Genomic DNA, 72,089 nt, shown 5'->3' with positions numbered 1-72,089 from the left:
TACCACCCTCTAACATAGCACCCTCTGGAGGGGCATAACTGTCCACCTTCTCATCCGGTAGGTGATGAGACATCACTAAATACCTACAAAGACCAGTAGATTCGCATAAGAGAGAGATTCCCAAAACAGACTAATATGGCATGTATTTAACCTTATATCATTACTCCAAATCGGATAAACTCTCATACCAAATCATATATCCTAGAATTGTCTAAACCTATGCTCTGATACCACAAAATGTAACACCCACCGGCCAATCCCGGAGAACCAGATGGCGGATGCCACAATCGGTGTCGAAGCACCGTCTTATGTCACTTATTAAAGCTAGATCACAAATTAGAAGTGGTTAGATTTTCATAAGGAGGCAAGTAATTAACATTGTTTAAAAATTAAAAAAAAAATATATTGAAGGAAATTCCTACAAAAATTTCGCAAGGGTTTCCCCTAAAAATTAACTTGCTACACAAAGAAAATATACACACTTCCAATTTTCTCCAAACCCCAAAACTCCAATTCAACACAACATACCACAAGCACTTCTAAATATCATCATACACCAAAAATATAATAAGATGTTATTTCCTTAAATAATAATAACTCTTAATACATTCTAGACTTAGTATATACAACCTCCACAACACAATATTTATATACTTGCCAAAAATCACCATTTACAAAATATCCTACCCAAAAGGTGATATCTACTCGATGCTACTCCTTTGGTCTTGCAGAACACCCTCCGCTCCTAACCTGCACGTGATAAAAATCAACGCGCTGACTGGAAGACTCAGTGGTGCTAAAAAACCAACAATTAAAATAACAAGAATAGCCAAGGCAAGTCTCACAAATGCTTTAAATTACTTAACTATATAAATACCGAAATCGCATTCATTTAATTCAAATACTTTGAAAGCAATAAGACGATTATAAATACAAATCTGTCTTCATTCTTTTATAGCAAAAGTAAATTTCATTCTTTAGTTAAGGCTCGTACTCATGCAGAATGAACATAAGCAGATTTGATCATGACCTATGTTAGCGCCACCCCCATCACACAATCGTGGTCTATGAAAGCACCACCCCATCACACAAATAAGCGCGTCTGCCTATTTATAAGGGCTGATAACCCTAGCATATGATCATAGCTTCACATAACAAAATCAATCTCATCATACAACATTTCAATCATGCATAGTAGAGCCCAAATCAAAATCATTCTTTCACAAAGCAATAATTCTTAATCAAAAACTCTTCATTTCTTAATACCCATCATTTCAAAATTCTTACTCAAAACACTATAGATATATATACGTAATATAGTATAAAAGTACATAAATCAAGAACTTTTCAGCATTTTCATAAACTTGACCTTTGCTATGTTTTTAAAACATAACTTGAGTTATGGGCCTCAAAATTGAATGAAAGCAGATTCATGAGAAAGCTAAGACAAAATTTTACAAATGTTATGAAGGGACTACAGCCCAGATCAATCGGTAAGATAGCAAACAAAAACTAGGAACACAAACTAACAGATCAGACCTGATTCAGCAGAACCAAGTCCAATGTTTATTGAATTCCTATTTAAAAAAACACTCAAATTAAACCAATCCAGAACGATAGAAGTCTCAAGACACAAGGCAACAACTTTTATGAAGAACTCAGAACCTAATCTTGTCATTATAGTGGTCAAAATGGGCACTCAATTTAGTAATGCATATGGCCCGACACAATAGAGTCAGTTTGGGTGTTTCAGCCATAAGTTGAGCTATATATCTCCAAATTGGACACAAGAGGATGGGTTGGAAAGCTAAAAAGTAGATATACAACTTTTATGAAGAACATAAGACATTATATTGCCATTTGAGTGGTCAAAATGGACAATTATTTCGGATATACAGGTAAGACACCATAACAGAACCAGTTTTGGTATTTAAATCATAAGTTGAGCTAAAAGTATTGGAATTAGACATAAGAATATGTTTTGGAAAGATGAGAAATAGAGCTACAACTTTCATGAAGAAGTCAGAAACATATGGAAAGTATAAAGGGGTCGAAAATGAGTTCCAATCCCACTTCAGAACATATCTAACATTAAAATTCATCAATTTAACCAAAACATACAAAGTTCCCAAAATATATTCAAAAACCTAACCATGTACAAACAACTTAAACAAGTGAAAGGGAAAGAGAATATGATTGCACTAACCTTATTAACAAGCTTGAATAAGCTTGGAAAGCCTTACTCCTTGGCTTTCTCTTTACCTTTTGAGGATGGTTCTCCAACCTCTTCAAAATATGAGAAATCAACATTAAAAGCAAAACTTGACTAAAGAAATAGTTGGATCATGATTTAATGCATCAATAACATGTCTAAACCATGAATTCTACTTATTAATTCACAAAACTCAAAAACCACAACTTACTTGCTTCAATGGTAACTTCACTTCTCTTTGCTTTTAATCACCAATCTCAACTTCTACTACTTAATTCTTAAGAATTAAGTACTATTTCATGGTTTAATTATGTAGCTTGGTGGTAATGTGGATGTAAGAAAATGAAGAAAATGAAAGAAGAGAAAGAAGAGGAAAATGGCGTGGAGAAGGAGAAGAGAAGAAAGAAAAAAGTGTTGTGGTGATAACTTTAAGGTGACAAAGTCAAATTTGACTTCCTAATTTCATGCCAAATGTGTGGCTAAGATGAAGTCCTAAGTAATCTCATCCAAAGGCTCTAAATATTCCTTAAATAATTATCTTCTACTTATTATTTAACTCCACCAATTAATTAAATTAACTCCACTAAAATAATTCCTCATTTATTTCTTAATATACCACACTAGAAATATTATGCATTTAATACATAAACTCTCCAATAATATTCATGAAATATTTTCTACCCGCCTAAATCATGCAAACATGCTCCAAAAATAGTAAATAAAATATAAAATATGCATAGTAATTTTTCCGGACTAAAATAATACCAAGTCCCGGACCGATGTACTATTCACAGACCGGTAAATCACTATTACCGACACTAAAAGAAAATCAGTCTGTTACAGAGCATTGCCAATGCAAAGCTGGCAGAGATAGAGTAGCGGCCGAAGAAACTTCGATAGTAGGATTGCCCTTTAGATTAGCACAACTTTGTTGGCTCTGATAGTTGTATCAGTACATTTTGGGTTGGTGACGCCCTAGTTTAGGCACGAAACATATCTATTGTAGGGCCTGTTATCCCATTTATTTCTATGGGACTCTCCATCTACCCTTGCATGTCTGCTTTGCTTACTTTATTTATCTGCACTGGATGCTTGAAACATAGTTGCAATGAGCTGCTTGTCTTGTGTAAGTTTGCATTGAATGCCTGTTTGTATGAACTTTCTAATTCAAGAACTACACTGACTGCCTAATCTAGATTTTTCTCTGAATTGTATTGAAAATTGCACTGAATTGTCTTCTTTAAGCTTTACACTGATTACCTATTCACGCTGTCTAATTTGAAAAATTGCACTGACTACTTGATTTGCACTAAGTTGAAATCAAAAACTACGCTGAGTGCTTGATTTTGTATTTTGCACTTTATTGTACTGATCTTTGCATTGATTGCTTGTTTTGCAACTGCGCTAATTTACACTGGAGATTGCATTGATTGTCTGTCTCTATTTTACAATGATGACCTGTCTCAACTGTCTGAGTTTTGCATTGATTGCCTGATTTCAAAACTGTACCGACATATATTGTAGATTGCACTAATTGCCTGTTTTTATTTTGACTGACTGCCCGTCTTAAGTGTCTGAGTTTTGCACTAATTGCCTAATTTTAAAACTGTACTAACATATACTGGAGATCGCGTTGATTGCCCATTTTGCATGAGTTTGCACTAAATGCCTAAATTAAATTTTCTTCTTCGGTTCCATCTTGAGAATCATGGTTACTTGAATAGAATATTTATGCATGATACATGAGTATCATTCTAGATTGGCTGGCTCAACCTCTGAGAGAGTGCTTTCAGAGAATTCAAGACGGTTTGCCAAAAAAACATTTTGAAAGTTATACCGATTTTTGTGCAAAAAATAATAACCTTGTGGCCTAAAAATACTGACTTTTGAGTAGAATGATCAACTTTTCGGAGAAAGAAGGCGTTTCCAATGTTTTAGAAAGAAAAGAAAATTTTCAAAAAAGGGGCAATAGGTACCGAGGTGCCTTGGGAGTGCACCGAATTCCTTTAAAACGGTACCATTTTGGTACCAACCGTTAGACCAAATCCATACTGAAGTAGAGCTTATCCGGTGCCGATCTTGGGCAGATTGGTACTGGCGTGTTTCCAAAGGCAGGCAGCTGAAACCTATAAATACCTCATTTATGGCCTCAAAACGGTGTCGTTTTGCACTTCGGAGCTCGATTTTTCTGATTTTTCAAGCACTCTGCCAAAAAATGGAGCCGTTTATCAGTTATGACATGCAAAGATGGACCAAGAAGTTGGAAAAGGTCGAGAAGATTAATTTGAGTCAGTATAGTATGGTTTCTTTGTTAACTCTAAGAGGCTTGCTGGTTGACCTGGCTTTCTTAGACACATCTTTACACTTTTGGGATCCACAGGCTCATGTGATTCAGTTCGGGACACATTACGAGGAGATGTGTTCGGCATATGAGGAGTTTGTGGCACTATTGGGTAGTGATTTTGAGAGAGCTCCGGTGGCTGCACGGACTGAGACATGGTTCTTTAAGAGCTTCATAAGGATGTTAGGCTTGTCTGTCGTAAAGGTTAGGGAGTTGGTGGTAGGTGACCGAGTTGATCTGGCCGGGCTCATTGGGCACTATTTGGATCCACTCGACTTTGTGGTTTTAAAGCATCAAAGGTTCAGGACCCGAGCTCTAGTCTTTTATTTGGTGAGCACCTGCATACTAATTGGTTCAGTTGGCTAGGGTGACCTGAGGGTGGCTGACTTGATCTTCCAGATGGAGCGATGAGCTAGGGTAGCTAGCATGGGTTTAAAGGAGACCATCTGAGCCTCAACCAAACTTACAGAGTGGATGGGTTTGGTCAGCTAGCCCGATCCTGTTTTCGTTCCGCCCCTGAGTGACCCGAAAAACGTCACTTTTTGTTTTATTTGAAAAGTGATTTTATTATGAAAAGTGGTGACAAAACATTTTATTGGATACGATGCAGATAAATCGGTCTTATAAAACATTTTTGAGTCGCCACCCATTATTTCGGCAATGGGACCGTTTCCAATTTTATAACAAGATGACTCCATTTTAAACCCGACTTTATTAAAGGCCAAATTATCTAGAAAACTGGTCAGGCGCACCAATGCGGTTCTGGGTAAGGGAATTGGGTACGCCGGCCCGTTGGAAGCCGACGCCGGGAAAAACCAGCCTCTTTTAACTTACGATTTCTAATTTATTTTAGTTAGAAAAGCCAAATTATTTATTTATTTAAACCCAACCCGAATGAATTGAACCGAGTTCTTATATGGAAAATTAATTAATCGTCCCAATCAAATCCAATCATTGCATCCATAATCATCCAAATCATCCAAACCAAAGCAATTAAATCAAATAAATAAAAGATCCGCTCTTGCCTTATGGTTCAAGGCGGGCTACAAACTGAACCTAAAAATACATTCTACCCGAATAAAAATTTGAATCCAAAAACCGAAAACCCAAAATCATGCATAATTACACTTTAATATTCTAAACTTAATTAAATTACAATCTGTTCATAATTGGTCATTTTCGGATTTATTGGAAAAATTAAACTTTATTTTGTACAAAATTTATTATTTTTTGAAAGGACAAAAATCATTTCTGGAACCATAGAACAGTCGCGTCACGCAGCTGTTCTTTGGAAGAACAGTTGCGTGACGGATCCGATAGCCGCGTGACGCAGCTCTTCTGGGTAAGGAAACAAAATTTTGGACATGAACATATTGACGCGTGTCTTTATGCCCCCATCTAACCCAATGATGATACGAGGACGCGGAATGAGGGATCACGGTTATCCAAAAGTCTTTAATCCAAGGGTTTAGTTTAGACCAATTCAAGGGTGTCTGATTTGCATTAGAGTTGCGTCACGCAGCTATTAGGTGCGTGACGGCACTGGCAGTTGCGTCACGCAACTCCAATCAACATGACGTCACCCTGAATGCCAACATAATTGTTTTACATTCTGTTTGGATACGTGGCAACGGTCCAGAAAGTGAGCTGCGTCACGCAGCTATCGGGTCCGTCATGCAGCCGTCAGTTGCGTGACGCAGCTATCCCCTGTTGCGCTACCCATATAAATACTGCGTTTTTATCTTATTCGGGGAAGAATTTTTAGGGCACAAAAATATATACTTGCGGCTGGGTTTTTCTGCAAAGACTCTTCTGAGTTACCTTGAAGAAAAACAGCCTCTAGAGATTAATTAAGTTAAAACGAAAATCATAAAAAAAGAGAAAAAAAGGAGAGAAAAACAAGAAAGAAGGAGGTAGGTGTTGAAACCTGGTGATCAAAGGCTTCTGGGACCTTGAAATCTCATTCTTTAAGACGTTCAGATTGTTTACAATCCTCAATCTGAGGGTTAGGTAATTATCTAAAACTTTTCTTGATATTTTTAGTTGTTTATTATTATTTGTTTTTTTGGTGTTTTAGTAGTGTGACCTTAATTAAACGGCATTCTGCCCATTCTTGGATGTTTCTGGGTTGTAGTAAAACATGTTTTAATAAAAGGAAAACAAAAAAAAAAGGTTGTTTGAAAGGTAGATACGGACCAGAGTAGTTGCGTCATGCAGCTATAAGGTGCGTGACAGAACTGTTCGTATTTATGATTTTATTTCACTTTTATTTTCTGTTTAGTACTATGTTTGAGATAAACGATTGATGGGTCTGAAAGTTTGCCCAAATCATGAACAGCTGCGTCATGCAACCGTTAGATCCGTCACGCAACTGTTCTTCCATAGAACAGCTGCGTGACGCGACTGTTCTAACGTTCCAGAAAAGATTTTGTTCTTTCTAAAAAATAATAATAATAATTTTGTGCAATTAAATAAATATTCGATTCTTTTAATAATTCAAGAGACAACCAATTGTGGGTAGATTGCGGTTTAATCAAGTCTAGTATGTTAATATATTGTTACGCATGATTTCATTTTTTTAGGGTTTCTTGGATTTAAATTGGGTAGAATGTATTTTAGGTTCGGTTTGTGGCCCGCCTTTAACCATAAGGCAAGAGCAGGTCTTTTGTTTACTTTGACTTAACTGCTGTGGGTTGAATGGTTGGTGTGATTTGAATGATTATGAATGCAATGATTGAACTTATTTGGGATGATTGAATAATTTTCCATATAGGAACTCGGTTCGATTCAGTCGGGTTGGGTTTGAGTAAATAATTTGGCTTTTCTAAATTAAAATAAATTAGAAATTGTAGGTAAAAAGAGGCCGGTTTTCCAGGCGTCGGCTTCCAACGGGCCGACGTATCCAATTCCCTTATCCAGAATCGCACTCGGTGCGCCTGACCAGTTCTCTAAATTGACCTTAAATAAAAATGGGTTTTAAATGAAGTCACTTTTAAAATTGGAAATGGTCCCATTGCCGTAAAAATGGGTGGCGACTCAAAATATTTTATAAGACCGATTTATCGGCATCGTACCTAAAAGGTTTTGTCACTACTGTTCTTAATAAAGATCACTCTTTTCCAAATCCAAACTAAAATTGAGCATTTTTTGTATCGCTCGGGGGCGGTGCGAAAACAGAACAGTTCCGTCACGCATCTGCCTGATCCGTTACGGATCTGATGGCTGCGTGACACAACTGCTCTGGTCCGAGCTCTGTTTAAAATTATTTGTTTAAAGCGTTTTTTATTTAAATATATTTTAAGACAACCTCGAATGACAAAAAACGAACAGAATACAATCTAATTAAGATTAAACTGCTAAAACAATAATAAAATAAATAATCAATGAATAAAAGTATCAAAAAGTGTAAAGGAATTACCTAATCCTCAGATTGAGGATTGTAAACGGCTTAATGAACGATGGTTAAGGCGACCTAGAAGCTTCGTCAACAAGGATTTAAATGTTCACTCTTTTCTCTCTTAATTTTCTCTTTTTTTTTTGGTTTGATTCACCTAAAATTGATATCTAATGGCAATTCTCCTTCAAACGAACTTAAAAGAGCTTCTGGAGGAGAATGTAGCCGCACAATATGTTTTTAGGGTTTTCAAAGCGTTCTCCAAAAGTTGTCTCAAACGTGAGAAAAAGATCTATTTATAAAAGTAGGGCAACAGAGCAAAGCTGCGTCACACAACTCGCGGCTGCGTGATGGACCCGATAGCTGCGTGACGCAGCTTTCTTTCGGACCACAGCCACGTGTGGCATGTCGTCATATTGGTGACGTCATACAAATCGGAGCTTTGTGACGCAGCTAATGGTGCCGTCACGCAACTGATAGCTGCGTGACGCAGCTCTTACGCAACCAAATACTTAAAATCAATTTTATTAAAATCCTTGGATTAAAAGACTTCTAGATAGCATTAACCTTTCATTCCACACCCTCATATCATCATTGGATCAGGCGGGGGCATAAAGACATGCGTCAACAGTTTGCCCCCCCACTTTATCATTAATTGTGTAAACGATTAATGTTAAAGTGATCTACTGACGCGCCTTCAATCTCTGAATGAAGGTCTTGATCATCTCCAAAGCTCGGTTTGATTGGCTTTGAAGTCCCTCCGAAGCTCGATTTGATTGGTTCGAAGGATTTTGTTGTGATTGCCCTGATTAGTCTGATCGGCTTTGTTGTTCACCTCCTCAGCTCAGTCTGATCGGCTTTGGAGGGTTTGGTATTGAGATTGTCTTGATCAGCTTCGTAATACACCATCATTGCTCGGTGGGACCAAACGGCTTCGTGAAATCATCACCGGTTGACCTGAGAATATTTTCAAGAGAAAAGAGCAATTTCTGTGTACAAACAGATCTCGCCTTTGTTAGATGTTGGAGCATCACATGCCCCCATGCATTAATAACCATAAACTTTGAAATTTGGTTGGCTCGAAGGATTTTGTTGTGTCATCCTTGAAGGCTCCAGTCGGACTACATCAGCGTTCTGAGCGTCAGCAGTCATCTGGCCACGTTCAAGATTCTTTTGAAAATGGCAATTTCTGTATACAAACAGATCTCGCCTGGTGGGACCAAAGAGAAATTTCTGTATACAAACAGATCTCGGTTTGTGGGTCCAAAGAGCAATCTCTGTATGCAAACAGATCTCGCTTAGTGGGACCAAAGAGCGATTTCTGTATACAAACAGATCTCGGTTTGTGGGTCCAAAGAGCAATCTCTGTATACAAACAGATCTCGCTTAGCGGGACCAAAGAGCAATCTCTGTATACAAACAGATCTCGCTTTGTGGGTCCAAAGAGCAATTTCTGTATACAAACAGATCTCGCTTAGTGGGACTAAAGAGCAATCTCTGTATACAAACAGATCTCGCTTTATGGGTCCAAAGAGCAATCTCTGTATACAAACAGATCTCGCTTAGTGGGACCAAAGTGCAATCTCTGTATACAAACAGATCTCGCTTGGGTCCAAAGAGCAATCTCTGTATACAAACAGATCTTGCTTAGTGGGACCAAATAGCAATTTCTGTATACAAATAGATCTCGCTTTATGGGTCCAAAGAGCAATTTCTGTATACAAACAGATCTCGCTTTATGGGTCCAAAGAGCAATCTCTGTATATAAACAGATCTCGCTTTGTGGGATCAAAGAGTAATCTCTATATACAAACAGATCTCGCTTAGTGGGACCAAAGAGCAATCTCTGTATACAAACAGATCTCGCTTAGTGGGACCAAATAGCAATTTCTGTATACAAACAAATCTCGCTTTATGGGTCCAAAGAGCAATTTCTGTATACAAATAGATCTCGCTTTATGGGTCCAAAAAGCAATCTCTGTATACAAACAGATCTCGCTTAGTGGGACCAAATAGCAGCTTCTGTATACAAACAGATTTCGCTTTGTGGGTCCAAAGAGCAATTTCTGTATACAAATAGATTTCACTTGGTGGGACCAAATAGCAATTTCTATATACAAACAGATTTCACTTTGTCCAAAGCTCGGTTTAATCGGCTTTGTTGTTCACCTCCTCAGCTCAGTTTAGTCAGCTTTAGAGGATTTGAAAAGAGCAATTTCTGTGTACAAACAGATCTTGCCTTGTCCTGATCAGCTTCGCAATACACCATCACCAATCAGGATTAGAATCCAAACAGCTTCGTAATACACCATCACTGCTTGGTGGGACCTAACGGCTTTGAGAAACCATCACCGGTTGGCTTGAAAAATTTTTCAAGAGGAAAGAGCAATTTCTGTGTACAAACAAATCTCGCCTTTGTTAGATGTTGGAGCATCACATGCCCACATGCATTAATAATCATAAACTTTGAAATTTGAAATTCTTGCATCAGGGCAAAAGATTTTATTTTTGCCCCCAGTCTGGAATTCCATCCTGAAACCAAAAATATTATCTTTTGAACAAACCTTGAAAACTTTTATTATTTTTTATCCATTGCAAAATTTTTTTTTTTTTTGGAATTTTAGCAAATCTTTTGCTAAATTTTTCTAGTCCCCAAATTTTCAAGTATACTTTTCTTGATGCGGTGTTGAAAGAAGACTTACCTGAGGGTATTTGATGATTTTGATGATTTTGCCCCCTGTGTGGTGAGTAGATGGAATTATTGAAGTATACGAGCCGCACACCGACTCCAAATTGATTTTTTTTTTTTAGACTTTGCTTTATTCCTGCATAAAGAAAACAAAACCAAAGAAACAAAAAGGAGGCATCCCACCCACTTGCAAGAGTGGTCCACCTCGTTAATGCGGGCATAAATGCCCATCCACATTATTCCAAAACGGACAAAAGACAATAAAACGAAAGCTAAGCAAAACCACAGAAACAAAAGGGATTTACATTTTTTAAAATGATGGGGTGACCATTTTATCGCCTGCAACATTCAGAAAGAGATAAAATATGCAACTTCTTCATGTATGCATGAACCTATTTAGGTGCTAGGGATTTCATTCATGGTTTTTCTTTATTGATCCTTCCAAGGAAACCACTGAGAGAATAGCGTTTGACCTCCTGATCATTGTCCAAAAGAATCTAACACTCAAGCAAGACCAACAGCCAAACATCTTCAAAACAAATGAGCAAATGCTGACCATATAGACAGAGAGGAGGTCTTGTAATCAATGATCATACCCCAGAAACAAAAGGGAAGGAAAAATTTGAAAATGAAGCTCTTTATTGATCTTACTTCTTTCAACATCATATAGAAGTAAAGAGAAACTACTTTAATACAATGGTCGTTCATTCTAACTACTCATTCGCCTATTCTCCTTCTAGTCAGGTTGATGGCATTGAGCAACCGGTCGCAAGTATGTCACGAATGCATGGCATAGATTTCGCATTTAAACTAAGCACCGTGCATTAATCTCAAAATTTCTTCTTTTCTTCTTTTTTTTTTTTTTTTTTTTTTTTTTTTTTTTAACTCTAACTTTTGCCTAGGCCGCCCTTTACGGATTTTCAACCTAGCGAGCTCATTTCTTACCTAGGTTGCCTTTTCGAGTTTTCAACCTAGCCCCTCTTTTTCTTCTTCTTCTTTTTTTTAAAATCGAAATCATCATCTCAGATATAGAACCTTTTCATCTAGTCTTGATTAACGATCCGATTAAAAGGCTTCCCTTCCTTAGCGACCAATTCAGCGGCACCCTTGGCCAACATTTTCTGAATTCTGAACGGTCCATGCCAGTTAGGTCTGAATTTCTCTCCAGGATGACATCTGCTTGGAAGTGGAAATCATTGTCTGTAACTATGTGATGAGGAGCACCATAGCAACAGAAAATGTTCCGCTCGATAAATCTAGCCATCTGTTTGGCAGTTAACGAATAAAACAGGCTTTTTGCAAAACTCCCTTTCGGCTTTTTTCTTTTTTTCTTTACTATCATATTATTATTTTTTTTATTTCATCATCATTTTTTCCCTTTTTTCCTCTTTTTGTTCGTAATAGAATAACATCCCATTCTTGCAGCACTGTCGATCGGAACATCTATATGTGGAAGAGGGAAGTCATCTTTGGGCGAGGCTTTGTTTAAATCTCGGTAGTCGACACAAAATCTTAGTCTCCCGTCCTTCTTGAGTACAGGGACTATGTTTGCTAACTACTCAGGGTAATGCACTACCTCCAAGAAACCTGCATCTAGCCACTTCTAAACCTCAGCCTTCATCTTGTCTTGCCACTCTGGTCTGACCCGTCTTCTTTTCTGCTTTACTGGCTTGATATTCGGATCAGTAGGGATGAAATGCTCTGCAATTAACTTGTTGATCCCCGACATATTAACATAACTCCAGGCAAAGACTTCTGAATTCCTCTTGAGACATTCTTGGAGATCCTTTCTGAGCTTAAGCTTAAAGTCTGATCCGATTTTGATTATTTTGAGATCTTCGACGGTGCTTAGGTTAAATGCAAAATGATGCAATGCATTTATGTCATATATGCGTGCAGTAATTAATGCTATAAACACGACAATCAGGAAAACGAGAAAACATGTAATCAAAATTCAGTCCCATTGATTGAAATAGTAAAGGAAATCCATCCATATTGTTCCGAAAGCAACATTCAGAAAAATGAAAAATAGGATTAAGAGCTTGTTCAATACATCCATCACAATTATCTTTAATGGTTTGTATTATTTCATCGGCACCAGGAGCATCCTCGGTCTTTGGGGCAGCTTTTTATTTCATCTCTGTACGCTTTGACATCTCCAGCATCTTCCTCTCGGCTTTCTCCGTATCTTCTATTGTAGTCATCCCGAATGTATAGCACACATCCTCTCTTCCAACTCTGCCTCTGCCAATATCAGCTCTTCAGGCAAACTGCTTCCAATTGCATTAATTGATCCACCTGTTGGAGACTCATGAGGTGGATAGTTATACTGGTACTGCGGCAAAGGATTATTCCATGTGCTCGGCTTATTACGCTCAGAGGGCTTAGTGATCTTCCGACTATCTATCAAATCTTGTATATCATGTTTGAGTCTGAAGCAATTATTAGTAGAATGACCTTTGCATTGATGGTATTCACAGTCTTGATCAACAAACTTGCCCTGAATAGGCCTAGATGGATTAATTGGTAACTTTGACAATACACCATTCCTGATGCAAGATCTCATAACTGTGCTTAATGGTCTACCCAAATCAGTGAATTCCCTTCTCATTCTCTCATTAACAGCTCCAACTGTATTGCTACTCCCCGATTGGTTTGTAGCTGCATTGCCAACATTTCTATTATAGTCACCGTAGGAAGACCGGTAATTACCAAATCCCCGGCTTTTCTTTTTCTCTTCATTGTAGAGCTCTTCAATATTTAATCCAGCCCTTTGTACCAAAGAAAAGTCGGTGAGAGGTTGAGCCAACATCCTCTCCTTAAAGTAAGGCAATAAGCTTCGACTAAAAATCCGGATCAACTCTTGATCCTTTGGCCTTGTCTGTACCATAAACAGCTTTGTCCTCCATCTTTTGTAATAATCGGAGAAGCTTTCATCCTTCCCCTACTTTAGGCTTTCCAAATCACGAAGACCAAACTCATCACTGTCATCTGTTTTGCATCTAAAAGGGTTGTATATGGTTCTGATGTGAAATTCTAATGTCACCATCTACATCAGATTCTATTTTTAGACAAACCGAAACAATCAGTTTTTTTATTTTTAATTTATGTTATTTTTATTTGTTTTATCTTATTTTGTTTCTTTATTTTATTTTGTCTTATTTCACTTTCATTTTAATTTTTTTAGCGGCATTTTCTTTTGTTGTTAGTTCTTTTATTTAAATTTTGCTAAGGTTTTTTTAAGTTAGTTCAGTTTTCTTTTAAACCGTTATATTCTTTTTGTTTTCTTCTGTCTCTCATGCCCTTGTCATAACTTCTCTTAATTAATTTCTCCTTCTTCTACCAAAACACTATTTGCTCTTCTCTATCTCTCTCATAACGAAACCCTAACTCCTGTCTATTCCAAAACCCTATACATGACCAAATCCAGTTCCACATCTTCCTCCTCTAATTCTATGACTGAAAAATAATTAAAACTCCTCAATAAGTTAACTAAGAAGTACGAAAAACAAGAGACGGAACTGAAGAAATCATTAATGGAATCTGTTCAGGAAAAGAAAAATCGAAAAGCAAACTAGAGAAATCAAAAGCAAAGAAAAAGCGAAAGAAAAGAGTTCGGCTTCTCGTGGCAAAGGTAAATATGTCCTTTCCCCAAATCCTCTTATGCGCTCTTACGTGATTGATTGGAAGTTCTTTGGGAAACCAGAGTTCAACTTTAGAGAGTTATTTGAGGTTCAAGGGTGGATGGAGTTCTTATCTATGAATAAGCCTTGCTATGAGAGTATGGTGAAAGAATTCTATGGCTCTCTTAGAGCCACTGGTCTAGAAGTGTTCTCTGTGAAAATTGATGGAGAAACTAGAGTGTTATTCTATACATACCTGAGCGACATTTATAAAATTCCAAACAGTGGGTCTAGGGTAACTAAAATTAAGGAAACCACTAGGGTTGATGAGTAAAAAAAAGGATGAGTTTATAAGAAAAATTACTAGAAAGGGATCTACAAAAAAACAGAGTGTGATTGAATGCTCTAATCTTAATGATAATATGAAGTGGTTGTACAAATTAGTTGTGCACTAAATCTATCCTAAGAGCGGCTCTCTCACTTATGTTAATCAGGTTGAATTGTGCATAATGTGGCACATAGTTGAAAAGAAGCCTTTTAATTTGTGTCATGCTATTTGTGATAAGATCCAGAGCAATCCTAAAAGTTGCCTATGGTATGTGTTGACTCCTATTTTTGAGTTTCTAGGAGTAGATTTAGAAAAGAAGGACTGTCACAGTGTTTCAAAATTAGATAGCAGTCCTTTGAAACTGAAAGATGAAGAAGATGAGGAAGAAAAAGAAAAAAAAAGATATTTAAGAGAAAGAAAAAGCTGAGAAAGATAGAATAGAAAAGAAGAAATTAAGTTTAGAAAAAGAGGAAGCTGAGGGTAAGAAGAAAAAGAGGAGATTGAAAAAAGGAAAAGGGAAATTAAAAGACACAAAAAAAAAGAAAGAGGAAGAAATAGAAATAGAAAAAGGGAAAGAAGCTGAGTCAGAAATAGAACTAGAAAAGGAATAAGAAAAAGAGAAAGGAAAGGAAGCTGAGATTGAAACTGGAGCACCTTAAGATAAAAAGGATTTCGTGGATCTTGGAAGCAGTGAACTTGAGACAATTAGAAAGGGTGAAGAAGTAGTAGTTGAAGATGCCAGTGATGTTGAAACTGAAAAATTAGAAATAAGTGATGAAGAGGAAAAGGAGCCTGAAATTGAAGCCAAGAAGACTTTAGAATTCATATCAGCACAAATAAGTGGAGAGGTTATGTTGAATAGAATGGAAAGAGATCTCATTGAAGAGCACAATAGGGAACTTGATGAGGCCATCAAGAATGGCAAGGCTGTGGTAGCACACACTCAATTTCTCATTGAGTCTATGGAAAAAGTGAAGAATGTCAATGAGAGAAGACTTGCTACTCTCAAAGTTAAGGCTACACCCTACATTCATGCTTCTGGAAAGTTAAAAAGAGTTAAGCATACTGTTGGGAGGGATAGAGTTCATGGAAGAAAACCTCCTTTGCATCCTTCTTCTAAAAGATCTGAGAATCCAGCTGAGACCTCACCTGCTCAGAACCTCAGAAGTTCTAAAAGACTATGAACTTAATCAGAACCCCAATGACTCTTTCCCAACCTATTCTAATTATGCGTTTTTATTTTGTTTTGTGAATATTTTTTATTTGCTATGTTTTCTATTTGTGTTTGGAGTTTGTTTATTGTATTCTATTTAGAATTTTCTAGTTCTGTTTATTCTACACTATCTATTTTTGTTTCTGTTTTTATTTTGCTCTGATTTGCTAACCCTCTTTTATGATGATAAAAAGGGGGAGAATACAATACACTTCTTGATGCCTGAGTACTTGGAGGAGAAAACAATATTATATTTATTTAAGTACTTAATCTCTTTGCTTATCATGTTCTAATCTGTGATATTTTTATTCCTATGTTTTGTTTCTATGTGAACAGAATATGCTTTGTATGCTCTGATTGTTAGACCTTAGAACTCAGTTTTAAATTCTAATGTATGCTTTGATTGTTAGACCTTAGAACTCGGTTTTAATTCTAATGTCAGTTTCCAGATCTGTATCCTGTTCTAATCCCCACAAATATTATATTGCACTTATTAGGGGGAATTTTATATAAGTTCTAATCTTGCTTCATAATAAATTTGTTATGTTTAAAACTTGTATTTTGTTGACATGCATAAATTTAGGGGGAGCACATGACTTTATATTTGATAAATTTATTGATTTTGTCATCATCAAAAAGAGGGAGATTGTTGGCTCAGTGGCCAATTTTATTTTGGGATTTTGATGATTATGCAAACTAAATAAATTTAATGTTCTTTTATGTGCTAAAGTTGTTTTATGCATATTTTTAATATGGAAATTGCTAAAGAAGGCAAGTTCCTACAATCCAAGATTATTTGAAGACCATGAAGATTAATTGAAGATTTTTCTAGTGGTTAGTATCTTAGGGTATATTGTAGAATAAAGAGAATATTCTTTTATAAGTACAAAAATATTTTTCTCTCTCAAAATTATTTTCGAAAATTGCCTTTAAAAGAAAAGTCAAATCTTGCTCTTTTAACTCCACTTACCTAAATAAAAAATATTTTGGCTTAAATATTTTTGGCAACAAATAAATGAGTGTATAAAAGATTTTCGTGGATCTTCTATTTTCAAAATGTCAAAAATACTCAGTAAAAGCTAAAGATAAACATCTTCATAAACATAATTTTTATTCCTCTTATAAAAACGTTGCTTCTTCTTTTGAGAATTTGATTTTTACAAAAGTAAGAGTCCATCGATTAAAAGTTTCAGATCTCTCAAAGCTCTCTCTTCAAACCCCCTTATTTCTTTTCATCGATTTGCTTTAAGAAATATTTTTCAAAGAGAAAAGAAAATTTAATAACAACATTTTCTGAAGAACAATTTTGAACTTCATTTCTATTTTCTAAATCTGTTTTCTATTCTTCCTGTGCTTATAATTGTGTTTCTCTCTATCTATATAGATTTTTATAATCTGTTGTAGACTAGATGTTTTTAAATAAAAAACTTTTGTGTAATAGCTTAGGTGAAAAGCTATGGTGTAATAGGTTATCAAGCGACCTTCTCCTTGTGTGAGATTCTAATGTCTTGATGTGAGTTTCTGTTCTCTGCAAAAATCTAGTGGGACAAAGGTTAGATCTAGGTGTTGATCTATTTCCTTGTAAGGTTGGTTTGTCTCTTACCCTTGAAAAGAGATAACATAGTGGAAGATCTCAAAATAAGTATTGGAGAGTAGATTTAGGCAAGTTAGTATCGAACCACTATAAATATCTGTGTTTATCTTCTTTTATTTTCTGAAGTTATGCTTGATTATATTCTGTTTACACACCGATTAATCTTTTTAGAAATGCAAAGTTGTTAATGAATTTATGTTTCTAAATGTGAATAAACTTTATCATTGTGGAACATTAGAAGTCTGGATTTTTGTATAAGTGATTATACCAAGTTCTAATCTGTCCTTTGACATTTAATACAAATCACAATATAAGTGATAATCAGTTTTCTAATATTGCTTAAATCTTTGTGAAGCAATTCTAAAATGCAATAACTGTTCTTCACAGAATCCTTCTAAATTTGTTTAAGCTTTGTGAAGTAGTTCTAGACGTAATAACTGTTCTTGACAGAGTCTTTCTAGACCTACAATAAGCTTTGTAAGAAAGTTCTAAACTCGATAACTAACTCTCGCAAACGCTTTCTAATTCTGCTACAACAGAATTCTGATTTTGTTTTAAAAGTCAATTTATTTTTGGAAAATCCAATTCACCCCTCCCCCCTCTTGGGTTTTGCCATATATAAACGGGACTCATAGGGATGGTCCAACTAATCATGCCAAATTATACAGGTACTTGCAAATTTTAGGTTTACAACCATATTTATTTTAATCGTCATCATATGATATCTATTTTAATGAATATCTTTGGAATAATGCATTATGCATAAAATTCATTCTTTTCAGTAGTGATATTTGCTCTTTCGAAGCCTTTAAATATTCTTTTACTATCAACTAAATTTCAATTTCTCAAATCACACAATCAAATTGAACCTTTAGGTATAGTAGCTATCTATATTTACATACAAAACAACAATGAATATAAAACTCAGCTATATAACATGATTAGAAAAGAAACTTTTGTCTCATCAAAGAAACAAACAAATAAATAAATGGAAATTTTAATTCTCTGTCCCAAATCATAGAATAAACTTCCTCAATCCCCTTTTTTTTCCCTTCAAATTATATGTTGAAATTCAGAAGGTAATACCAAGACTATGAAACTCGAACAAATCTGATAATATATTAACCATCCAAATCATCGGGTGAAACATGTATAGTTAAGTATTTTATATATATTAAACTAGTCATATGTCCGTAGGTTGTGCGGCTTAACACTAATAAATAATTGATATAAATTAAATTTGATTGAAAAATTTAAATAAATTATTATCATGAAAAGATAATATTTGTCAATTACCTTTTTTTTATTCTTTGACTATGATAATAAAAACTGTTAATCTTATATATAAAAAAGTGATAAAAGAATTCTACACTAACAAATTAAAAACAATAGGCTCACTTTCTTAGCTAAACTGAAAACAATAAATATAAACATTACTTTTACAAATTAAAACAATTTCTCAAACCATAAAATTATCCGAATAAAAAAAAAAGTTAATTATAGGTGTCTTTTGCTCAAGGTATTAATTTTTATCGCTATCTAAAATTATGTTGAACATAAAAAAGAAAACAAGAGTTTGCGTGATAAATTTACTTGATGTATTACTCATATACATAGTACTCAAAGGGGAGTTAGGATTTAGAAAAAAAAGGAGGATAATTAAATTATAAAATAACAAAATGTTATATCAATTTATAGTGTGGTTATGAATTATTGAAAAAACTAATTAGTGCTATTGCAAAAATTTATTATTTGGACCATTATTGCGAAAGAAAGAAAACAAAGAGTTTTTATTAGTGAAATAAATTTATCATATAATTATTAATTATTGAATAAAGAAAATAAAAATTTTTATAATTTGATTAGGTAGTTTGTGTTTTGCATAGATGTATATTATACATTTTTTTTTTTATTTAAGGTGTTAGACATGTTTGTTAATTAAATTATCAAAATTTTTTGCAAAAATTACATGCACTCTGCAAATTAAATGGCTGGATCATATTATGACTGCATTCTTATTAATTTAAAATGTCAATTTTTTTTACCCCTATCATGATTTAGGTAAAATAATTAAAATATATAGATATTGTTAAGTTCTTAAATGTGAAGAATCTTTTATTCTTATATAGAATTAAAGAATTTTAATTATATAAAACAATCAAAAAATTTGCATAGGACCTCAAATTAGAAGCAAGCCTAAATATATGTTAGAAAATTGAATTATAAAGTCAATTAGTTTTATTCATTTTAGTTCAAGTTGTTGATTTATTTTGATTTAAAGTAATCCAACTTTTGTTCTTAAATTTTAGTACTTATAAAAATATACTCAAAATAATTAAATTTCTGCAAAGGCCATAATTTAATTTAAAACTCATGAGATTGAAAAGCAAATCATAATTAAATAATAAATGAGAGAGATAAAGTAATAAAAAAAAAGAGAAATATTGAAAAATTTCTCAAACAAAATAAATGGAAATGCTAGAGTTTCGTGTTTCTAAAAAAAGTGTCACATCAACATATTGTAAAATCTCCATATTTCTCCTTTTTATATATATATATATATATATATATATATATATATATATATATATATATATATATATAGATTCGATTTGCACCATAAGACAAATATTACGATGGAAATCTAAATCAATCTTTAACAAATTAACATGCAGCCACAAATTTAGCGCGTGAAATCGAAATTCCTTTTTTTCCTTTTTTTTTTTTCAAATAACCAATTCGTGAAAATCTAAAGGTGTTGTTGTGACTATTTTTATTCAAACTATTCTTAATTTTTCAAATCAAACTTATTAATAATTAATTATAATTAATTAGTATCATAACATAATTAAATATTTATCTATGATTAATAATAATAAAATTTTCAAAAAATAATAAATACACAATGAAAATCACTTCTTCTTCTTCCCTGCAAGAATTGGCTGAATTTGCAAATGCCTGTTGAAGGCTTCATTAAAAAGAAAACGAGTCTGGAAGGCTGATATGATTGGGAGCCATGCTAAAATAGCTATGGGTGCAAAGAGAACAATACCCATTCCATAATCATATGCCTTGGCAAGGACTTGGGTAAAATCCCAGACTCCGGTGTTCTCGATCTTGGGTCTCACAGCTTGTGCAATCTGAGCAAAAAAAAAGTCAGCCAGCCAGCCAGCCAAAAATAGCAAAAGGGAAAACGGAAAAAAATAAACAAAAACTAAATTCTTGATTTATTTACCAATATCAAGCCCCATCCAGTGGGTAAAAAGGCTAGACAGCAAACAATCAAGTCCTTCAGCGATAGCTTGCAGATGTGGGAAAGAGTAACTATTATGGACACAACGGCAATGAAGAGAAATGCCTTAAAAAGTCTAAATCCTAGATGGTAGTTAGCACTGAACTTGTTCCTTCCCATGTTCACAGCCTACACAAGACAACAGAATCATGTTAAACTTCATTTGTGGAATGGTGATTCATGCACAGATATGCACAACACAGAGAGGGTAAAATGGAGCAATTATTTACCTTGAACAGTAGAAAAACTGCAAAAATCACCACCCAAGAAAGCAAATAAACTAGAAAATTTTTGCTGTGTTGAGAGATGTCAAGGTGATACACCAGACCATACTGGTACATGAAGAAACGGGCAGAAAGGACTATCTCAAAAAATCTAGCACCCAGCCCTGGACGGCGGAGATGGGCTTGTTCATCATTCCACCAAGACTGCCAACTTTTGTCCTGTTGAATTCCTATACCACCTTGCTCCCGGATCCATTTATTCCAGTCTTTCCAATCATCCACTATTTTGTCCCAACTGAATCCAGATGGATTAAATAGAAATGGTGCAAATAACCAAGTTATTGACATGAACCAAATGGAGTATGTAATTAGCACGTATGCCACACTGCTCTGGTAGGATCGCCTAAATAAATCATAAACAATTAAAAGTAGCACTAATTCAAATCCTTTAACGAAGTGGCTTCGGGAATACAGTCTATAATTCTCAGTGAAGCTGGCATGGAATACCACAACCTTACGCCCAGTGGGTCTGTACTTGGCACCACCATACAAAATTGTCCTACCATAATAATGAATTTTCGTACCAAGTGAGAAAGTGAAGAAAACAGCTGCTAGCTGCAATTGCATGAGAATAAAATCTTTGAATGCTGTGAGAAATCCTTTCTCAAGTCCAATCTCCATCACCATAGGTAAGCCAGTTAGAAGCCCAAGCTGGATAAATGATTGAGAGGCGAGAGCTGTTTCCAATGACTGTATGTTATGTATTCTAGCCTCAACGACCAGTGCTTTCTGAAGCCCACTCAAGACAAGGTAAAGCTGCCCGTAGAGGAATACATAAACTCCAATTACTGCAATCTGCAGAGTACCGCAGAAAAAACTTAAATTAACCATATAAATGGGAAGGATGGGAATGAGAATCGTGACATTGCATATACTAGAATGCTTTAACATAGATAGGACAATATATCCTTTGGCCTAAACGAACAATTTTTCACTGTTGCATAATGCATACAACTGAAAGGAAGACCTATTTACCAAAATTATTAATCCTAAAGTGCCAAGCTAAGAAGGATATAATTCTACTTAATACTGTAAAATCATTTTGTGAAGTAGCTGTAGGAGAACTAGGACTACAGCTAAAATATGATGAAAGCAAATTCATCAAAAAGTGATCATCTGAGGGTACAAGCAAATTACCAGATTACTGAAGTAAAATCCAATGGTTGTAAAGTAACAGGACAGCATCCGGAAAAAATCAAACCAGCGTCCAAGTCGGTATATGTCACGGCTAAGAGTTTGCTCACTGTTACCATTAGCTACTTTGGCTTCAAACTTTGAGATCTGATTTAGGCCCACATCACGCCCCTTTCCAACTTGCAGGTACTCATGGTAAGTGACGCATCCCCGACGTAACGTAGAATTAAACCCTGCATCAAATCAGATTTATGCAGCTGCAAATAAACTATATTGTCAAAATGCAACTTGTGAAGTTACTGAGATTCTTACCAGCAAATACATCCTCACTCAAGTTTATTGTTTTTGATGCTTTGCTTATGCCACCTCTTGTGATGTGAAATAACCTATCAAATACATCAGGATGTCCATAATGGAATCTTACCCTGTGCAAAAACGAAAATTCAAGAAAATAATCAAGAAAAATAAAGGAAGAAGAGTTTGCAAAGATAAAGCTAATGATTTCATCCACAATTAAATTGAGATCACAGGACCATGTACCTTCCCTCTTTTTCTACCTAGCTTGTAACACTAGTCTTCTTAGGAATAATACATTTGTTTTGTTGGCAAGTTAGCCTGATGATCAATTTTACTCCAAACTATATAGATTTGCAATTTTAATCTCGTCTTTTTTGTGGCAATTAAAGCATAATTAGCAAACTTAGTTGCAATTGCATCTTGCGTGTAAAATAATAAAATTAGTGGTGGATCCCACTAATTTACTTTGGTAAGGTTAGCTTATAGATGGTTTAAACCTTGTTATCTCTCTCAATCTACTACCATCAGAATTGAAAATTCAATCAGAATAGCCTTTTTGTGAGAAGTGAGTTGCCTCCAATCCCATATTACTAGTTCTATGCAAAACCGTCAATCTCCACAAAATAACAAATAAATAAAAACTTATTCAATCCCACATGCCTCCAATTCATAATCAACTTATCATATCGCAATCTTTGTAGACTAGGATACAATGGGTCACTAAATGTTTCATCATGCTTATTTATACACATGCGCTCGTAAAAATATTACAAGTTCAAAACTCCAGATTTATCTTCTAATCTCCTTCTATCAATTTGGATTCCTCTAACAATGGTGTATCACTTGGTTGATTTGAAGTGAGTTGTTTTTATTATTTATAGAACAAAAATATACACATATAATACAGCAGTGGAAAAGCTTTTGAAAGAAAAAAAATAAATATTCAGAGTTTTCTTGGTTTAACAGTCACAATTAGCTATTGGCGACTTAAGGGCTGACAGTCAGCAATTGGAAAGGCTTATCACTAATAGCTCGATCTTTCAACATTCAACTTCGATTTTGAGCTGCCATTCGCTAGATCTGAAATGCGACTCAAAATGTTATGTTTACCAAACACCTCAAATCAATTGTTGCAAGCTCAAAGTCCAAGGATACATTCAATTGCTTAATATAACTATAAATTTTGGCCAATAAAGAAAATTATCACTGTCAATTGAGAAATGAATTTTTATATAATAATTCATTTAAGGAAAGTCGACCATTATTATGTACATAGCATGATTTTAGGGATTTCTTCCTAAATAGTTTAGGAATCACTTGTATATAAACTTGTATCTCTCTTTGATGTAGATAAACAAAACACACAATTCTCGAAACTTGGTATCAGAACAATTAGAAACAAATATTTAAGGGATTTGATTTTTTTTTTTTTTTAAAGTTCAACTTTGGTAACAATTTTGTTGGAAATCAGTTCACCGCTCTAGTGTGATTATTAACCCCCCACCGCCTACCTTAGAAGAATCTCCAAGTGCGATTGGGCATAATCCCGAGGCCCAATCATCGATTCTCTAGCAAGTGGCTCCCACGCACAAGCATTCCTTTTCTGCTCTATTCACACGCTGATTTGTGAGGCCGCGTCCGGCGGTCCCCTGTTCACCGATTTCTCTCTCCAGCGTCGACTTGAAGAGAGAAGTGCAACCCAGTGAGTTGCATTGTAGTTCTTGGACATTTGTGGTGGGTTCAGTGCATCTGTCCTATTCTTGTCGAGCGATGTTCTGTTACTAAGTTTTCTTTCTCATTATTCTGTCCCATTATTATTATTATTATTATTATTTTTTGCTTTGTAGCATCGATTCTAGCAGTTAGAAAAGCCTGTGAGTTGTTTTATGTTTCTACTTTGAAATTCCGATTTTTGCGGATCTAAGTTCTTTGGTTTTTCAAATTTTTGTGGTTGCTGAATTTCTATTCTAATATAGTAGTTTATTTCCTTATTGTGGTTGGTGCTGTTATTTTTTATGGGCCTCTTTCTTGCTATAATTGTAATTCTGCTGTGATTTCAGTATTCTTTTGGTTTGCTACTTTGGTTGTGTTAAGTCATGTGTTTTGCAGGATCTGAAAACAGAGGAAACGATTGGATTTGGTAGATTGCACGATGGCCTATATCTCCTAGAGAAGAGTAGCAGTTACCTAGCTTCAGAAATTCCCCGAGCTCTGTTAGCAAGTAGTAGTACTAGTCAAACAGCTATTATGTGGCATAGGCGGTTAGGATATCCTTCTTTTGTTGTTCTCAAAAGGTTATATCCTAACTTGTTTAGCCAATGTTTGTTAGATTCCTTAGTTTGTGATGCTTGTGAACTTGCTAAACATGCAAAAAACACTTATGTTTGCCATGATCATAGAAGTTCTGTTCCTTTTATGACTATTTATTCTGATGTGTGGGGACCTGCTTCTATTGTTTCATTATTTGGATATAGGTGGTTTGTTACCTTCATTGATCGTTATACTCGTTTAACTTGGGTTTATTTGTTGAAAACAAAGAGTGAAGTTTTTTCCTGTTTTCAATCCTTTCATAATATGATAGTACACAATTTGGTGCTAAGGTTCTGTTAAAATCTTTGTAATTAGAGTAAATATTGTCTTTCCTAATTTAGGTTTATTCCTAATTAGAGTAAATATTGTCTTTCCTAGTTTAGATTTATTCCAATTTAGGTTACTTCCTATATTGGAACAATCTTTTATATATCTATATATTACAGTAGAGATTGAATATAGAGAAAGAAAGCTCTCTTTTCAAAAACTACATGATATCAGAGCCTTGCCGTGATTTTTCGAATATGTTTTTTGTTCGTAAACAGGTCTGGATTTCAAGTAGCACCACGCCACCAGCAATTTCCGGCCTTTCTTCACGTGCGGCGTTTTTCCGGTGACCACGATTCTTGTTCCAGTGGTCTTGTTTTGGTGCTGTGACTCAGGCCCACTGGTCACTCAATCCCAATTTTGACTTTTTGTTGGTTCCTTTTTTGATTTCATCTCATGTACTGCTACCTGTGTGATTTCCAATTCCATTTTTTGAATCAACTATCAAATTTTTTAGACTGACAATATGGTTGACGGAAAAAGGTAGACATAGTTTTTCACTCGGAGAATCCTTCACTCCGGATTAGTCCAGTGAAGTTAGATGGCACAAATTATTTGGCCTGGTCTCAGTCCTGTTTGCTATTCATCGAGACCAGAGGTTTGCAGGGGTATCTTGACGGTGGAGCACCAACACCAGCTTCGACAAATCCGAGTTATAACAAGTGGAAATCAAAGAACTCCTTTATTATGTCTTGGCTAATCAATTCTATGCAGCCAACCATTTCACGAGGATATTTACTTCTTGATACTGCTAAGAAGATATGGGATGTCGCTTCACAAACTTACTCGCAAACTGGAAACTATGCTCAGAGGTATGAATTGCGACAGAAAGTTCATGAAACCAAGCAGGGAGATCTAACTATCGCTCAGTATGTTGCTAAACTTAGTGGGTTTTGGCAGGAACTAAATTATTACCAAGACTTTCAAGCAAAAAGTACTGATGCTGCATCTCAAGTTCAGAAGTTGATTGATGTAGAACGTGTGTATGATTTTCTGGCTGGCCTAAATAACGAGTATAATCAATTCGAGTCCAAGTTCTTGGACGAGATCCTTTTCCATCCTTGCGACAAGCATAGTCATTTGTACAACAAAAGGAGACTAGGAGGAGTGCTATGGTTCACAGATCTACAATTGATAAAGCAGGGTTGATTGCTAATTCTGTAAGAGAATAGATACAGGCTACAAAGAGCAGTTCTTTAGACAGAGATCAATTATTTTGTGACTATTGCGGTAAGAACAGGCACACCAAAGAGTTCTGCTGGAAATTACATGGACGCCTAACTGAAGGGCGTGGAGGGAAGCGGGTTAGTTCTTCTAGACCACAGACGCACATATCTGATAGTGGACCTTTATCTGAGGAACCATCTACTGCTGGTAACTTTTCTGATAAAGAAATTCAGTCCCTGAAACGATTGTTGTCACAGCTTGATTCTTCCTCAACTCAGGTTGCAGCCTCTAATTTTGTTAGTTCAGGTAATGCTTTTCTTACCTTTCTTGCAAAAATTGCAAAACCCTCTTGGGTTATAGATTCAGGAGAAAATAAACATACGACAGGCTCTATAAAACATTTCCTCACATATTCTAAGTATCAAGGCACAGACAAAATTTGCATTACGGATGGCTCCTTAGTACCAATTGTTGGCACAGGTCCTATTGACTGTACTTCCAATATTAAACTCTCCTCTGTTCTTCATGTTCCTAGATTCCCTATTAATCTATTATCTATTAGCTTAATAAAAAAAGCGCTTAATTACAAAGTAACTTTTTACCCTACTCATTGTATATTTCAAGAACTGAACACGGGGAGAACAATTGGCAGTGGTAGCTTGCGCGATGGATTGTATCTGTTGGATGACGTTTGTCGTTTTTTAAATACGGGTACCAGTCAAACTTTGTTAGGAACTTCTAAAAATCCTTTCCATGAAGTTATTCATTGGCATAGGAGATTAGGACATCCCTCTTTTGCCAAACTGGGGGACATCCATCTTTTTTGCCCTATGTCTGTGTCTGTTCCGAAACAGTTTATGAACCTAGTTAATATTGATGAAGAGATACAAAATACAGATGAATCTCAACCAAGAAAGGATGACACTAATGCTCAAAGAAGAGAAAGACTAGATAGGCTGAATTTGAAGAGATACAACAGAAGGGAGAAAAATAGTGTCATTGTGCATGATCCCATTACCCAACCGTCTTCATTGCATTCAGGTCCAGAAAACCAATGCGGTGAGCTTCCTATAACTCCTATAGTACATAATGTTGATTCTAATTCTGATTCTGTTGCTAATCCTATTATTGATGATACTAATATTCCCATTGCTCTCAGGAAAGGTGTGAAATCTTGTACTAAACATCCAATCTCTCAATTTGTTTCCTATGATTCTTTATCTTCTTCCTATAGAGCCTTTGTCTTGTCTGTTTCTTCTGTTTCTATTCCACAAAATTGGCAAGAGGCGTATCAGGATCCAAAATGAAGGGAGCAATGGTGGAGATGAATGCTTTGGCAAAGAATGGAACTTGGAATCTTGTTACCTCTTCAGTAGAAAAGAAATCAGTGGGATGTAAGTGGGTGTTCACAATAAAGCACGGGGCAAATGGCACAGTCGAAAGGTACAACGCTAGGTTGGTAGCAAAAGGCTATACTCAGACTTATGGTGTTGATTATCAAGAGATCTTTTCTCCAATTGCAAAGATGAACACCATCAGAATCATACTATCATGTGCAACCAACCTAAATTGGGAGTTGCATCAGTTTGATGTAAAGAATGCTTTTCTGCATGGAGATTTAGAAGAGGAAGTCTACATGGAGGTCCCTCCCGGGTTTGATTGTCAGAAAACCAAAGGAAAGGTATGCAAGTTGAAGAAGGCCTTATATGGTCTCAAACAGTCACCTATGGCATGGTTTGATAGGCTCAGTAAGGCCATGGTTTCCTTTGGTTACACTCAAAGTAATGTTGATCATACCTTATTTATCAAACACTGCAAGGGTAAGATCACGTTATTTAGTTGTCTATGCGGATGATATAGTTCTAACTGGAGATGATGAAGTAGAAATTGCTCACCTGAAGAAACTACTGGCTCAAGAGTTTGAGATTAAGGATGTGGGGAGTCTGAGATACTTTCTTGGTATTGAGGTTGCTAGATCTGATAATGGGATCCTCATTTCTCAAAGGAAATATGTCCTAGATCTTTTGGAAGAAACAAGTATGCTGGGATGTAAGCCATCTGATTCTCCAATTGAGGTCAATCAGAAATTGCAGGCAAGAGTTGGGAAGAGAGTTGATCTAGGCCAATATCAAAGGTTGGTTTGTAGGTTAATTTATTTCTCACACACAAGACCTGATATTGCTTAAGCTGTTAGCCTTGTGAGCCAATATATGAATAACCCTCGTGACTCTCATCTTGAAGCTATTTTCCGTATTCTAATGTATCTGAAGTTTGCTCCTAGAAGGGGCATACTTTTTTCTAAGCATGGCCACCTCAAAACTGAGGTCTATACTAATGCAGATTAGGCTGGATCTCCAGATGACTGAAGATCGACTTCAGACCATTGTATCTTTGTTGGAGGAAATTTGGTTACTTGGAGGAGTAAAAAGCAGAGTGTAGAGCTCATTCAAGTGCAGAAGCTGAGTATAGAGTCATGGCCCTAGGAGTTTGTGAAATGTTATAGGTGAGAGTTATCGGAAGAATTGAAATTTTCAGAGTCCAGAGCCTCAACCTTGTTCTGTGATAACAAGGCCACTATTAGTATTGCTCAGAATCCAGTTTAGCATGATAGAACAAAACACATAGAGATTGACAGACACTTCATAAAGGAGAAAATCAACCAGAGTGTCTTGAAACTCACTCATGTAACTTCAAATAATCAACTGGCAGATATCTTCACTAAGGGGCTAAGTAGCAAAATCTTGCACAGCTTAGTATCCAAGTTGGGCATGCTCAATATCTATGCACCAACTTGAGGGGGAGTGTTGTGATGTATGGCTGTTTGTATGTATAACATAGTCTTAAGTGTAAAGGGTAGCTTAGGCATATCCATATAGTCTCTATGTATATATAGGAATGTATCTCACATTTTACAAAAATATAGAAGAAATAAAATTCTTTCTTAACAAACATAAACAACACAGGTACGAAAATAATGGGAAAAAATTGGATTCTACTTTCCTTAAATATTAAGAATGAGTTTGCTAACATTTGAATCTGACCTGAGGGGGTTGGCAAGAAGCCTTTGACCGATGGTGACAAAGCTTGTTTCTTGATATGACATGAACCATGCTAGAGAAGAAACACTACAATACAAGAGATGAAGTAAGATTTTAACTTGGAACTTATATTTACAAAAATATCTAGATCTACAATTACATTTTCTCATGATTTATAATAATCATTGATATGACGACAAAATATAATAAACAATGATAACGACACACTCATCATAATTTGATAAATAGGTTTATTTTCTTCAATACAAGAGATGAAGTAAGATTTTAACTTGAACTAAAATTTACAAAAATATCTAGATCTACGATTACATTTTCTCATGATGAATAATAATCATTGATATGATCACAAAATATAGTAAACAGTGATAACGACACACTCATCATAATTTGATAAATAGGTTTATTTCCTTCATACTTCCACTACACCAATTTCTTGGATCAAACTTGAGAAAGAACATATTTTTCATAAGGGCTTAGCTATATTAAAAAACTACATGTGCATAACCCTAGGGAAAAGAAAAACAAAGGCCATAAAGAATTCAGAATTTGGATAACAATAAGCAAGACTGTTGTGAAGGATGGTAAGCCAATGGGTACAGGTCATAATTTAGTCAAATAAAAGTTACTGCAGATCAAAGTTTTTGATAAAAATATATCTTCAAAACCATGCAATTCAAAGCCTTTTGAGAGGCATGAAAAGCCTTCTACTCTTCCAAGAGCTTTAAGAATGTAGAATCCTCTTTCACTTTGAGATGAAATCTCAATAAACAGTGCAATTGTATTTTCAGAAGTTGGACATCTATCCACAGTTGGCATTTACTGAAAAGCAAAACTAAGACTATAGCAGGGAAGCATTAAAAGTCTCCCCCAGGTCCCAGAAATATATAAGCATTTTAAATCAATTTATGCCTAAATTAACATTTGCTTATACACATCTTTCTGAAATGCTTTCCATCTTTAACGACACTAAGGCTGCATTTCAAAGGCAGTAACAGAATTGGGTTATGATTTACATAATGGAAGTTTGATGTATGAAGGAGTCCTGAGTCCGGTATTTGAATTCAAAAGTACAGATAATAAGAAAAATGGAGATGGAGACATGTCCTCCAATTTTTTCCTTCAATTTTAAAGGGGCATGCAGTTAATTTTGCTATGAGAAAAAATTATGTTTGTATTTCATGTTTTCATCAATGAATTAAATAGGTTTATATGCAAGGAATTCCTAGGCTACCTAGGCTATTTAGGAATACAAATCATGAACTAATTAGGAATACTTGTTCTATATTGATTTCCCTTAGCAAATTTCTCATGAAAGCAGAAAATTTGGGAATTGTCATTTTATACAGAATGATTATCATATTCAATTGTAATAAATTGGAACAGAATATGCATGTGCGCTGACCTATGAATACAGGCTCCCACTTTTTGGAAACCAATGATGAAATGTATCTTCAATGGTTCATTGGCATACGCCTAAACATTAATAATGGGCACAATTTAAATTCTCATTTTTCAAATTGAAACCTATGTTGCCTACTAGGAAAGAACCCTTTAATATGATGCCAATTTCCACTAAAGGATTTATCTAGTGAAACATTTCTGAAATTAAAGTATGTTTGGCCATGTTTTCCACTCAAGTGACTGAACCACAAAATGGCAGAAGGTTTCCTGTTCCTCAAACCTCAACAATGGTAAAGACAACATTGTTCTAAGATCCTGGCACCAAGAAACTATGAAAGATAACAAACTGGATGAACTACAATTACAGTTCCATGTTCTTATTCTCTTATATAATGGTTTTAGTTCTGTGTTGGAATCAATTGTATGACTCTATTAGTGTTAAGTTAGTCCAGCATACAATGATGCACTTTGCTATATAGCTTGTGAATATAAGAGGATCTAACCTTCCAGTGAATATATGTTCCCTCAAGCCAAGTATTGTAGGAGGCCGTCGTCCTCGTTGCAAGAAAAATTCTTGTAAAAGATTTCTCATTTTGAAAGCTTCTTCCAAATAATTGTCCTGCAATTTCAGACAACATAAGGATAAAAGGTTTCAAATATATAAATTTGAAGTGTCAGGGGAAGAGCTTACTTGGTTCATATCAATAGTCTGAAGAGCTTCACCGCGTGTGAAAATGATGGCATGATTTTGATTTTCAGGTTTCCCCTCTCCAATATTTGGTGGGCCAGGTAGCTTTATCCTATAAATTTCCTGTAAAGCCAACCAAATATTCAACCAAGCACAGTGTACACGAAACTGATATGGTTATGTTAACATGCAAGCATGGCCAATTAAGAGGAGGTTTAGGGCTTCAAGGTCCAGGAACAACCCTAAAATTTCAGCCAGAAATGGAACTAGAATTACATTTATATTCTCTACATTCCCTCTTTCCAAATTTTATTCTTCCTGAAAATTGTCTAAATCTATTCTCTAATATCAAGCAAAGAATGTTGAAAGGTGAGCTTTTTAGATAACAAAACCCTTATTATTTTCTGCTAAGACTTGAGGTAGTGTAATAATTGATCTATTCCATTTTCAACACATGCAATTGCCATATTTATTTATTTCTGGAAGAGAATGATAGATTGCTTATTGAAAGATTCATAGTCCTCCATTTAGCCCATATTGTTCGAAGCACATATCGCTAATGAAAAATTCAATCCCCTTAAAATGCTACAATACAGCTTAAATAATAGAATACCTGGTCAAGACCATTGACAGCTTTAACCAGTATAGAAGAATAAGCCTTTCGAGGTTTGTCATTTACAATCTCTTCTTTCTCCTCGACATAAGCAACACGGACAGATGGGTATCTTCAAGATATAATTGTATAGTCATATTGAGATGAACTGATAACTTGATTATCAGCACATTTTTTTTCCTTTCTTTTTAAATGGTTACCTTTTCATTACTTCAAGAATGTCATTAGCATGGGGATCTCCAGATGACTTCTGTGATCCATATATTTGACAAGAAATGACATAAGTGAATTTCAAGTCTGCTAGCGCATCTAATTGAGCAAATAATGTACGGTTATTTCTTTCAGCTGCAGCATAACCTTCAAGAATATCTGGATGGACAGAAATAAAAAAAAAAATCAAAAAAAAAAAAAAATGAAAGTGTTCTCCTTAAATCAAATTATGTCATGTAGTTATGAAGTGGACTGGAATGGACTAAAGTCGGGATAACAAACCTTCATCATCAGCCATGTCAAGAAATGCTTGAACTCTTAAGGCTTCCCTATAGTACATCATTCCTCTAACTGTCACAACCAAGGAAAACAAGCTTGGAGACCACATTCAGGATGATCACCATATTGGGCCTGATCTAGATCAAATGCCAAATGGTATGAACATTATTTATATTTTCTTTCACCTGTTCTGCTTAATGTCTGACCCCGGAAAGAAGCCCAATTTCTCAGCTCTTCCTTCTTGCTCTCATCTTTAAATAGCTCTGAACTATCATAATCCAAGCGCTCCAAAAAATTTTTCCACTCATCTAAGATAAACAAAGAAATAGTTACACCAAACAAAATTGCATTCAAACAGATAGAAGACAATTGCCAATAAAGTTAACAGGTCTTCTAACCTGGATATATTTTCTGCATATAAAATAAGATGGAAACCTCTTCTTTGCTTGAATCAAGTTCTTTCATAGAAAAATTTATATCTTCCATGAAGTGAGGAGTCATTACACTGAAATAGAAAATATATGACATCAACTAAGATCTAGTCCCTTGCAACTATCTCTCTTTATAGTAGTTCTTGTTGCACAACATGCTTTTTAGAGACACAATAGTTAGAGTAGGCCTCAAGTATTTACAGGATCATCCCAGTGTCTGTGTAAATAAACTATGAACACCTTATGCTGATTCTATAATCAGCATATTGCAAACTGTATAATAATTAAATCATGTAACTAAGCAATCATCATGACTAGAGAGATGAACCTGAAAGACAGCATGTTGCGGACTTTGGGAGCAATGGGCATATCAGTAAAAAGTGAAGTCGCAAAGAATGAAATACGTCTCCGAGCTTCTAAGTTTGCAGGTACATCCAGGGCTTTATCTTTCACAGTAAGTAACAAATGGAGACGCTGAATCTGCCATCCAAAGTTTAAATTAAAGTAGTACAGTTATTATATGTTTCAGGCTTACAAGTTTGGTTGCATTCAACTACACCAAACATGCACATACGAACTCCTTAAAATTTAATGTAACTTTGTATTTATTTATGGTACCCTCCTCTTGAGCATTTGTTGATGACAATAAACTCAGATCTGTTTGTGCCATATTTTGCTTGTCTTGGAATTGGGAAAGGAATGCAGATGCATTATTTCTTCAGTTCACAAAGAATCCAAAATTCCTTCTGTATTTTTGTATTTGAATAACTTGAATTTATCTTGAAATGATATCTGCCTTTAAGAATGATTCGATTTGTTTATATAAAAATATATTTGGAATAAGACCCTTCGGATTTAGACATGCATTTCCATTTCCAGTCCCATTCCAAACAAGCTTGTAGGCAATCACCTTACTTTTTGATCAATTCAATGATTCCAATCAATCATATACAGAAGCATTTAGGTCAAAGGTTTTACATTTCTCTAGTCATAAGAGTGGAAAAATATAACTGGAGAGGCATTATTAAAATCCAATTTGTGAAGAAATCAAACAGATAAGTTTGAGCTTTGTTTGGTTAGGTGTTTTGGCATGGTTGATGCTGAATTACTTTTCTTGGACAAGGGAATCTTGTGAACAAAACTATGATGCAAATCTCCAGAATTTCATGTTCTTGGGAACCCATCATCATATTCGTCTGAAATATCAACAGCAAAACAGCAGGTAGACCAAGGGTTTCAACTATCAGAGGCCTTACAGTAGTACGTACCCTCTTTCATATCAAGCATAGAAGCTAAAGTAGCTAAAGCGTCTGCAATAGAAAGGAAAGTTTTTCGAAAGTTCTCAATTTGCGTTCTTCTTTCCTTCAGTTAGCAGGGGAAAATGAATATTATTGTTGAAGAAATGGTGGTAAAATGGTTTCAAGATTCATTCGAATAAAAAGTCTCTTACTATTTGAAAAATCAGTACACCACATCTAAAATCTGAAGCATATGATGTGGGATTTTCATCTCACATCTTCAGCTTTATTACTTTTTCTACATAAAATTTTTTCTCTCCAATCCATGACTATTATCAGCCAGCCTAGTGAACCATACTGTATGTTTTAACCTACAATGTCCATAACTTGAAATAGATTTCAAACCAAATCAATTATTAAAGATAGGATTTCATAGGCGATTTATAATCTTCAATAACACTCTAGATGAATATGAATCAGCTGTAAACAAGCTTATTCATGAACATAACTAAGAGAAACCATATAAGCTAAGGATACAAAAATAGATAGAATTTCCCATTAAGGTACTATGAACATGCTCCATTGACAAAGGAAGAAAAAAGTAAAAGTAATACTGGGGAAAGAAAATTACCTGCTCATTGAGAGGTTCAGTATTTGGCAAAGGAAAATGAATAGCGCTATCACCAGTTGATTCGAATAACTGTGGTTCAATTGCTCTGGAAAAGTAAGGAAAAGTCTCTTCCACTTGATGGGGAGAATGGAGCAAATCCAATGTTCTGTGCACAATTTAAAGAAAGCAACAAATATAAACATTTAGATTGATATTAAAATTAGATCAATTTCAGAATGAGAATAAACCTAAGAATGACAGACCTAGAACCATTTGTCATCATCTCATTCGTCACAAGCTCAAACATATCTTGGAGAACTCTCACCACATTACTATGATGGTTTTCATCTCCCTCAACCTCAACAAGAACAATAAAAATAAATAAGACAAATAATGATCAACTGGCACTGGAAAATGCAGTCAATATGACAGCTTTGGCTTTTCAGGGTTAAAGTTACCAGAAGTTCAACTAATTCAGTGCATTTCACTTGTAGAGCTGGAAGCTCACTCATTTTGAAGTCCTCAAGAAGGCTTGATCTTCCAATGCTTTCTTCAACTTCATTTATTAAGATGGATACGACCCTAAAAGGCCAGGATACAAATGGTATTAAAGATTAAGAACTTTTGCTATGAAGAACTAAACTCACATATGTCTTTTCAAATTAAATTAGATTTGAAGAAAAGATTGTTTTCTGTACCGTTTCTCAAGATTGCCCACAATGAGAATTTCGAGGACATACTTGAGTGACTCATAGCACTCCTTCACAGCACTGTACATGTACTTGTCCTTTTTTATTTTCCTGAGAAGAATCTCATCCTTTCCAGTGAAATCTCGTGCAATGCTTATTGCTGTTGAAAACTGGAAAACTAGAGATTTATACACAGAAGAACATTGATAATAAGAAAGAACAAGGGCAGTTTGAATCCAAGTGCCAAACCTTATTTGCCAGGAGAAAAATTGGCCAGCGAACCATGCCAGAAAATAACTCTGAAGATATAGGCATTGTCATCAAGTCCAACTCCCTGTGGAGGAAAGTTAGTGAAACAAATTTCTAATAGATAGCCTTGGAACAACAGACAGAGAAAGGATATATCGTACCTGTTGCTTATCAAGTCTTCTAACCGGAAAGAATTGATTATTTGGTTCCATACAAGAACAAACTTAGCCACATCATGTGTTGTAGTTTCAGACATCTGGAAACAGAATCAAGTCAGTCATCATATGGAGATAACAGAAGATCCTTAATGGAGAATGAAAGTGCAACATTAGAAACCTTATAGGCTCGCACCTTATGAAATCTCTTGTGAAAGAAATTTCTTCTTATTCTCTGATCATTTTTTGCTGAGGGCGGGACAAGACAGATGTTGAATGCAGACGGCAAGGTATGAAATCTACTTCTAAGCATTCCCAATGTCCGAATCTACAAATAATACGAATAAGTATTTTCCAAATTTGTTATGCTACAAAAGTTACAGCTTACCTCTCCAAGATGATTTATAATCCCATAAACTCCACCATAGATTGTACAGAAAACAGAATACCAGATTTGTGTATCCATGAAATACACCTGAGATAGATGCAGAATAGAACAATAAATGTCAGACTTCATATAGCATGTTAACAAAAAGTAAATGCTGCTTTCCTAAATAATAATTACCATTTGGCTCTAACTTTTGCTGTTTAGACACGCACTTATCATTTCTCCAAAAGGGGGAGGGAAGGAGGGGAAGGGGAGGAGGGGGGTAGACAAATTATTTTTTTTTTGAAAGTTTTTATTTTATCTATAAAAGTTAATTTTCATATCTTAAGTATCATTTTGTAATAAAAACCTTTGGTTTTTCTTTAAAATAAATGTTTCTTCTAGTTCAAATTATTTTAAATTTAAATTTTAATGCATCAAAAGAAAACATTATTTGTAAAATGAAAGTGAAAATTTTGTTGGCAAAATTTAAAATTAAAAATTACTTATTTTTCTCTTAGAAAAAAATAACCTACCTTGATTGTGGAACTAATTGGACTTTGGTTAAAAGTTTAAGGGTTAATTTGAGCTTGTGTCCCATTTTTGTTAAATTGGACTAACTTGAGACCAAAATAAAAAAATTAGCATCCTAATTTGGCCCTAAACTTACTTTTGAGTTTAGTTAAACATTGATTAAAGTTTAGGTGGTCCAGTTGAGCATTTGTCCAAAATTTTATCATGCAATATAAAACAAGACATTTTCAGGTTGACTATGTTTACAACGTCATCCATGGACTAACATAATAAAGTAGTGTCACATAAGATAATTTTTAAAATTTCATTGTTTGATTATTGGAACCTATTAATAGTTATAGCTCATTAATATTTTTACCATTTTTCGTGTTTGATATTTTCTTACATGGCACTGTTTTATAAGGTTCATGCATGGAAGATGTGTTAGACATAGTTCACCTAAGAATTTCTCGTAACACAAACATTGAATTTTCCTATCTATTAAGTACATTGGAATGTTAGAAAAGTAAAAAAAAATGAAATCAAAGCACCACTTGGCATGCAAACCAAACAATTCCTTATTAAAAACAATATAAAACTATGACAGCTTCAATATATCTCAAATTTCAAATGCAGAACAATCAGATATCTAGTTCATTTAAGAAATCCAAATAAAAACTCACAACAATAATTGGAGCCCAAATAGCCACAATAGCCCCAGCATTACTCTTGACTGATACAAGAGAACAAATTATGAGATAATTTAATGCAAAAGAACAAAAAATTTAAAGAAAAAAGGTCGTGACATGATATTCAAAAGCTCGGTTCAGAAAGAAATGAAGTACCTTTGGGGAAAAGCTCATGCCAATCATAATTTTGCAAACCAATTCTCAACATTAGTCTTGTTGGCTCAATAAGTGGTTTGATCTGCATTTTAATATATAGAAACAATTGATAGGCCGCTTACATTGTCACACTCTATGAAGGGTAGACAAACCTCCAATTAGTAGTGTGGTATCAAACACATGCCCTTTGCATACAGTTGAAAGACACATTTGACACAGAAGATGCTTGCCTACACTTGGATTATAAGACCACTCGTATACCAAACAATAGTGATTAGCTATTTGGAAAATTTGTCAATATTTTTAACTAGTTTTTCCTTTTTTTCTCATTGATAAAACAATACTTGTACATGCACCAAAAACTTTATTGGACAGGCTTGATATATGGGTGGGCCCATACACCAAGTATAGATAAGCCATTCTCGATTAGACACATGTAAAACACATTAAACTGTGTCCACCAAAAAATTGAAAGAAGAAAAAAGAAAAGAAAAATTGAACACGTGTTTAACAGTTTGATACCTACACAAACACATTAAATTCTTCTGGGCTCTTACTAATAACTTTTGTTGCGCAATTGCAATTTTACCCGACCCTCTAAATTTTTCTTTGCCCTAACCCTTCAAGATTGGTTAAAATGCTATCCTAAGACAAATTATAATAAAGATAAAATTATTTTTCTATTAATTGAAAGGGGAAATATCAAATTGGCGATTGAATTTATGCCATGTCATAAATTTAATCTTCAAATTTTGATTGGAATCAACTGGACTCTTTAATTCTAATTTAGACAATAGAGTCAGATCAAAACCTAAAGACTAAATTGACAATCTAATTTTTTAAGGGTTAATTTGGCCTTTAGTTCTTATAATTAATAACAAATTGAGCACTATTTTTCTTTCAATTGAGTCCTATAGTAGAATTGCAATTGAACATGAAAGGTTATGGTAAAATGAAATTAAAAGGCTAGGGTAAAATTGCAAACCAACAAATGACAGGGTGTTTTACATAATTCCACATCAATGCATAGATTACATTAATAATGAAGATAAAATGGTTTTAAGGTAGATGACGATCAAATGTATTATGCTTTTCTAAGGGGAAATTAGCCGTGTTTTACGCATTTGTATGAGAGAAGTAGCAATACTTTTTGACAATGTCTAAATTCCTCTATTATATCACCAAAACAAAAATAATAAAAATATTTGAATCAAAAATATTTAGAAAAGCACAATTTTGAAAGCGTAACCAAACTTAATTCCAATGAAGCTCAAGTAGCAAAGCATTTGTTTATTAATATAATATTTCCTTAATAATAAAAGCAAGTTTTTTGGCATGATAAATATATTTCATGAAATTTCAATTCACTTGAAACAAAATTTTGCAAGCATTTAGACTTGTTATGGAGAGATATAGCTGTGTATAACTATATATTCTGATTTCAAATATGTCCAAGAGGATATGAATCTATTTTACTTCTCATGCCAATATAAAATATTGAGCTTAGTTCTATTTTTCTATGTTGCTTTTGTTTTTCTCACCCATTCAATCTGACTCCTAGTACATCGTGTACAATTTAAACTTCCTTTTGCCTTAAGAAGTGTGGTCTCAATGAAAAATGTAGATGAAATATCTAAAATATCCCACAAGCTCATTTGATGTCATATAAAACATCTTAATAAGAAAGCAACGATAATATCACTAACCTCAAAACTGTAACTAAACAAAAATTTGCTTGATAGTACCAATATCCAAAACAATGTGTATCTGTAAGTAAGAAGAGAGTTTGCATAATAAGAAAGAAATGATAATGAACAATATGCTAATAAATGCTTCACAAAACAAAATATGATATACTTGAAAACAGAAACCTGGGTTTCTTGCATCCCACGTCCAACATATAATTTTGGCTGCATGATGAAAGGATTTCTTAGTGAAGGATCAATAAAATAAAAATGTCTACTATGAAGAGTGTAATCTAGTGAAAGGCAAGAAAATAAATAGATAACAAAAGAATAAATAGAACAATGCAATTTCTAATTCACAAATGTTTGCAATGATTACAAAAGATAATAAAATAGCAAAAAATAAAAAGCATGTTAATTCATAAGATTTGTATTGGAACAGTAAAACTATTTACTTAATTTATTCATCTCGCATCATTCACTGCAAACTAGTACAAAAATTGCTTCTAACTGGTGTTGAATCATTTAGTTCAATGTTCATCACTTTCAAATGTCAATATACTCGTCAATTCATACAATGTGATATGAACTTAATAGAATGAAGGTTCGAGATGCATAATGTTGATGGTGTTCACTTAGCAAGAGCAGTTTTTAGTGTGATCTTGTGTAAAGATTTCACTCTACTATTCATATATATTAACACAATTGTTGACTTAGAAAATTGTTTAGCATTATTGATTTCTTCCTTTTTGTATATTTCCTAGTCAGTTGTAGATGCATGTGTATAAATACCTTGATGTAAATCACAATTAGAAGTACACAAGAAATAGAGAATCAAATTTCTCCTAAAATCTAAATCTCTGATATTTCAACATGGTATGAAAGCTGGAATCCGGAAATTTATTAAACGGTTTTAGGTTAGCAGGGACTTAGGGCAGCCGACCTCTCTCTACCATTGAAGGCTTTCTGGGTGGAGGTGAAGTACACCGCCACTCCTTGAAGCAAGCCCAGCGGCCAGCGACTCTACGGCTGAAATCCGGTGACCGTCCAACAATGCGTGTGAGTACACACGCCGATCAAAGCGTAGACCTCCGCCACACGCTGGCGAGTGAGAGCTTTTCAACAGCCTCTCTCTGCTGGACTTACTTCGACAGACTCGCCCTAGTCCGACGACTTAGTTCCAGCTTGACTTGCGACCTGTTCCAGCCATCTCAGCTTCAAAATTCTTCCTTGAAAGTTGCACTCTGTTCAAGCTTGGTTTCCGCCCATTTTGCACTTTGATTTTTCAGGTGCCATCTTTATTTACTGCTGAGTTTGGTTTTTTTCTCAATGTTCCGCTGTGTATTGCTACTATTTTTTTTTCCAACTACTATCCTAGTTGGTTAGATTGTGAGTTTGCTCCTAATTTTGGTTAGTCTATTACTACTATTTAATCATGGGGATAGTAATAAAACCACGGAAACATGTTGGAAATTACATGGATGACCGACTAGGGGTCGTGGGAATAAAAGGATGGGTCATGGTGGCAAAAGAATTGATGCAACTAGACTTATTGCACACCAAACTGATGTAGTTGCAGTACCTTAAGCATCTTCTACCAGGAATTTCTCTATTGAAGGGATAAAATTACTAAGGCGTTTTTTGTCAAAACTTGACTCTTCATCCACCGCAGTTACTTCCAATTTTGTGCAATATGGAATAACCCTTCTTACTAATTCTGTTGATGATTCATGGGTTATAGATTCAGGAGCAAACAAACATATGACAGGCTTTCCTAATAAATTTTTAACCTATTCATCTTGTTCTGGCAAAGAAATTGTTCACATTGTTGATGGTTCTTTCGCACCGATTTCTGACACAAGTTCTATTAAGTGCACATCTACCATTGATTCAACTTCTATCCTTCATATTCCTAGTTCCTGTAAACCTTTTATCTGTTAGTGCCATTACGAAAGCCCTCAACTGCAAAGTTGAATTTTTCCCAACTCATTGTGTTTTGTAGGATTTGAGAAGAGGAAGACGACTGGCTTTGGTAGATTGCATGATGGCTTATATCTTCTCGAAAAAGGTTACAATCCTCTGACTCATGGTATTCCTCAAGCCCTGTTAGAAAATCATGGTAATGCTAGTCAAGAAATAATTACATGTCCTCAATTAGGACATCCTTCTTTTTTAGTTCTAAGGAAATTATATCCTGGTCTTTTTGAGCATTGTCAGTTAGAGTCTTTAAGTTGTGATACTTGTGAACTTGCTAAACATACAAGGAGTTCTCATATTTCCTATAATAATAAAAGTCCAGTCCCTTTCATGACTTCATTCAGATGTATGGTATCCTACTTCTATTGTTTCCTTATCTGGTTATAAAGGGTTTGTTACGTTCATTGATTGTTGTACTAGATTAACTTGGGCTTACTTGCTGAGAGCAAAAAGTGAAGTGTTTTCTTGCTTTAAATCTTTTCATAACATGATTAGTACACAATTTGATGCAAAGGTTAAAATTTTCAAAACCAATCATCGAACAGAATATATGAATCGTATATTTCAGGCAATAGAATTATACATCAAACTAGCTGTGTGAATATAGTGCTCAAAATGGGGTATCTGAACGAAAAAATAGACATTTATTAGAGGAAGCTAGATCTCTTTTATTCACCATGAATGTTCCTAAGACTTATTGGGGAGATGCAGTGCTTTTTGCAACCTATCTCATTAATAGGATGCCTCTTAAAACACTCAAATTTAAAAGCCCTACAACAACTTTACAGGGTAATACCTCATATATTGTTCCTCTAAAAGTATTTGGTTGTGTTGTTTTGTTCATCATATATTGTTCCTCCCAAAGTTAGAACCTAGATTTTTGAAATGTGTATTTATTAGTTATTCTGGCACTCAAAAGGGTTATAAGTGTTTTCATCCTCCAACCCGAAAATATTTTGAGTATGGATGTGACCTTTAGAGAGTTTGACCCTTATTTTTCCCTAGCTCCTCTTCAGGGGGGATTAGGATAGAAGAGGAAGCTCCGTTAGCTCTAATGTCTGTATCTGTTCCTGAACAATTTGTGAACATGAACACTAGTAATGAGCATGAAACAAAAATGGTAAGACTTGATAGGCCAAATTTAAGGAGGTAAAGTCGAAGAGAGAAGGTTAATGCTATCACGCATGATACACCTAGTCAACCGTCATCTCTGCAATCAGCTCTTGAAAAACCGTCTGGTGAGTCTTCTATAACTCCTGATTCTAATTTTGATTCAATTCCTTCTGTTAATATTCCTGACTCTGAACCTATCGTTGATGATGATCTTCCCATTGCCCTCAGAAAAGGGGTTAGAGCTTGCACCAAATATCCTATATCCCAATTTGAGACTCTTTATCTCCTACCCATAGAGCCTTTGTATTGTATGTTTCTTCTGTTTCTATTCCATAGAATTGGTAGGAAGCATATCAAGATCCAAATTGGAAAGCAACAATGGAGGAGGAGATGAAAGCTTTGGCCAAAAATGGAACTTGGGAACTTCTTACCCCTTCATTAGGGAAGAAACCGGTGGGATGCAAATGGGTGGTCACAGTAAAACACAGGGCAGATGTCAAGCCAGATTGGTGGCAAAAGGCTTTACTCGGACTTATGTAGTGGACTATCAAGAGACTTTTGCTCCAGTTGCAAAGATGAACACGAGTCCTATTGTCCTGTGCAACAAACTTGGATTGGAGTCTACATCAATTTGATGTAAAATATGCTTTTTTGCATAGTGATCTAGAAGAAGAGGTACACATGGACATTCCTCCAGGCTTTGATGATGAGAGAACCGAAGGTAAGATTTGCAGATTGAAGAAAGCGTTGTATGGGCTAAAGCAGTCACCTAGAGCATGGTTTGTTAGATTCAGTAAGGCTATGATTTCCTTTGGCTATTCTAAAAATAATGTCGATCGTACCTTGTTCATCAGACACTACTGTAATGGTAAAATTACTTTACAAATTATCTATGTTGATGATATGGTTGTGACTGGAGATGATGAAGAGGAGATTGCTCACTTAAAGAAGTTGTTGGCCTAAGAGTTTGAGATTAAGGACTTAGAAAGTCTGAGATACTTTTTGGGTATAGAAGTTGCTAGATCAGATAAAGGGATCTTCCTCTCTCAAAGGAAATATATCCTAGATCTCCTGAAAGAAACTGCCATGTTGGGTTGTAAACGAGCTAACTCTCCCATTAAAGTTAATCACAAATTGCGAGCAAGAATAGGAGAACCAGTTGATTTGGATCAATATCAAAGATTGGTTGGCAGATTGATCGATCTTTCACATATTAGACCTGATATAGCATATGTTGCAAGTCTAATTAGACAATATATGCATAATCCTCGTAGTTCTCATCTTGGAGCTGTTTTTCGCATTCTAAGATATCTAAAGTCTGCATCTGGTAAAGGTCTACTTTTCTCTAAGCATGGTCATCTCAAAACTGAAGCCTTTATTGATGCTGACTGGGCTGGATCTCTAGATGATAAGAGATCAACTTCTAGTTATTGTACCTTTGTTGGAGGAAACCTAGTTACGTGGAGAAGTAAAAAGTAGACTATAGTAGCACGTTCGAGTGCAGAAGCAAAATATAGAGCTATGGCTCCAGGGGTTTGCAAACTGTTATGGCTAAGGAAGATAACAGAAGAATTGCGAATGTCGAAAGAAGAAGACTCGACTTTGTTTTGTGATAACAAGGCTGCAATTAGCGTTGCTCAAAATCCAACATGACCGGACAAAACACATAGAAATTGATAGACATTTCATAAAAGAAAAAGCCTTCCAACATGTTTTGAAGCTTACTCATGTTACCTCAAATAATCAGCTTGCAGATGTTCTTACTAAAGGGCTTAACAGTAGACAATTTCATAATTTAATTTGCAAGTTAGGCATGTGTAATATATGTGCACCAACTTGAGGAGGAGCGTTGACTCAGAAGATTGTTTAGGACTATTGATTTCTTCCTTTTTGTATATTTCCTATTTAGTTGTAGATGCATGTGTATAAATACCTTGATGTAAATCACAATTAGAAGTACACAAGAAATAGAGAATCAAATTTCTCCTAAAATCTAAATCTCTGATATTTCACAACAATATTTATGAATTCAACAACTTGAAACCCATAATTCCAAGGAAATAGGTTTACAGTTCCATATGCATTAAAGCAACATTGGTTTATGATAAGAATTTAAGTTTACCATAGATAATAAAAAAGAATTTCAAATGGGATAACACAAAATTTAAGGAATCTTACCTGTGTCCACCAAGATAAAATTTTAAATATGTGAATATCTGAAATCTCAATATACTTGTTGATCACAGGGAAGAAAAATAAGACCATCTCAACTGCATTAGTCATCAAGTAAATTGCAACTGCAACCATGTAGGAAGAGAAACACAATTGACCAAGCCAACTTCCATATTGTGTAGAATAACAAGTATTTTTCCTTTTTGATTTAGCATAACATACAGGAAGAACAATAGTCCATATGATTGCAACAACCAACTTCAACACTTGTTTCCTTTTCCTACAAATATCCATTTTGAGTCTAGCTCTCCATGTGAACAGAATGTCAAGAATTGCTGCAACCAAAACATTTTGTGCACTTATCTCTCTTCGCATGTAATATAATAAGTAGACATAAATAATACACATGCAAACATAGAGAGAAATCTAAAACACTGACTGATAAATGATTAACAAAGAACAAAAGGATTGCACGTTTCTTTTTTAGCTTGTGTTTTACGTATCTTGCTGTTAGTTGTTTCTTATCCTCCATATTGTATTCTTAGTTATGCTTTAATACTTTCATAAGGAATGCTATGGTTCACAGATCTACAATTGATAAAGCAGGGTTGATTGTTAATTCTGCAAGAGAACATATACAGGCTGCCAAGAACGGTTCTTCAGACAGAAATCAATTATTTTGTGACTATTGTGGTAAGAACAGGCACACTAAGGAGTTCTGCAGGAAATTACATGGACGCCCAACTAAAGGGCGTGGAGGAAAGCAGGTCAGTTCTTCTAGACTGCACGCACACATATCTGATGGTGGAGCTTTATGTGAGGAAACATCTACTACTAGTAGCTTTTCGGATAAAGAAATTCAGTCCCTGAAACGATTGTTGTCACAGCTTAATTCTTCCTCAACTCAGGCTGCAGCTTCTAATTTTGTTAATTCTGGTAATGCTTTTCTTACCCTCTTGGGTTATAGATTCAGGAGCAAATAAACATACAACAGGCTCTATAAAACCTTTCCTCACATATTCTAAGTATCAAGGCACAAAAAAATTCGCATTGCGGATGGCTCCTTAGTACCAATTGCTGGCATAGGTTCCATTAACTGTACTTCCAATATTAAACTCTACTCTGTTCTTCATGTTCCTAGATTCCCTATTAATCTGTTATCTGTTAGCTTAATTACAAAAGCGCTTAATTGCAAAGTAACCTTTTACGCTACTCATTATATATTTCAAGAACTGAACACGGGGAGAACGATTGGCAGTGATAGCTTGCGCGATGGACTGTATCTGTTGGATGACGTTTGTCGGTTTTCAAATTCGGGTACCGGTCAATCTTTGTTAGGAACTTCTAGAAATCCTTCCCATGAAGTTATTCAATGGCATAGGAGATTAGGACATCCCTCTTTTTCTGTTTTAGGACGTTTATTTCCCACTTTATTTGCTAAGTGTGATTTCGATTCATTAGTATGTGATGCTTGTGAACTTGCCAAACACACCAGGGATTATAATTCTCCAATTAATAATAAAAGCTTGATTCCTTTTGCTACTATTCATTCTGATGTTTAGGGTCCTACTAAAACTGTCTCTCTTTCTGGTTATAGGTGGTTTGTGACCTTTATTGATTGTTGCACTAGATTGACTTGGATTTATTTAATGAAAACAAAAAATGAAGTTTTTTCGTGTTTTCAGAACTTCCACAAAAGGATTTGTACTCAGTTTGATGCGCATGTTAAAATCCTAAGAACTGATAATGGTACTGAATACATGAATGCAGTTTTTCGTACCTATTTAGATTCTAATGGTATTATACATCAAACTAGTTGTGTCAATACTAGTGCTCAAAATGGAGTCGCGAAAAGGAAAAATAGACATTTACTGGAAGTAGCTAGGTCTCTCATGTTCACTATGAATCTTCCAAAATCATATTGGGGGATGCTATTTTGACTGCTGCTTACCTTATCAATCGTATGCCTATTCATACTTTAAATTTTAAAACTCCATTAGAGGTTCTTCAAGGAAAAAACTCTTGTATTGTACCTCCTAAAGTCTTTGGTTGTGTTTGTTCTATTCATCAGAATGGTCTAAGCAAATTAGATCCTAGAGCCTTGAAGTGTGTGTTTGTTGGTTACTCTACTACTCAAAAAGGATACAACTGTTATCATCCTCCTTCTAGAAAATATTTTGTGAGCATGGATGTTACATTTCGGGAATTCGAGTCTTATTTTCCTTCCCAATCACCTCTTCAGGGGGAGAAATATCAGATGACAGAGGTGATGAATGACATTCCTTTCCAGGGGGAGTTTCCTGTAGACATAGATAGTAGGAGAGAACCACCACCCAAACCTCTAGAAAGATTGGATAGACTTGATTTGAAAACCTACACACGGCGGACTAATACAGATACAACCATGGAGCATGAGACCTCTCATCAACCGTCTTCTCCAATTTCAGGCTCTGAAAATACAGCCGAACAAGAACTTGGTGAGTCTTCTTTAATTCCTGATGATTCTGATCCTAATCTTGATTCCAAGCCTTCTAACAATGACCTTGATATTCCTATTTCTCTTAGAAAAGGAGTTAGAACATGCACTAAACATCCCATCTCCCATTTCATCTCCTATAATGCTCTGTCCCCTTCCTATAGAGCCTTTGTTTTGTCTGTTTCTTCTGTTTCTATACCGCAGGATTGGCAAGAGGCATTACAGGACTCAAAATGGAAGGCTGCAATGGTTGAGGAGATGAGAGCTTTGGCAAAAAACAAGACAAAGGATCTTGTAACTCCTCCATCAGGAAAGAAGCCAGTTGGATGTAAATGGGTGTTCGCAGTTAAACATAAGGCAAATGGTTCCATTGAGAGGTACAAGGGCAGATTGGTAGCCAGAGGGTTCAGTCAGACCTATGGAGTTGATTACCAGGAAACTTTTGCCCCTGTAGCCAAGATGAATACAATCAGAATTTTGTTATCTTGTGCAGCCAATCTCGACTGGGAATTACATCAGTTTGATGTTAAAAACGCTTTTCTACATGGTGATTTGAAAGAAGAGGTGTATATGGAGATTCCTCCTGGATTTGATGATGACAAGACCAGAGGAAAAGTTTGCAAGCTAAAGAAGTCATTATATGGGCTGAAGCAATCACCAAGGGCATGGTTTGAAAGGTTTAGTAAAGCTATGCTTTCTTTTGGGTACATTCAGAGCGATGCTGGTCTTACTTTGTTCATTAAACATCATCAAGGTAAGATCACATTGCTTATTGTTTATGTTGATGATATAGTGATGATTGGAAATGATGAAGAAGAAATGACTCGCTTAAGAAATTTGTTAGCTAAGGAGTTTGAGATTAAAGATTTGGGAAAGTTGAGATATTTCCTTGGGATAGAAGTTGCTAGATCAGAAAAAAGGATTTTTATTTCTCAAAGAAAGTACATCCTCGATCTCCTTAAAGAAACTGGTATGTTGGGATGTAAACCTGCAGAATCACCTATTGAAGCCAATCATAAGCTTCAAGCTGGAGTGGAAAGTTCAATTGATGTTGGCAGGTATCAGAGATTGGTCGGGAAGTTGATTTACCTTGCCCATACTAGACCAGATATTGCCTATGCAGTAAGTTTAGTGAGTCAGTATATGCATGACCCTCGGGAGTCTCACTTAAAAGCTGTGCATCGGATTCTAAGATATTTAAAATCAGCTCCTGGTAGATGACTTTTATTTTCTAAACATGGCCATTTGACAATAACAGGCTATACAGATGCGGATTGGGCTGGTTCCCTTGATGATAGGAGATCAACCTCAGGATATTGTGTTTTTGTTGGAGGAAACCTTGTCACATGGAGAAGCAAGAAGCAGGCTGTTGTTGCAAGGTCCAGTGCAGAAGCAGAATATAGAGGTATGGCACAGGGAATATGTGAACTCCTATGGTTGCGCAGATTAATGGAAGAGTTAAAAGTTGGTTGAAACAACAAATATATCCTTGTTTTGTGATAGTAAAGCAGCCATCAGTATTATGAATAATTCAGTCCAGCATGATCGAACTAAGCACATAGAGATTGATCGTCACTTTATAAAAGAGAAGATAGTTGAAGGCCTTATAAATGTCTCCTATATAGCTTCAAAAGAGCAACTAGCCGATGTTTTCACAAAGAGTTTGAATAGCAAACTGTTTCATCCTTTAGTTTGCAAGTTGGGCATGAGTAATATCTATGCACCAACTTGAGAGGAAGTGTTGAAATCTTTGTAATTAAAGTCAATATTGTCTTTCCTAGTTTAGGTTTATTGTCTTTCCTAGTTTAGGTTTATTCCTATTTAGATTACTTCCTATATTAAAACAATCTTGTGTATATATAAAGTGGTGTAGAGATTGAAACTATAACACACAATAAAAAGAAATACGAAATATTCTTTCAACACCTTTTTTCCAATATTGACATAGGACACAATTGATTAAAAAAAAAAGATTTCGAAGTACAATTGACACATGAAAAAAAAGTTACAAAAGGTTAGGGTAAATTTGACTGTTTGGCCAATAGTTTTACACATCAATGGCAACAATTATCTCTACATGTAATATATTTATTAGACTCTCAAAAGTATCATACCTTGCATGAGTTTAAGAATTGCAGATGTAATGAAGATGCTCATTATGTCTTCAAATATTGTTGTGTCCAGAATTTCTAGTGGAGATTCCAAATCATGGCAAGCCATAATAATCATTGCCTAAAAATACATGAAAAGAAATTTTAAAAAATTATCACAAAGATGAAGTACTCAAGAAATCAATTGTATGGCACTTTTGACAAACCTGAAGAGATAGGATAAAAAAGCTCCACATCCTATCAAAGCTTCTAAAAATTTGCCAAAATGAGCGAATCTCTACAAAATTTGTCTTCCCTAACCATTTTAGTTCACAATTATCCTCAGCGTGAACCTATGAAAAATGAAAACAATTTAGAGTTATGTATCTTGGGAGTTTATCAAGATGAGCAAAATATGTTATGTATCATGGGAGTTTATCAAGATGAGCAAAATATAGCGAGGTGGCCTCTATCCTTCTTGCTTTTAAGAAATAGATTAGCATATTATAGCCTTCTTTCCTTTTTTTGCATTTAAGATAAAGAGGGCTTGAAATAGAGGCCTTTATGCAAAGCAAGGAAAACAAGCTCACTTAATACAGATACAATTTTAGAAGATGTAATGAACTCATAAGCCAAAAAGCAGAAGTCAAGGAAATGTATGTTTCTTTACCTACTATCATAACGTGTACAAGACAAGACAACTAGAGTCGAGTGAAGATATCCACAATTGCCTACTTTCACTAATAGGATGAATTCAATTACAATTATGCATCCAAGACTGCTAATAGAGATTGGCACATATTGTTGAAGATCAAGCCTTTCAAATGATGAAGTAAAAGGACCCAGGCTCGAAAATGATGGATAAATTGGTTGGAAACTTGGATTAGTGCCCAAAGCACTCATCGACAATGCAAAATTCACCTTACAAATTCTTCATATTAAGAAATTATCCAACAAAGAAAAAAAGCAATCAGATATATCATCATTATATGCAATAGAAAAGAGCAATTAATGATCAGTGGTCTGTGTGTTTCCTAATGCATTAAGCAGGAACATTCTACATTTTCTAACAAGCTAGAACAAGAGAAAGCTATGGTCCAAATGAAGGAATGACAAACAAAAGTACTAAATTTAATGCATTACTGTTTATCCATTTTACAAATCATTTTGAAAATGAAATGAGAGAGGAAAAGAAAACACAAAAAACAACAAACAAAGAAAATGCTTCATCTATAGTTCAACTGAACACATGAATTTACCCCTATCTCTTCATCTTTGTTTGCTCCTAATTCTTCATCTTCTTTTACTTCCCTCTTCTTCTTGTCATCCATAGTTTTTTTAGCTTTGTGTTTATCTAAAGATTGTACACAAAAGAAGTCATGATCCGAACGCATGGGCCAACCTATTTGGAAACAATCAGAAGACCTGCAAGAATATAGCAATTACAACAAACTACCCTTGAAGTCTTAATGAAGTTCAACAAAATAAATACAAAGTTTAATCTAACCAAAAATACTCGTTCAAGTCATCATAGTTTCTCCAAGTAGAATGATCAGCCGTCCCACTTTTGTTTTTCTCAGCTTCCTTCAATTTTCACGTGAAGATTAGATACCAGAAAGAAAGATCTAAAATCATGTTGCGAAATTACAAAGTACCTTGTATATAACTCTGTAAATTGGGGTAACTATGTTCTTAAGGAAAGACTCGAATCCTCCTCCATATGCTGGCATAACCTTCTCCCCAGTAGTCAAGCTAACAGCACCAGTTAACATGCCATGCAATTCATATGCCATCTGAAAGCAAATTTATATTGCATCACAAATATGATCCTTTATAACCTTCATCAATATGATAACGAATATGACGTAAGAAAATACATTGATTGTAAGGTAGTTTCTCAGTTAGCTAAGACCACTGACTCGTGAAACATTTCAGCAATGTATTAAACACTTTGACAAAAATCCTGAAGTCAAAGTTTGATTGTTGATTTGAGCTCAAGTTAGTGAAAATAATACAAAAGTTTAAGTGAGACGGATCTGTAAGTTAAGCTTGCATTTTACCAAACATAAATTATTAAAAAGTTGCAACAATACAATACAATACAATGTAAATGTCCACAGATTAGATATGCAATGTTCTAAAGAACTTTATGTGCCTCTCAAGAATAAATATTAGTGCTTGATACTTTAGATTCTAAGTTCAGATATTGTTGGAGCAACTCCTATAAAACTTGGAACTAAGGCAGGTCAAAAAGTTAAGATTACATTTCACTTCACATAAATCATTCAAGTGTTTAAATAGCAAAATAAAATATAAAATATTAAATCTGACTGATGAGTAGCCATCTACTATATATAAGTCCCCTGAGGAATAAAACTTTGGTTGGAACAAAAAGCACATGATATTAATTATTATTTTGCAAATAAAAATTTCTAAGTCTAACTATTAAGTATTCCTAAATAGGTAAATTGATAAGCTTATCGATACTCCTTAAACCATTATAAGTACTTACAATTTTTTTATTACTAACTGCACAATTACTAAATTCCAAAGCTTATTGACATTGTTGGTAAACTTCAATGTTTATGCACATATATTCATTGATTCCTTTTTGTGTTCAGTAAAATATAAACCAGTTCTACGAATGTAATCCTCAAAAAAAAAATTGCATATTACTATATATTACTAAGCTGTGTGGAAAAAGCACTGTTGCCCCAACAATGTTTTTCCCACTTAACTCTTTTAGTTTTCTTTAATTATATTCCTGCCCAACAATATTTTTCCATTTAACCCTTTTATTATTCTTTAATTACATTCCACCCAACAGTGTTTTCCCACTTAACCATTTTATTACTCTTTAATTGCATTCTTGTCATAACTTAAATTTTGTTATCCATTTAAAAATTTGTTAAATTAACTTTTTAATTTATATAAATAAAATTCATTGCATTTTTTTTAATGCATAAACATATTTGTATCGTAAAAATAATATTTTGCCGAAATTCTACTAGAAGTGTATCATCAAATTGTATAAATACTATTATGGTTTCTTATAGAACATATACTGGTAAATTCCCTTTTTCTTTTAGCAATTTCCGCAACCAATTTTATAAATGTCATCAATCCTCCAAAAAAAAAAAAAGTTCACATATTTGTGGTCTTGGTAAAAAGAAATTTGATTTTCTTACACATCTTAGATGCAATGTGTTTTTATATCATAGCATAGTAAACTTGAGATGGAGATAATTATTTTCTTTTTTAATGATGTTGATAATTTTCTCTATATTTATCCACATGATATTTTTTGGCGACAAAAGATATTATATTAATGTGTTAATATTTAGAAAAGTAAGCAAGTTAAGAACTGAAAATCAACTTGATTAGAAAATTTGCTTAGAACTGTATTCGAACTCAATAATGTTTTGCTTTGAGTTCAAAATACAGTTTGCTTTGATAAATGGCTAGATTTAGTAAGACCAAAATAAAATAATTTTTTCTTATTAAGACTAAAATTTGTAGAGAGTTGACTTTGTTTAAGATTCATGTCATTTTGGCATGGAAATTTATAATTTTCATTGAGTTTCCCTTACAATAATAGTTTCTCTTTTCTTTCATCGAGTTGACTCTCAAACTCTCAAAAGAAGTTATAGGACATATCAATATATATCAAATAATAAGAAAATTACTTTTTGTTTGTATGATAATGTATAATTATTATATATTTTAACATTGATTAAAAATATCAATATTATATATTAGATTGAAATGCTAATAAATTATGATTGAGAAGGACTACAAATGTATATACGAACAAAATTAATTAATATGTTAATATTCCTAATATAAATTCATATTTTAGCCAAGATTGTAATTTACACAACTTATATTGAAAAGGTTGACAATATTAATAATTTGCTTCAATAAATGACAAGTGTCATTAAAAAAAAAAAAAAAAAAAAAAAAAAAAATTGTATTTGACTATATGTTTGTTAAAAAATTTTTGAAATAAAATCATAAGCTCAAGAGTTATATATAACCACGAGTTCAAAATTCATAAACATTGAACACATCAAACAAATTTCTATTCATATTATGCAGAAAGGAATATTATATTGCTGAGTTTAGTTTACTTTAGCACATTATTCAAATTTTGCAAGACTTAGTTACTTGTAAACTTATGCCTGGCTTCAATCATCAGAAAAGTTTTATATGCAATCAAGTAACAACATCAGGAATCTATACTTTTCTCTTTCCAGTATTATTTTAAGAAATTTGTCTTCCTATTATTTCAGTACATAAATATCCATCAAAATTCCAAATCATTTAGAAGAAGTGCATAAACCAATAGAAATATTCCACTTTTCCTAAAGGTGTTGCTCAGAAACTTGCTCCTATAGTTTCTAGACATGCTTGAAGAGTTCTTATTTTTCTTTTTCTTCGGCTACTATTATTTTCTAAGTTCATGAATGAAGACCTTAATCATGCAAATGGGGTGTAACACATTGCATTTGGCATGAAAGAAACAGGCTGTGTGCGCTATAAAATATGGAACCAGCTCAGAGTTGGTAATAAGGAATCAATAAACAGAGACAGATTTTTCAACTTACATGGTGAAAAATATAACATATACACTCTGGCATAAATCGCAAGTTAGCAGCTTCCCCCCATATAAGAAGGTAAAGCCCTATATATAGAATTTTATACTGTTGCGCTTCCTGCTTCACATAAGGCAACCTGCCAGACAAGAAACAAATCAAATGCAAGAAGCAGCAAAAGTGATTATTAAAAGACAGCACAATCCATGAATAAAAATAAAAAAAATAAAAAATAAAAAAAAAAATTCATATGAGACAGACAGTTCTAATTTCTTTGGTGCAAAGCAACAAGCTAAATACACCTCTTACCGGATATTATTTGTTCTCCCCAAAAATTTGCACCAATAAGTATAATTTTTGAAGAACTTCTTCATCAGTTCATCCACAGCTCCATCTCCTAACTGCTATTGTGAGAATAGGATGAATTTCAACTTAAAAAGCTAAGATTGTGCTTAATCAAAAGGTCACGAAATCACCTTGGAGATGGATGTCTGCTTATGACATTGCCTAATGTGAGTGTTAGCGAGGAGTAAAATTAAATGCTCTCTCTGGTTGGCCACATTTCCTTCCTGATGAAAGAAAACACATGAACAAATGTTACATCTTTGATATCACACATATCAAATTTTCCAACTCTAATTTCACATGTAATTAGAAAGTGAAACTGTAAAACAGTTTAAGGAGAAACTAAAAAAAAAAAAAAGAAGATAAAATGCAATTACGCTAAGCTAATTTACCTGAAACCCAAAGCAACACTGAAGAAAGTCAAATAAATCAATGAAAGGACCACATTTATTGAAATCTTCAGATGAAGGTAAACCACGCACATTTCTAACAGCTCCAATTGCAGCTTTAATCTGTATCATTTATCAGTTTGTCAACATGCTTTATCCACTTGCACCAGACCTCAGGAACTAATCATATTTGGTGCAAAAATATGTTGACCGGAAAAAAATAAACCCAGAGTTTTATTTTAAAAGAATGCCAGAAGGTTAGTAGTTCTCAAGCTACAATGAGACGCAGATATGGAAAATTAAAAGAAAAGCTTAAGAATGTTTAAACAAAATAAAGAAATAATTTTATTATCCATCAGGCAAGGCAGCAGACCTCAGGGAGTTGTGTAATGGCATGCTGGAGACCTCCATGATCTAAAGGAAGAATGTTATAAGGTACATAGAGCACGGATTTTGCACGGTTACTGTCCCTTTCAGCAAGAGCCTATGAAGGAATAAACAGAGAAATTATTAAGAAAAGAAAATAGAAAAGTGTTGAATCTTATATTATTATTCATCAGAGGTTTAGGCATTGAAAAGGTAAAATAGGACCTGATGACCAGCTGCATCTGTTACTGTTTTTAATACTTCAAACAACACAGAAGCAATTCTCCGAGCATTTATCAACCTCTCCCTGTGACTAATTTAGATAAAAAAATTCCAAAGATTGTATTAGCAAAACAGCTGCACAATTTAACCAACAAAGTTTTGTCCTTACTATTATTGTTATTTACCTTTCATCCAAATCAAAGCCCCCGCCATTTTTAATAATGTAGTCCTTGTATGCCTGATAAACACGTCTAAGCTCGCGTATATCACTCCTCTCTTTTCGTTTCCTAAAGGTTATTCCTTCATCCTTGAGGAAAAAAGAATAAACAAGAAATTAAGAGAAAAGAACAAAAATTTATGCTGAAAGATAGATTTTAAGCAGCAAAAGCAATAATCATTAGATGGGCACGAGTTGTTACATGTTCAAGTCGCCGAAGAAGAGAAGTTTTAAATTGGCGAACACCCCGTCCGCTGGAATTGCGGTCCATGTTATGTGCTATTTCAAAAGCTTGAAACCGGCCTGCAAAAGAACCTGATAAATTTTGTTTTCTTTTCTTTTGTTAAATGTATAATTTTAGGATTTCGGATGGAATGGCTTACAGAGATAAGCAATTCGAGGTTCGACAGTTTGGATCAAATTGGCAACACGAAGAAACCTCTGAATTTCTCTAGCCAAAGTGGGAGGCAACCTCTCACTGTCAAAAGGCTCAGGAGTTTCATCATCATGACTAAAGCTGGCAGACGACGTCGTAATGGCACCTGTGGTGTTGTTTGGTTCGATGACAGGATCTGCAACAACAATCTCTGAAGAAGACATTGCTTTCGGATGCTCAAAAGGGTTGAACCAGAGACTGTGGATACCGAGTATATATGTGGGATCTTCTTCTTCTTCTTCATTTTAATTACTTAACGGCAAAGAGAGAGGGTGCTTTTTGGACTCCTTTTTCGCTTTTGCTTTTTGTTGGAGATGGGTGTTTGGTGTTTTTCTTTATTGCTTTTGGTTGCTCAGTTTCTCTGCTCTGCTAGGTAGAGGGAAAAAGCTGAGAAGGCAGTAGTAAGTGGAGAAAGACAAAGTCCTTTGAACATCTCATGGCCGGTGTGTTTAAAAAAATGAAAAGAAAAGGTATATGTTACTATATATGTATATATATATATTAACATATGCTTTTTAGAGTTAAAAAAGCATGATTAGAGAAAAAGTTGACATTGTCAATGTTTTTAAAAAAAAAAAACTTTTTTGTGATTTTTAATAAGAAAATAGTTCTAACCTTCCTACGCCAGTACATACATTGTTTAAATAATTTTCATTATTAAATTTGCTACTATTCATTTTGATTAATAACAATTATAATTATTATTTATTTTTACTCATTCAAAACTTAATAATACAAAATATCTTTTGAAATTATTACTAGTGAAATTAATACTAACTAAAAATTTTTGCAATGTATGATTTTGGGTAACGTGCAACTATTCTTCTAACAATTTTTTTTCAAGAAAAGATAGAAATTTTATTCATTAATCAACTCTGTATTTTTCACGATTATAAAAGAAACATCTATCTATTTATATATGAAATATGCAACAAGGAGAAGATTTAACATTATCTCTTTGTCCAACACTTTATTTTTTTTTTTTAGAAAATTTTAAAATTTTATTGTATTTTTCTATATTGTAATTAACAACTTAAATATTTTAATTAATAATTATTCATATTAAATTATTTAAATTACTAAACCTAATCTATAAATAACTATCTATCCTAAAACACATTATTTTAATTGTTTAAATTATAAACTATTTAAAATTTAGAAAAGTGTGAGTATTTCCTAATAATAACATATATAGGCTATTTATAGTTTAACTCGTAGATTTATATATTTTATTCCTAATAATTAATCCTTAAGTAATTAATAATCTTACCTCTACGACCTATAAAGATTAGACTTTGAAACCAAAAAGGAGCTGACTGAAAGTGTGGAGGGACGGAGGAAGAGATATATGTTTAGTTTTAATTATGGAGTAATAATAATTGTTAAACTAAAATGGAAGGGAGAATAGAGTCCGAGCAAAGTAATATGATACACATAAGTATAAATAATCATATCAATTAACTAAAATAAAATAATTATTTAATCAAAGTAATTTAAAATAAAACAGAGTTAAAACGATAATTATACAAAAGAAAACTTTATTACTTACAAAAGGGAGACCATAAAGCTTTTTGAAACAAGACGATATAGAGATAGCATAAAATTGATTCTTCTGAAAACTTTTGCTTTTCTCATAGCATATTTAGCTATTTATAGAAGACTATGAACTTCATTTGATTTAAAGTCTAGATAACTATTGCCTAATAAAATAAATCTTATCTATATGGATAAATAAAAGATGGATAGGGCCTAATATAGACAAACAACTTTACTTGAACATATGCCAGTATATCTGATATTTACTTGAACTAGATAGACTTCAATCTATTTGATTTGTATCATAACAATCATCTTCATGGAGTGGTGAGTAACTAGATGTGACTTCATTCACTAAAAAAAAAAGATGCAGTTTTGCAACTGATTTTTGTGATCGCCACGTGTCGGTCGCAATATGGCGACGATATTGCGACCATTTGCGATGAAAGTTGAAGTTACAGACATTTAATATTCACCGAAGGATTTGCGACTGATCTCCGATAAATTTGGCGATGGATTTGCGATCGACTACATATCCGTCGCAAATCCTAGCGCTAAATAACCCCCGCCAGTTTGATTTTTTTTTTTTTGCGACTCCATTGTGATGAATTCACAATCGATTTTGCAACGGATCTGCGACCATTCTAGTGTCCATCACTAAAATGCGCATTGTAGTTTAGCACCAAATTTGGTTTTTGCTTTGAAAAGGGATTAGTGACCGTTATCGGTCGCAAATCGGTCACAATTTATTTGATTACAAAACGACATCGCAGGATTAAAAATTATGATCGATTTGTAAATGATTTGCGATCGATTTGTCTGTCGCAAAAAATTAGGGATTTATAATCCCTAGATCGCCTTGGTCGCGAGTACAGCGCGCTTATCCCTTTTCCTCTCCTCTCCATTTCCAGCGGCCTCCGTCCACAATTTCGCCAATCACCGTTTGTTGCTGCTATCGCCGGACGCTTCACCACTCGCCGGAGAAGACGCATCGGTCTCCTGGAGGTCAGGTAGGTGCTCTAACCTTTGCGTTTATAATATGCGTTAATTGTGCTAAAAGCTATAGAATTAATTCTAAATCTTCAATCTTCAATCTTATTTGTTTTATGTTTCAATTTGTATTCTTCGGTTTAGTTAGATATAGTATTCTGCAGAATTAATAATAGTTTAGTTAGATATAGTTAGACATAGTTTTCTAATGTTTTCTATATCAGAATTAATAAGAATAATATATATTCTTCATGTCTATTATTAGTAGAGCTGTTTAAGATAGAGACAAAAGAAGAAAAAAAAAAGGCGAGAGAAGAGGTGGTAAGGTAAGAGCACCAAATTTAGGAATTTGTTCTGCAAAATGCAGGTGAAAAGCAACAAACCTTAGAAATGAGTAAAAATATATATTACTACATAAATAGAATAGGTTTAATTTTATTGTAATAATTAGGCTTGTAAAACCCCAAATCGTGTAAAATTAGGGAGAAATTCACAATTAAAATAAAACTTCTGCATAAGTAAATATATATAAGTTAGAAATGCATTATTGGACCTTAAAAGATAAATTTTGATTAAGGGTTTTGTTTTCATTTGTTTTATATTTTGTTTTATTTTGTCGCATGATATGATATAATAATAATAATAATTTTTTGAAATTACTTTATGTTGATTTGTCTTTTTATTTGAGTGGAAATCACATGAATGATGCGTTTGAGTTGAAGGCCTAGTAGTGGCCATTTTGACTTTGGAGAATGTTGGGATTATATAGAAGTGTTTTTTATGTGAGTGTGTTTTGACTTGAGATTTGATTATGTTATGTCGAAATGCTGTCGAAATTTTTTTAAAAACTGAATATGAGGAATCATACACTTACTGATATTATAGTAAGTTTACATATATATAGTTAATCTTAGTTAGAAACAACCTTATTAAGTTTACATATATATAGTCACCCTTATTTGGTATGTTTTAAGGATGATTTATGACTAATGCAATTACATATAGTTTGCCCTTTATAAACAAAGTGTTAATTATGTAAAAAAATGTGGACCAATCGAGATTGGATGTATTGGAGATCGAGGTCAGTGGGATATTAAGACAAGAATTCTTGCAAGGATTGGAATCGTTTATAGAGTTTGCAGTTGGTAATCCCAGTTGTATGGATGGTAATAAGTTGACGTGTCCATGTAATTACAAGAAGTGTCATGATTACTGCCATTGAAAGTAGAGCACCATTTTTCAAAAAGGTGTTACGATGATTTTATGCAGTTAGCAAAATAAATGTTGCCTGAAGGCCATTTGATGGTGGATAATTTTTACCGGACAAAAAAATTAGTTCGGGGATTAGGACTACCCATGGAAAAGATTGATTGTTGTTGAAATAATTGTATGATATACTGAGGTGTTGACTCCAAATTAAGAGAATGCAAGTTTTGTAATCTTCCAAGATATCAACGGCGGGGTCAAGGGACTGGTAGAGTAAAAAGAGAGAAGGCTTTTCAAGAATATGTATTATTTCCCTTTTGTTCCTCATCTTCAAAGGTTATATGCATCTAAGGCGACAGACGAACACATGAGATGGCATGCTTTGCATGAATATGAGGATGGTATAATGACTCGTCCGTCAAACTCTGAATCCTGGAAACACTTTGGTAACAATCATCCTGTGTTTGCTACTGAGAGGAGATACGTGAGATTAGAGCTTTATACTGATGGGTTTCAGCCGTTTGACCAATCAGGACAACAATATTCATCATGGCCTGTCATTGTCTCACCATATAATCTACCACCCTCAATGTGTATGAAAGATGAATACATGTTTCTGTGTGTTATTGTACCTGGCCCTCATAATCCAAATACAAAATTGATGTGTTTCTACAACCTTTGATTGCTGAATTTAATTATTTATGGGAGTATGGGATTGAAACGTTTGATATTTTGCCCAATCAGAATTTTATAATGCGAGCTGTTTTGCTTTGGACCATCAGTGATTTTTCAGCATTTGAAATGTTATCTGGTTGGAGTACAGTAGGGAAATTGGCTTGTCCTCATTGCATGGAAAAAACTAATGCATTTACACTAAAAAATGGCGGTAACTATGTTGGTTTGATTGTCATCATAAATTCTAACCAGAATCTCACCCTTGGAGGCAAAATCAACAATGCTTTAGAAAGAACACGACTGTTGCTGATCCCCCTCCACCTGTGAAGTCTGGAGCTGAAATATTACAAGAAATTAAAGATCTGGGGCTTATGAAAGTTACAGAGTTAGGTGCATAAGAGGTAAATGGTAAAATTGGCAGGAATAGCGGATGGAAAAAGCGAAGCATCTTTTGGGATTTGCCATACTGGAGTTCACTTCTTATCCGTCATAAACTTGATGTGATACACATAGAAAAAAATGTGTTTGAAAATCTGCTCAACATTGTCATGAACATTGAGGGGAAATCCAAGGATAATGCAAAAGCGAGAGCAGACATGAAGGAAATTTGTCGTCAACCAAAACTTGAGCAATCTATACTTACTGGAAAGTTTCCAAAGGCATGTTATTCTTTAGACAAACCCCAAAGGCAACTATTATGCGAATGGGTTCGATCATTGAGGTTTCCAGATGGATACTGTTCAAATTGGTAGATGTGTCGACATGAGGAAATACAGATTGTTTGGTGTGAAAAGCCATGACTGTCATGTTTTCATGCAAAGATTGATTCCTGTGGCATTCCGGGAATTGTTGCCAGGGAAAATTTGGGAAGCAATGACAGAATTGAGTCTCTTTTTCAAGGAATTGATGATGACTGTCATCTGATGTGATGATATGGACCAATTAGCACGAGAAATACTAGTAGTGAGATGCAAATTGGAGCAAATTTTTTCTCCCGATTTCTTTGATTCTATGGAGCATCTGTCGGTTCATTTGCCCTATGAATGTCGTATAGCAGGACCGGTACAATATAGATGGATGTATCCATTTGAGAGGCGAATCACTAACATCCCATTCTAATCATTACAATGTTATTTCAACTCGTATTTACATATTGTCTTTGTACAATTACAGACACCTGCAAAAAATTAAAAAGAATGTGCGCAATAAGGCATAAGTCGAGGATCAATTTGCAATGCAGATTTGGTGCAAGAAGCTTCCACCTTTTGTTCACACTACTTCAAACCACATATTTACACCAAGCATCGGAGAGTGCCACATAATGATAACGGAGGAGATCGAATAGAATCTGAGTTAGAAGGGAATCTAACAATTTTCACCTATCCTGGGTGTACGATTGGTAAATAAAAAAAAAAAAAAAGAAGATTGACTAATGCAGAGACGAGCGGCTCAAACCTATATTTTGTTGAATTACGAAGAGATTACACCATTTATACAGTAAGTATAAATCTTGTAGAGAGTCTAAACTTAATACAGCTTAGTTACATCATATTTATGATAATTTTGTTCGTTCATAAGCAGGAAATATATCAAGCTTTTACGGTTACAAAATGCCAATTTGACTGATACTGCAGTTGATGCAAAACTGGACTCCGAATTTGCAGAATGGTTCAAATGTTTTGTAAGTAATTTTCTACTTACATAACATATATGTGTACATTCTTAGATTTCGCTCATATCATTACTATTTCCCATAAGCTCAAAGCTCGGGAAGCGATATTGATAATAGATTCATTACTGATCTAGCAAGGGGACCTCTACCGATTGCTAATGCCTACTCTGGCTACTTTGTAAATGGTTACAAGTTTCACACTGAGGGTTATGGGACAAGCAGAAAGACAATGAACAGTGGTGTTGGCATAAAGGGATCAAACTACAGTGACGAGTAAAATAATTTTTATGGCAAATTGGTTAAGGTTTTGGAGTTAGAATATCCATCCCTACCAATCAAGTACACAATCTTATTCAAATGTGAATGGTTTGATCCTACGCCAAACGTTGGCATGAAGGTTCATCCTAAGTATAATCTTGTGGATATTAATCAAAGAAGAAGATATACGAAGTACGAACCTTTTGTGTTGGCGATGCAAGCTGCGCAGGTGTACTATGTTCCGTATCCATCATTGAAATGAGATTGTTGTGATTGGATGACAGTATGTAAAATCAAGCCTAGAGCAGTTGTTCATGCAGTTGAAACCAAACAATCTGCTTTACTCATAATATCTAAGCCATTTCAGAAGTTGCGGTTGATAAGCAACCAAGGCAAGTTATTGAAGATTTAATGGATAGACTGAATGATGAAAGCGGAACTTATGTTGAAATAGGAGCATCAGATGATGAAGAGGAAGAAGATCAAATCATCATGGGTACCTCAGAAGACGAAGATCAAGAAGAGGAAAAAGAAGAAGAAGAGGAAGCAGATGATGATGAAGACATAAATACTTAATGCATTATGTATTATGCATAATAAATTAATGTATGTATAATATTATTAATCAAGAATTTTAATGTTATTCACTTTCTTTATACATATCTACCACATGTTCTACAATTCATATAATTGTACACATACATATGTAGGTTCTGTTATCTATAGTACAGATGGCTAAGGGCAGGGCAGTTGATTCAGACACGTCTAGCAGTGGTCCGCGTGGAGGTCGTGGCCGAGGACGCAGTACATGTGGATAAGGACGGACTATCCCTCCTGTAACAGCCCAGTCCTAGTGTGATATTGTCCGCTTTGGGTGCCAAACCTGGCCTGAACCCTCACGGTTTTGTTTCTGGGCCAGGGAAACCTCCGCTCTGCCAGCCCAAAACGCGTCACACTAGTTCAAGGTTGCCACCCTTTATGTATAGGACTTCCACCTTGTGCGTAGCCGATGTGGGATTCGCCTAAGGTGTTGTGCCCCAAACCTGGGATGTCACATACACCCCCCCTTAGGGACTCAGCGTCCTCGCTGAGGTTTGCCCCACCACCGGCTAGAGGGACAAGGCTTGGCTCTGATACCAAATTGTAACAGCCCAGCCCTAGTGTGATATTGTCCGCTTTGGGTGCCAAACCTGGCCTGAACCCTCACGGTTTTGTTTCTGGGCTAGGGAAACCTCCGCTCTGCCAGCCCAAAATGCGTCACACTAGTTTAAGGTTGCCACCCTTTATGTATAGGACTTCCACCTTGTGCGTAGCCGATGTGGGATTCGCCTAAGGTGTTGTGCCCCAAACCTGGGATGTCACACCTCCTCCTTCTTCTTCAAGTACGTTTGGGGCTTCATCCTCTACTCAGCCTCCCGTGCCGCCATCACTTCCTTCTGTTCCTTTCTCTTCTACCCCACTTCCTGGACCAATAGAGTCTTCACCAGCTTCACAGTCACTTACTGCACCAGGTAATCATAAATGTCATTTATTGTTATTTTAATTATATATTAATTATTTATCTGTATCGCTAGCATTTGTCGCTTCTTTTGCAGTTTCATTAGAGCCACGTAACAAGCTTAGTTTGGTAGTGAGACAGTAAGTACTTATTTACTTTCTCCTTTGAACTTGGTTTTGTTCAGATTTTGATGCTTTCGTCTACTTATATTTCACTTATGTTTTTTTTCTCAACATATATCCATCCTCTCGAGCATCAAGGCAATTTATGAGGATAATCAGGCTACATCTTGATAAAGATGGATACACATAGGATGCCGTACATCAAGAGGCGAGAGACTTTTATTGGGAAGAGTTTCAGGTACGATTTGGTTGAAGTTATATCTTCATTCAATGTAATTAATAATCATGCTGCATCTCTTTATTGAAATTTTATTTTTCATTTTTGCAGAAGCATTTCATATGGGGAGAGGCCATTACGGCTATGCTAAAAGTAGCTTGAGAGAAATTATGCGCTCTACAGTATGCTGACTTCACCTATAGGATGCGAAAAAATGGTAAGAAGTAGCAATGCATGTCTTAGGAGATGTGGGAGAGTTGGCAAAAGGCTTGGGAGGATCCTGCATTCAAGAGAAAGAGTGACATATTTGCACAAAACAGACACAATGAGATTGGCGGTGACAGAACAGGACCTTCCCGACACACAAGCGGATCAATATTTGTTATAGAGACATCTCGATTATTAGTGAGTCAACTAGTTACAGTTACATCTACTGACGTTTAATGAAATGACATCATATTAATATATCATGTATAATTAATTCATTACAGGCCAAAAAATATGGTCATGAGCCCACACCGATGGAGGTGTTCACTTAAACTCACACAAAGGACCATGATGGAAATACGTTTGTCGACAGACGTGTGTTGGGCATCAATGTAAGTAACAATGAAGAATATTTTACCATTCTAGTCTTCTCTTACGTGTACAAGTTTAATATAACAAAGCTTGCAATTGCATTGATTAATTAATTTTATTGTTTTCAGGAGAACTACAGTAAAGCTCGCGAGCGTGTTGTTTCTTCTCAGGCTGGATCTGAAGCTAAGTCAAGAATTGATGAGCTAGCACTTTATCTAGAGGTCGTAGGGGCGAAAAGAAGAGGAAAGTATATGGCATTGGGTCTTAGGCATCACAATTTTACTGCGGCTCAGCATCTGACGCTTTTGCAGGTTCCTCATGACCACAGCCCGATAACAGTACCGAGGAGATTAGTGCATTACAGGCTCGTGTTGATGAGCAGGAGAGACAGCTTGTAGAGCGTAGATCAGATGACCGGTCAGCATGGTGCTGGTACTTCTTCCTCTGATCCTCTGCCTGCTACAGATCGAGATGCTTTTACAGCTCTGCATTAGCCACTATCATCTCCTCATGATCCCGATACTGCAGACGATACCTTGGTCACTCCTGCTGACACTACAACACATCCAGCAGATACTCCTCCCGACACTACGACATTGGATCGGGTAGAGAACCGACCTCGTAGATTTGATTTCGGACCTTTTTAGCTTTCTATGATTTTTTCATATTTTGTAGAGTACATTACATTAACAATTCCATTCTTACATTGTTATTGTGTTGTGATCTCGATGATGCTGCTTGTGATTGTGATGTATATATATTGTGAAGTATATATATGCCGATTTTTGATAGGTGGAAAAAATTATGGTTTTTAATATTATTAAATTATTTTTTTTTAATTATATTATGCGATCGACTAGCGACCATACTGCAACCAAAATTATAGCCGTTAAATTTAAATTTGTGACAGATCACTAACCAATCACTTTCAAAATTTGCGACCGATTTGTGACTGCTTTTCATAATTGCGATCGCTTTTCATAATTGCGACCGACACAATCTGCGACCAATTTGCGACAGGCTTTCAGAAGGAAATCACGACGAAAATTAGCGACCGATATTAATAATTTTGGGACCGATTAGTCGGTTGCAAATTAGTAATTCGGTAGCAAAATTATTTGTGACGAGCACTTTTACGACCGATTCATGTCCGTCGCAAATCGGTCGTTGATTCCATTTAGCGACGATTTCTCATATTTTGCGATGGATTTATCGGTCGCCTAACCTGCGCGTGATAAAAATCAACGCGCTGAGTGGAAGACTCAGTAATGCTAAATAATCAACAATTAAAATAACAAGAATAGCCAAGGCAAGTCTCGCAAGTGCTTTAAATTACTCAATTATATAAATACCGAAAATCGTATTAATTTAATTAAAATAAGACGATTATAAAGACAAATATGTCTTCATTCTTTTATAGCAAAAATAAAATTTCATTCTTTAGTTAAGGCTCGTACTAATACAAAATGAACATAAGTAGATTTGATCGTGGCCTATGTTAGCGCCACCCCCATCACACAATCTTGGCCTATGAAAGCGCCACTCCCATCACACAATTAAGCGCATCCGCCTATTTATAAGGACTGATAACCTTAGCATATGATCATAGCTTCACATAACAAAATCAATCTCATCATATCACATTTCAATCATGCATAGTAGAGCCCAAATCAAAATCATTCTTTCACTAAGGATTTTATTACTTACTCAAAATTCTTAATCAAAACACTTCATTACTTAATACCCATCATTTCAAAATTTCTCAACTTACAACTTACAAAAATTACCACATTCTTTTTAAGATAGTATATATAATATAGTATAAAAGTACATAAATCAAGAAATTTTCGGCATTTTCATAAACTTGACCTTTGCTGGGTTTTCAGGGTATAACTGAAGTTGTAGGTCTCCAAAGTGAGTAAAATTTAATTCTTTAGAAAGGTAAAACGAAATTATACAAATGTCATGAAGAGACCACAGTCTAGATCAACCTCTAAGATACTGAAAATAAGCTCAAAACATAGACCAATAGCCTAGTCCTGATTCAACACATCCAACTCCATGTTTATTTAATCCCTACTTATCTGAGCACTCAATTTTGATAAATCCAAATCCAGTGATTGGATAAGATATTTGGAAATACATTTCATGAAGGGCTCAAAACCTAGTTTTGTCATTTTAGGGGTCAAAGATAAGCAAAATTTCGGACGTACTGGTGGGTTGCCATGATAGAATCAGTTTTAGAAATAAAATCATAAATTGAGCTATAGGTATTCAAATTGGACACAAGAGGATAATTTAGAAAGCTAAGAAGTAGAGCTACAACGTTTATGAAGAACATAAGACATTATTTTGCCATTTTAGTGGTCAAAATGGACAATCATTTCGAATATACAGTTAAGACACCATAACAGAACCAGTTTTGGTATTTAAATCATAAGTTGAGCTACAAGTATTAGAATTAGACATAAGAATAGGTTTTAGAAAGCTGAAAAATAGAGCTACAACTTTCATGAAGAAGTTAGAAACAGATGGGAAGTATAAAGGGTCGAAAATGATGTCCAATCCCACTTAAGAACATATCTAACATTAAAATTCATCAATTTAACCAAAATACACAAAGTTCCCAAAATAAATTCAAAAACCTAAAAATTAAAAACAACTTAAACAAGTGAAAGGGGAAAGAGAATATTATTGCACTAACCTTATTAACAAGCTTGAATAAGCTTGGAAAGCCTTACTCCTTGGCTTTCTCTTTACCTTTTGAGGATGGTTCTCCAACCTCTTCAAAGTTTGAGAAATCAACATTACAATCAAAAATTGACAAAAGAAATAGATGGAGCATGATTTAATGCATCAATAACATGTCTAAACCATGAATTCTACTTAGTAATTCACAAAACTCAAAAACCACAACTTACTCACTTCAATGGTAACTTCAATTCTCTTTGCTTTTAATCACCAATCTCACCTTCTACTACTTAATTCTTAAGAATTAAGTACTATTCCATGGTTTAATTAGGTAGTTTGGTGGTAATTTGGAGGTAAGAAAATGAAGAAAATGAAGGAAGAGGAAGAAGATGAAAATGGTGTTGGAGAAGGAGAAGAGAAGAAAGAGAAAGTGTTACTTAGGTGGTGATAACTTTAAGGTGATAAAAGTCAAATTTTACTTCCTCATTTAATGCCAAATGTGTGGCTAAAATCAAGTCCTAAGTAATCTCATCCAATGGCCCTAAATATTCTTCAAATAATTCTCTTCTAATTATGATTTCACTCCACCAAAACTCCACTAAAATAATTCCTCATTTATTTCTTAATATACCACACTAGAAATAATATTCATTTAATACATAAACTCTCCAATAATATTCATGAAATATTTTCTACCCACCTAAATCATGCAAACATGCTTCAAAAATAGTAAATAAAAGATTTAATATGCATAGTAATTTTTCCGGACTAAAATAATACCAAGTTCCGGACCGATGGTACTATTCATAGACCGGTAAATCACTATTACCGACACTAAAATAAAATCAGACTGTTACAGCCACCCTGTGGTTTATCCATATTATCCATATCATATCATCAGATGTACACGGGGTGCCGATCTCCCATACGGCCAACAGTCTTGTGGACCACCCTCATAAACTCATGGTGACCTACTTCATCCCAACTCCACACATACAAGGCATAGCATTATCACAACACAATTAATCAAGTATTGCAATTAAATGCAAGCATATTAATCAATTAAACATCGTAATGCAATGCACAATTAGACATCCAAAATCAAATGCAAATAAATAAATAGTATTAACAATAAACAACAATAATAAAATAAATAATAATAATAATAATAATAAACAATAATAATGAAAATAAATAAATAATGGAATAATGAAATGAATAATAATGATAATAAATAAATAATTAGAGCACTTTATTTATTATGTATCAAATTATAGAATTTATCTAAATAAGATTATTTATTATGTTATTAATTAAAATTAGTATAGGTTCTATCGAAATTTCGGCAGAACCTCCCCTAGAAATATGATTATCTACCTGTTTAAATATCACAATAATATTATATATTTATCAATCAATACACACAGCCCATCCGTCGGGCAACTTACAACAACACCTCCCATCCGCCATATCCATAATCACCAATCATACCCCATCCGCCATCTTTGTAACTCAACATCCACTGAGCTCTTCCATCAACAAATAATCAACTCAATTTAACTCACATAAATAATAACTAAGAATTCTTAATTCCATGTCAAATCTTCTAATTATAATTATAATTCATGTAATTTATTTGACAATGTTCTAAACTAGTTTGCAATTACATTATTCTAAAATCCTAAACCAATTAACTAAACATATCCGGCAATCGCAATATCCGCATACCAATCAATTTAATTTATTTACAAAAGATTAAAAATTTTCTATATATATTTAGGCTATTTCAATAACCTAATTTCTTGTTATTCAGTTTAATTTACTCAATTACTCAATTAAATTCATCAATTAATTAATGCTTTATATACAAAAATTGAGAATTGAGTCTTAGAGCGTACCAATTGAAATTTGGGCGACGATTCCATGATCCTTGCGAAGAGAGGAAAATTCTGTCCCTTGGTGCCTCGCCGGATCGCCGCCATCGCCGCCATCCACGGTGGCCGAAAAAGTTGAAACCACCCAGAATTGACCATTCTTCACGTCACCCCACTCAAATTTCATCGAGGAATCCGTTTTTGATGTCAGTTGTGCGAGATTGGTCCTCCATCTGGCTGAAATAGACCTAACAGTAGCTTGGTGCCGCCATTAATGGTGGTTTCGCCATTTTTCATCAGATGATCGATTTGTCGGAGGGGAAATGTTCGTGTGGATGAGAGGAGTCGATTGAGACCATCCCTAGCACTTGAAGTCGATGGAATTGATGAGATTTCACTAGAAAACTCCATCGCACGGTGGCCAGCCTTCCAGTCGCGATCTCTCTTGATTCCAGCCCTTATCGCGCGAACCAAGACCACAGAGGAGTTCATTTCGACGAGAGGATCAAGATGGAGTGCTCGCGTGTCGAATTCCATGGCCGGTGGCCGGAGATCGCAGTGAAAGGGCGGGAAGGAGCTGTCGCAAGCGAGGAAGAAGAGGAAGAGAGGAAAAAAAAAGAAAGTAAGTCGGTTTCTAGATCATTCTGGTTCGATTCGAATCGATTTGGTCTGATTCAATGATTTAGCTCGATTTGCTTGGTTTATGGATTTTTCACATGGTTTTCAAAAATTTCAAGCGGGTTTACGGGTCCAATTAATTTATTTTAATTGATTTAATATTCAATGCCCAAAATAATTCTTGAAGAGTTTAGAAAATTCTCGGTTAGGGGTTACGATACAATACTTTGGGCTTGGCCCAACTCGCGAATTAAGATTATATAGTACCTGCAGCCCATACAGTCAAAAATTCTGATTTTTGATTTAATAAAAATTCAAAAATTTTGAAAATAAAAAATTCGGGGTATTTCATCATTTGATTTGATAATTCCAGAATAGAATCCGAAAGTAGCTACAAATGACAGTAACTTAGCTTAACCAAAATTGGTTAATTGTTTATCATAAAGCTCGAAGTCTTGTAGTATCTATATAGGAAAAGTTTTAATTGAACATCCGAAATAATTGAACAATTCTTGAAACCAATAAGGAAATTCTGTAATTAAACCTCGTGGAATCATCACGAACCACGAATGATTATGATTTCTTAAATAAAATGCATTATACCAAGCTTTTCTATAATTCTCATAGTTGAAAGAACTTTGTATAAAGTTTTGACTAAAATTTCTCTCAGTGTACAGATTCTAATTCCAATCAGAAAGAGATAAAACCTTTTTTATTTGAACTTTTAAAAATAAAAATTTTTTAACATCTTCTGGATTATGAATATGTTCCAAAATTTATATCAACTAATATAAACTGATAAAATTTTCTACTTTTTGGAAGTGACTCGGGAACAAAATGAAAATTAGAAGGAGTATATTTTGAGTGACTTCCAAAAAATTTTAACATTTAGTATATTCTTTTTTATGTAGGTAATTGGTATATCTATATCCTTATTGACATAAGGATAATTAATTATGGATGATGATGCATCGGTAAAGGCGTCATGGTAATTGGTTGTTCTATTTATAGCAGAAGTAGTTGAAGCAAAGGCTGGTATTGATAATTGAGTAGTTGAAGGGCCAAGCATTTAAGAGAAAATTCTCACACTCTTTTTTCCATAGCTTTCTCTTGTAATTCTATTCTTATTAGAAGTGCCCATTAAGTGTTGCTTAACAAATTCTTCAGATAAAGAGAAAAACTTATTTGTTTCTATCTTTTCCTTGCAAGAATTCGCTGGTAAGAAAATCAGTTAAAGAGTTAGAAGTACCTTTAATGGCTTTAACTTCAAAATCGAAACATGATAAAATAACTTGCCATCTAGCAAAATTTATTTTGAAACAATATTTTTGACATCCTTTTCTAAAACATTTTTGGTTGCAGAGCAGTCAATCCATAAAAAGAATTTTTTGTTAATAAATCATCTTCAAATTTTGTAATGCATAAAACTATTGAAAGCAATTCCTTTTTAATAGTTGAATAATGTTTTTTATGCATCATTTCATGCTCCAAAATGGTACCTAGCTAAGGATTCAAAAGACTTATCTGGTAATTTGTATTTGTGAATACCTCCATAGCATATATCTTGAGACAACAGTTTCTACTATAAGAAATAAATGGAATTTGGTATCGAAAGACAATGAAGGCTTGTAACTTTAATCTTTATGGTTTTAACTATTTGGATATGTTTCTCAGACCAGGGAGAAGAATTTTTTCTTAACCTATTGAATAATGGTTGACATAAGATTCGAATATCTTTCATGAAATAATCAACATAGTTTAGACGTCTCAAAAATCTTTGTAATTGATTTTTATCAGTAATTTCATCTAGAAATCTTTTAGTAAAATTAATTGATCTATCAATCGGTTTAATAGTACCTTAAAATATGTCATGTCCTAGAAGTCTTATTTTAGTTTGAAATAATTTAACTTTTGGAGAAGAAACGACTAAACCATTTTACTTAACTATATTATAGAACTTTTATAAATGAGAAAAGTGTTTATCAATATCATTTGAATAAATAAACATATCATCAATGTAAACTGTTGAAAACTCATGATAATTGTTAAAAATGTCATTCATAATATTTTAAAATTCAAAAGGGACATTTTTCAAATCAAATGGCATAACATTTCACTCATAGTGGCCAAAGAGAACATTAAAACCAGTCTTGTACCTGTTAGATTCATGTATTTGTATTTGCCAAAATCCTGATTTCATATTAAATTTAGAAAATATATTTGCTCTATGTAACATTTTTAGCAAATCTCTTTTATTCGGTATAGGATACCTAAACCATTGTAATACATTATTTAAAGGTTTATAATTAACAACTAAGTTGGGTGCTCCTCTTTGTATTTCTGTCGCATTCTGGACATAGAAAGCTGAACATCTCCAAGAGGATCTGGATTTTCTAATTAATCCTTCATCTAATAAATCAATTATGTCTTTGTAATAATACTCTTGTAATTGTTTATTCATCTGTATGGCTCTAGATCTAGTTAGAATATTTTCTCATTGAAGTCTTTTATGTAAGGT

General features: G+C 34.5%; 1 protein-coding gene and 1 pseudogene across 2 annotated transcripts; one reads left to right on the top strand and one right to left on the bottom strand.

Annotated features, from left to right (window-relative positions):
• Positions 1 to 20,136: 20,136 nt before the first annotated feature.
• On the bottom strand, positions 20,137 to 56,079 carry GSL04 (glucan synthase-like 4). Of its 2 annotated transcripts, none has more exons than XM_020679972.3 (41): positions 55,583 to 56,079; positions 55,402 to 55,502; positions 55,168 to 55,289; positions 54,986 to 55,073; positions 54,768 to 54,878; positions 54,398 to 54,517; positions 54,137 to 54,229; positions 53,970 to 54,064; positions 53,673 to 53,799; positions 50,721 to 50,858; positions 50,573 to 50,649; positions 50,325 to 50,490; positions 49,293 to 49,418; positions 49,090 to 49,207; positions 44,506 to 44,834; positions 39,410 to 39,462; positions 39,259 to 39,319; positions 37,553 to 37,634; positions 37,391 to 37,440; positions 36,216 to 36,302; positions 36,024 to 36,155; positions 35,834 to 35,928; positions 35,673 to 35,757; positions 35,433 to 35,593; positions 35,193 to 35,316; positions 34,998 to 35,092; positions 34,756 to 34,900; positions 33,215 to 33,366; positions 32,854 to 32,960; positions 32,641 to 32,763; positions 32,459 to 32,527; positions 32,167 to 32,335; positions 31,967 to 32,078; positions 31,357 to 31,476; positions 31,169 to 31,284; positions 29,247 to 29,330; positions 22,417 to 22,529; positions 22,108 to 22,337; positions 20,917 to 21,765; positions 20,630 to 20,815; positions 20,137 to 20,534 (listed from the first exon to the last, which is right to left on the bottom strand). In XM_020679972.3, exons 1-41 carry the CDS (start codon positions 55,797 to 55,799, stop codon positions 20,307 to 20,309), a joined length of 5,856 nt encoding a protein of 1,951 aa, XP_020535631.1. In that variant the 5' UTR covers positions 55,800 to 56,079; the 3' UTR covers positions 20,137 to 20,306. The 2 variants fall into 2 exon arrangements, with proteins under 2 accessions (XP_020535631.1, XP_012074237.1); XM_012218847.4 differs by having other exon boundaries at positions 53,970 to 54,061.
• Positions 56,080 to 59,668: 3,589 nt separating this feature from the next.
• Positions 59,669 to 61,543, top strand: LOC149494660 (uncharacterized; annotated as a pseudogene).
• The last annotated feature ends 10,546 nt before the right edge of the window (positions 61,544 to 72,089 follow it).

Source organism: Jatropha curcas, chromosome 7 (genome assembly GCF_041381405.1).
Source record: "Jatropha curcas cultivar XTBG-Jc1 chromosome 7, XTBG_Jcur_1.0, whole genome shotgun sequence".
Lineage (NCBI taxonomy): Eukaryota > Viridiplantae > Streptophyta > Magnoliopsida > Malpighiales > Euphorbiaceae > Jatropha > Jatropha curcas.
Note: the sequence above shows the minus strand (reverse complement) of the source record. Positions and strands in the feature narration are given on the sequence as shown.

What these genes read in the sequence shown, in the direction of transcription:
- GSL04 (XM_020679972.3), bottom strand. Translation starts at nt 55,799, where the DNA reads ATGTCTTCTTCAGAGATTGTTGTTGCAGATCCTGTCATCGAACCAAAC. An exon ending in TGTTTAGTTACAGTTTTGAG is followed by an intron (nt 37,635 to 39,258) that starts GTTAGTGATATT and finishes ATTAAAATGCAG; the next exon opens with ATCAAACCACTTATTGAGCC. An exon ending in CTTCTTGCCAACCCCCTCAG is followed by an intron (nt 22,530 to 29,246) that starts GTCAGATTCAAA and finishes GTTTTTGCACAG; the next exon opens with GGTAAGATTCCATTATGGAC.